A 72,089-nucleotide genomic window follows, 5' to 3' on the forward strand; every position below is an offset into this window, starting at 1 on the left:
TTCCTTCCTCCCAAAATTCCGAAGCTTTACAGAACAATAACCCAAACTGTCCCTGCTCCCCAGAGCTGTTCTCCGCTCCTTTCATTGTCCCTCAACCTGCCTCTCCACGTCACGATTCCACGAACCTAACAGAGGAGCATCTGTGTCCAGATGCTCAAACACTAGAGTCTCCTCCATCTCCGTTCGATTTGGTGGTGGATGACCAGCAACCCACCATCATCGACGATGATGTGACGCAGTTGCCGTCAGGGCATCCAGTTGACCGGCGCATTGTGCGGGAGGAGGAGATGAGACAGGAGTTGGAAGAGGAAGTGGTGGATGATGAGGACACTGACCCGACCTGGACAGGGGGGATGTCAAGCGGGGAAAGTAGTGTGGATGTTGAGGCAGGTGCAGCACCAAAAAGGGTAGCTAGAGGCAGAGGCAGAGGTCAGCAGCTTAGGCGAAGCCAGGCCACACCCGGAATCTCCCAAGATGTTCCAGTTCGTACCCAGCCCCGAAAAACTCCCACCTCGAGGGCACGTTTCTCGAAGGTGTGGAGTTTTTTCAAGGAATGCGCCGAGGACAGATATAGTGTTGTCTGCACAATTTGCCTCTCGAAATTGATTAGGGGCTCTGAGAAGAGCAACCTGTCCACCACTTCAATGCGCCGTCATTTGGAATCCAAGCACTGGAATCAGTGGCAGGCAGCAACGGCAGGACAAAGGCCGCCTGCCGTTCACGCCACTGCCACTGCCTCTGCCACTGCCTCTGCCTCTGCCACTGCCACTGCTGACTGTGCTGGCGATGCACTCCAGAGGACGAGCCAGGACACCACTTCATCTGCCTCCGCCACTTTGTTGACTTCTACCTCATCCTCCCCTGGTCCTGTCTTATCTCCTTCTCCTGCACCATCAAAGGCACCATCAGGCGTTTCTTTACAACAACCCACCATCTCTCAGACATTGGAGCGGCGGCAGAAATACACTGCTAACCACCCACACGCGCAAGCCTTGAACGCCAACATCGCTAAACTGCTGGCCCAGGAGATGTTGGCGTTCCGGCTTGTTGAAACTCCCGCCTTCCTGGACCTGATGGCAACTGCGGCACCTCGCTATGCCGTCCCTAGCCGTCACTACTTCTCCCGGTGTGCCGTCCCCGCCTTGCACCAGCACGTGTCACTCAACATCAGGCGGGCCCTTAGTTCCGCGCTTTGCACAAAGGTCCACTTGACCACCGACGCGTGGACAAGTGCATGCGGACAGGGACGCTACATTTCACTGACGGCACACTGGGTGAATGTAGTTGAGGCTGGGACTGCTTCCCAAACTGGCCCGGTGTACCTCGTCTCCCCGCCTAACATTCCTGGCAGGGACACGAGAAGAACACCCCCCTCCTCCTCCTCCTCTACCGCCTCCTCCTCCGCCACCGCCTCCTCCTCCGCCACCGCCTCCTCCTCCGCTGTTAGATTGACCCCAGCTACGAGTTGGAAACGTTGCAGCACTGGCGTTGGTAGACGTCAGCAGGCTGTGCTGAAGCTGATCAGCTTGGGGGACAGACAGCACACTGCCTCCGAGGTGAGGGATGCCCTCCTCGATGAGACGGCAATATGGTTTGAGCCGCTGCACCTGGGCCCAGGCATGGTCGTTTGTGATAACGGCCGGAACCTGGTAGCAGCTCTGGAGCTTGCCGGACTCCAACATGTTCCATGCCTGGCCCACGTCTTCAACCTAGTGGTGCAACGTTTCCTAAAGAGCTACCCCAATGTTCCAGAGCTACTGGTGAAAGTGCGGCGCATGTGCGCCCACTTTCGCAAGTCGACAGTAGCCGCTGCTAGCTTAAAATCTCTCCAGCAACGCCTGCATGTGCCACAACACCGGCTTTTGTGCGACGTCCCCACACGCTGGAACTCAACGTTTCAGATGTTGAATAGAGTGGTTGAGCAGCAGAGACCTTTGATGGAATACCAGCTACAAAACCCTAGGGTGCCACAAAGTCAGCTGCCTCAGTTTCACATCCATGAGTGGCCATGGATGAGAGACCTTTGTGACATCCTACGGGTCTTTGAGGAGTCCACAAGGAGGGTGAGCTCTGAGGATGCGATGGTGAGCCTTACAATCCCGCTCTTGTGTGTTCTGAGAGAATCCCTGATTGACATCAGGGATAACTCAGATCACACAGAGGAGTTAGGGATAGCATCCGATCCGTCACAGCTGGAGAGTAGGTCCACACATCTGTCCGCTTCACTGCGTTTAATGGAGGAGGAGGAGGAGGAGGAGGAGGAAGAAGAGTTGTCCGATGATGTGATGGTGATACAGGAGGCTTCCGGGCAACTTCGAATCGTCCCATTGTTGCAGCGCGGATGGGTAGACATGGAGGATGAGGAGGAAATGGAGATTGAACTTTCCGGTGGGGCCAGAGGAGTCATGCCAACTAACACTGTGGCAGACATGGCTGAGTTCATGTTGGGGTGCTTTACAACCGACAAGCGTATTGTCAAAATCATGGAGGACAACCAGTACTGGATCTTTGCTATCCTTGACCCCCGGTATAAAAACAACATCTCGTCTTTTATTCCGGTAGAGGGGAGGGCCAATCGCATCAATGCTTGCCACAGGCAATTGGTGCAGAATATGATGGAGATGTTTCCAGCATGTGACGTTGGCGGCAGGGAGGGCAGTTCCTCCAGTAGGCAACCAAGTTCTCACCGGTCCACACAAACGAGGGGCACACTGTCTAAGGTCTGGGACACCTTGATGGCACCCCCTCGCCAAAGTGCCGCCACGGAGGGTCCTAGTGTCACCAGGCGTGAGAAGTATAGGCGCATGTTGCGGGAATACCTTTCCGACCACAGCCCTGTCCTCTCCGACCCCTCTGCGCCCTACACGTATTGGGTGTCGAAGTTGGACCTGTGGCTTGAACTTGCCCTATATGCCTTGGAGGTGCTGTCCTGTCCTGCCGCCAGCGTCCTATCTGAGAGGGTGTTCAGTGCAGCCGGTGGCATCATCACTGACAAGCGCACCCGTCTGTCAGCTGAGAGTGCCGACCGGCTCACTTTGATAAAAATGAACCACCACTGGATAGAGCCTTCATTTTTGTGCCCACCTGTGTAAAGCACCCCAACATGAAACTCCATGTCTGTACTCAACCTCTCCAATTCCTCCGCATCCTCATACTCATCCACCATAAGCGTTGCACAATTCTGCTAATACTAGGCTCCCTCCAACATGATTTCCCCCAACTCTGCTGGTTAGAGGCTCCCTCCACCCTGATTTCCACCAACTCTGCTGGTTAGAGGCTCCCTCCACCCTGCTTTCCCACAACTCTGCTGGTTAGAGGCTCCCTCCACCATGAATTTGCCCAAACTGGGCTGTTTAGAGGCTCCCTCCACCATGAATTGGTCCAAACTGGGTTTTTTAGAGGCTCCCTCCACCATGAATTGGTCCAAACTGGGCTGTTTAGAGGCTCCCTCCACCATGAATTTGCCCAAACTGGGCTGTTTAGCTGCTCCCTCCACCATTAATTGGTCCAAACTGGGCTGGTTAGAGGCTCCCTCCACCATGAATTTGCCCAAACTGGGCTGTTTAGAGGCTCCCTCCACCATGAATTTGCCCAAACTGGGCTGGTTAGAGGCTCCCTCCACCATGAATTGGTCCAAACTGGGTTTTTTAGAGGCTCCCTCCACCATGAATTTGCCCAAACTGGGCTGTTTAGAGGCTCCCTCCACCATGAATTGGTCCAAACTGGGCTGTTTAGAGGCTCCCTCCACCATTAATTGGTCCAAACTGGGCTGGTTAGAGGCTCCCTCCACCATGAATTTCCCAAAACTTGGCTGTTTAGAGGCTCCCTCCACCATTAATTGGTCCAAACTGGGCTGGTTAGAGGCTCCCTCCACCATGAATTTGCCCAAACTGGGCTGTTTAGAGGCTCCCTCCACCATGAATTGGTCCAAACTGGGTTTTTTAGAGGCTCCCTCCACCATGAATTGGTCCAAACTGGGCTGTTTAGAGGCTCCCTCCACCATTAATTGGTCCAAACTGGGCTGGTTAGAGGCTCCCTCCACCATGAATTTGCCCAAACTGGGCTGTTTAGAGGCTCCCTCCACCATGAATTTGCCCAAACTGGGCTGGTTAGAGGCTCCCTCCACCATGAATTGGTCCAAACTGGGTTTTTTAGAGGCTCCCTCCACCATGAATTTGCCCAAACTGGGCTGTTTAGAGGCTCCCTCCACCATGAATTGGTCCAAACTGGGCTGTTTAGAGGCTCCCTCCACCATTAATTGGTCCAAACTGGGCTGGTTAGAGGCTCCCTCCACCATGAATTTCCCAAAACTTGGCTGTTTAGAGGCTCCCTCCACCATTAATTGGTCCAAACTGGGCTGGTTAGAGGCTCCCTCCACCATGAATTTGCCCAAACTGGGCTGTTTAGAGGCTCCCTCCACCATGAATTGGTCCAAACTGGGTTTTTTAGAGGCTCCCTCCACCATGAATTGGTCCAAACTGGGCTGTTTAGAGGCTCCCTCCACCATGAATTTGCCCAAACTGGGCTGTTTAGCGGCTCCCTCCACCATTAATTGGTCCAAACTGGGCTGGTTAGAGGCTCCCTCCACCATGAATTTGCCCAAACTGGGCTGTTTAGAGGCTCCCTCCACCATGAATTTGCCCAAACTGGGCTGGTTAGAGGCTCCCTCCACCATGAATTGGTCCAAACTGGGGTTTTTAGAGGCTCCCTCCACCATGAATTGGTCCAAACTTGGCTGTTTAGAGGCTCCCTCCACCATGAATTGGTCCAAACTGGGGTGGTTAGAGGCTCCCTCCACCATTAATTGGTCCAAACTGGGCTGGTTAGAGGCTCCCTCCACCATTAATTGGTCCAAACTGGGCTGGTTAGAGGCTCCCTCCACCATGAATTGGTCCAAACTGGGTTTTTTAGAGGCTCCCTCCACCATGAATTGGTCCAAACTGGGCTGTTTAGAGGCTCCCTCCACCATTAATTGGTCCAAACTGGGCTGGTTAGAGGCTCCCTCCACCATGAATTTGCCCAAACTGGGCTGTTTAGAGGCTCCCTCCACCATGAATTTGCCCAAACTGGGCTGGTTAGAGGCTCCCTCCACCATGAATTGGTCCAAACTGGGGTTTTTAGAGGCTCCCTCCACCATGAATTGGTCCAAACTTGGCTGTTTAGAGGCTCCCTCCACCATGAATTGGTCCAAACTGGGGTGGTTAGAGGCTCCCTCCACCATTAATTGGTCCAAACTGGGCTGGTTAGAGGCTCCCTCCACCATTAATTGGTCCAAACTGGGCTGGTTAGAGGCTCCCTCCACCATTAATTGGTCCAAACTGGGCTGGTTAGAGGCTCCCTCCACCATGAATTTGCCCAAACTGGGCTGTTTAGAGGCTCCCTCCACCATGAATTGGTCCAAACTGGGGTTTTTAGAGGCTCCCTCCACCATGAATTGGTCCAAACTTGGCTGTTTAGAGGCTCCCTCCACCATGAATTGGTCCAAACTGGGGTGGTTAGAGGCTCCCTCCACCATTAATTGGTCCAAACTGGGCTGGTTAGAGGCTCCCTCCACCATTAATTGGTCCAAACTGGGCTGGTTAGAGGCTCCCTCCACCATTAATTGGTCCAAACTGGGCTGGTTAGAGGCTCCCTCCACCATTAATTGGTCCAAACTGGGCTGGTTAGAGGCTCCCTCCACCATGAATTTGCCCAAACTGGGCTGTTTAGAGGCTCCCTCCACCATTAATTGGTCCAAACTGGGCTGGTTAGAGGCTCCCTCCACCATGAATTTGCCCAAACTGGGCTGGTTAGAGGCTCCCTCCACCATGAATTGGTCCAAACTGGGGTTTTTAGAGGCTCCCTCCACCATGAATTTGCCCAAACTGGGGTGTTTAGAGGCTCCCTCCACCATGAATTTGCCCAAACTCTGCTGGTTAGAGGCTCAATCCACCCTGATTTTCAAAACAAATGTTGGTGCCAACCTCAACTTACTACAAGGGCCAAATTCACTGCTGGTGACAAGCTCTCCTCACTGCAAGTGCCAAATACACATGTTTCAAGGTGTTTTCCTACTGTCAGAGAGGTGGTATTGAGTGTGTAAAGTGTGTAGTTGTTAGGCTGTGATGTTGGGGTAATAGAGGGTCTTTGGTGTGTTAGATGCCCCCAGACATGCTTCCCCTGCTGTCCCAGTGTCATTCCAGAGGTGTTGGCATCATTTCCTGGGGTGTCATAGTGGACTTGGTGACCCTCCAGACACGGATTTGGGTTTCCCCCTTAACGAGTATCTGTTCCCCATAGACTATAATGGGGTTCGAAACCCGTTCGAACACACGAACATTGAGCGGCTGTTCGAATCGAATTTCGAACCTCGAACATTTTAGTGTTCGCTCATCTCTAGTAGCTTTGTCCTTAATTTCCGCCTCCAATTATAAAGCAACCGTCCATAAATGAATAGTACAAGTGACTAAAAGAAACCCTTAACCCTGTCTAAGCCTCTCAACTCTGCCAGATCAGTCCTCTCTACGCCAAGCTGATGAGATGCAAATACAACGAAACGGCTGTCCTTGGCTGAGAAGACTGTATCTGGTAAAATCCCAACATCATTGCAAACAAAGGCCTCTTAGAAGGTCGGCATGATGTTAAAGGGAGCGCCCTCTATAGGTGTGTTTGACTGAGGCTCTGTCTTCCTAATTACATCATGGAAGTTAGACTTGCACATTCTCAGTCAGCGCCCTCTATTGGTGTGCATACTTGAGGCACTGACATCCTAATTACATCATGGAAGTCAGATTTGCATATTCTTCCCATAAAATAAACCTTGTAATATACAGATACTAAGTGCAGGGTAACTTCTAGATGGAGGGGTCAGGTCCTGAGATATAGAGTAGAAAGGATAACTTAGGATAAGAAATGTTAGTATAGTATACGGAGGTGTAGAACAATGTGATCAGGTCATGTGATAAGCCGCCTAAACAGATGGGAATTTAGGGCAATTTTGAAGATGAAGTTCTATTGTAATGTAATAGTCCAGGGTAAAGCATTCCAGACTCCTCCACTGCAGCTCGAGAAACGTCTTTGAGACAGGAGTGGCATGCAAGTCTAAAGTCAATGAGGGTTTTCAATATTTCCACTGTGAGAAAAGGGTGAACTCTAGAAAATTGAGGTGCAGATGACAAGACCGAGCAAGTGTCTGAATATGGACAGTGAAGGTGAGACCTGAGTCAAATACAACTCCCAGACAGCGGGCATGCTGCCACAGTGTAACCAAATGTATTCTTATTTAACATAATGATTATGACCACACACTAAGACATACATGGAACCTATGGATTATTTGCTTTGTATAACCACTATATTGACAATGCAGACACTTACTGAACAGTATATGTAATACACAATACACAGATTTGGGGTGTATGTCCCGGTTGTAGAAGTGCCTCAGGCAGGTTGTCACTATATAGCTGCTATAGCAGGGGTAAGGAACCTTCGGCTCTCCAGCTGCTGTGAAACTACAACTCCCATCATGCTCCATTCACTTCCATGGGAGTTCCAAGAACAGCAGAGCAAGTATGCATGCCGGGAGTTGTAGTTTTGCAACAGCTGGAGAGCCGTACGTTCCCTACCCCTGTGCTATAGGGTTCAAGATACCACCAGTAATAGCCAATGATATGGCACCGGCTGCAGGATGGATAGCGGCACGGCCAGACCAGTTACCGTCAGGTCACCAGATACTGATAGGTTACTCATAGACAGGGAATGATCCAAGCCAGACACCGGGACACACTGGGGGTCAGTTATTATTTGTGCAATTTTGAATGTCCAATAAAATAATTGAATAATTTTGTAGGGATTTTTTTTCATTTTTAGATGAATATTTTATATTAGTCACAAGCTATCAGTGCTTTAGTCAGTGTATGACTACGTTTTCCCTTCTGCTCTATTAATAGCATGCTCCATCCTGGGATTATGGGATGTCTCACCCTCCAGTCATGTTAAGGATCTTGATTCTTTAAATTACAATGTATTTAATCAATGACCGCTGTATGTCATCCAAGATGCTTAGGATAATCTCAATGGGGATTTCTTAGTATGTGGATCAATGTTGTATAATTGAAATCTTACTCTTTTACGCTTTTCCCTACATTTTTCCTTGGAAAGCGACAAGAAGCACAAATCACATGTTGTTTTGTGGCTATATCTTCTATTATTATAGGCTGATTATATTCCCTCTAATACCCAGTGTGTTTTATAGCCCGTGTCCAATATTTATTACGTTTTACCACGGTCTCGTCTCCTATGCTAATATAGGAACCGAAGTTTAATGAAACATTGATAAAAGCATTAGTAGAGTAATATTTTATAACATTGGTTAACATTTAGAGCATTTGGCAGTTCATGTCTATGCAATGTTATATCACAAAGCCTATTTATCATCTAGACATAGGATAGAGCTGGATGGTAGGGGTCTGATCGCTGAGACCCCCACTGATCCCGAGACCAAGATCAGGAGCGAGGATGAATGTAAGCAAACCCCTGGATGGATGGGACGTATCCAAGTTCTCATTCACTTCAATGGGAGCGCTGGAGATTAGGATTGAGATTTCAGGATCGTTTTTAAAATCCGATTTTTGATCATTTTCCAGCCGATCCCGATCGTGAAATTTGCTCGATCGCCGATCGGGATCCGATCTTTCCCAATCCCGATCCCTCAACCCTAGTTACTTTATGTTTATGGAGTAGGGTTGAGCCGATCTTGAGATTTCAGGACTGTTTTTAAAATCTGATTTTCGGTCATTTTCCAGCCGATCTCGATCCCGATTGTGAAATTTGCTCGATCGCCGATCTGGGCTTGGTCAGTAGGAAAGAGGCTGCTGTACTCGGCCCAATCTGATATCAGACCCCCACAAATCTGATATCGGTTACTCATCATAAGGGTATCTTTGTATATATATATATATATATATATATATATATATATATATATATATATATATATCTTTGGAGCTGGGATAAGATGCTGGGTTTGGGGGACTCCCTTTAAAGGGATCCTATCATTCAAACACATTTTTTTATGATTAACAAGTCGGAATAGCCTATTTTTCTCCTACCTTTAGTTGTCTTCTCCGCGCCGCCGTTCGCCTGAAATCCCGGTTTTTGTCAGTATGCAAATGAGTTCTCTCGCAGCACTGGGGGTGGACCCCAGCGCTCTAAGAGCACTGGGGGCGTCCCCAATGCTGCGAGGGCACTCTCTCGAGCACCGCCTCCATCTTTGTCAGCAACGGCCTCTTCATCTTCTTCTTCCAGCGCGTGTTGGGTCAAAATTCAGTGCATGAGCAAGTCAGCTCAGCAGGCAGAGCCGACTTCACATGAGGGTGGCCATTTTTTTGTGGCCACTTATGCGAGCAGGCGTAGTACACTCTGTCCCTTTAAGCCATATTCTCTGTCCAAGTCAGACCAGGTAAAAAAAAAAAAATGTCTAAAAACTATATATAATGTGGTGGCAGGCATGTACACTTTTGGGTACCCATTTATTAGTAAATTATTCTACTTAGTTTTTTTTTTTTTTTCTGATAGGAATCTGATATATGTATAAATTATTCAGTGGTTGTATATACAATATTATATATATATACGTAGTCCAGGAGCAAACATTTATTTTTAATATATACTCCCCACATTTCATTTTTATTCTATTTGCAGTTTTTATATATTTTTAATCATTTTTGGACTTTGCTGAGATTCCTCAGTTAATAAAATACGTTCCATAAGTGTCTGTAGAAAGCGGCATCGTGCTTCCTCTGCGAGCGGTATGACGGTGACATATAACTAGGGCAGTGAGAGCCAACAAAACTTACAGAAAAATGCGACAATTTCCTGGAAACGGTGTAATAAATAGGAAAGCCGATAATATATTTATGGGAAAATATTGCTGCAGTTTTTTTTTTCTCTTTCATATGATGCCTGTGTATTATAAACCTTGTTTAACACTTTGCTTACCATGGAGTGGGAGCAAAACTCTTCTCATCTCCGTGGTGGCTGCGAGAATGTCATAATGTCACTCCACGTACAAGAACTAAAAATGGAGCTCAAGGGCATTCAAAATATAGTAGGTACATTTATATAAATGTATCTAATCTAGACAACGCTCTGCAAGTTAAACAGTCTGGACTCCGACCTGATACAATGTATCTGTTATGTCAAAGATCTGTGCTGCTGATGATTTATTGAGCTCACAGAGCATTGTCTAGACCGAATACTGTGGCTTTTACTTAGATAAGAGCACTATCAGCTACAGTAGGCATAACTTAAAGTTCCTGTGTTTCAATGCAAAATATGTAATGGGAACCCCCACTTAGGGTGCATTCACACGATGTAACGCCTCGCTGATTCTTGCATGATAACTTGTTTAAGGATCAGCGCTGCAAAACAGAAACTCATTGACTTGAAATCGATGGGTTAAAAAGCCGCACATTGATTTCAATGTGTTACACGCGTGCTAAATGGAACCCATTGAAGCCAATGGGTTTCTGTTTTGCAGCGCTGATCCTTACACGAGTTATCATGCAAGAATCAGCGAGGCGTTACATCGTGTGAATGCACCCTTACCAGTGTCGGACTGGGGCGTCTAGGGCCCACCAGTGGAATTATTTCTAGGGGCCCACCATCAGGATCCCTGCAAACCAGCGATACCGAGACAGGGCGGTTGAAGGTAATAACATATCAGGAGCCATGCTGCTCACCCGCCATACAATGTGCAACACTGCACTACCTAAACCTATTGCTACATACTGTATGGAAAGTGAACAGCGTGGCTCCTAGAAATGTTACCATTACCTATAGCCGCACTGTCCTGGAATAGCTGATCTGCAGAGGTCCTGGCTGTTGTGTCATCACAGATGTAATATTGATGGCCTATCCCAGGGGTAAGGAACGTACGGCTCTCCAGCTGTTGCAAAACTACAACTCCCAGCATTCATATTGGCTCTGCTGTTCTGGGAACTCCCATGGAAGTGAATGGAGCATGCTGGGAGTTGTAGTTTCACAGCAGCTGCAGAGCCAAAGGTTCCCTACCCCTGGTCTATCCCAAGGACAGACCATCAATATTACAAAGATGGATAAACCCTTTAAAGATTTGTCCAGGAATTGGAGCGACCCATGTGCTGGGAGGGAGGTGTAAAATAAAAAAATAAATAAAAAGCACCTTCACCTGTTCCTGTTGTTCTGTTGTCCGCTGCCAGTGTCCATTCACTCTCGCGCTGATGCACCCATGCTGGGAGTCCTGCACCTCTGAAACCAATTAGGTCTCATTTCTGGAAATCCTGTATCTAACAGACACAGGCGGGGACAACGGAGTGCTGGGGACAAAAGCTCAATGAAAAACACTGTGGAAAAAAATATATTGGGATTCACTGCAATTTTTTCCCACAATGTTTTTTTAGTTGCATCTTGCTGTTGCGCCTAATCCTATCACCATCTGGGGCACATGAGGTTTAATACACCGCTAGAAAGCCAACAGTGCGCTGAATTCAGCGCACTATTGGCTTTCACGTTCTGTGCCGCTACCGTAGATCTTCATCGTCAGAAGGGCGTTATGACAGTCAGTCAGGAACGCCCTTCCTTACGGTAGCGTCTATAGCGCTGTACTGTGAGAGGGGTCGTTGCTTACCAGCCAGCGATGACACTGAGCGCCTATAGAGCTCTCACAGTACAGGGCTATAGGCGCTGCTGTGAGGAAGGAGCGTTCCGGACTGACTGTCTGAAACGCCTTTCTGACAGTGAAGAGCTACGGACTGATAGCTCCTCACCGGGGGCACAGAATGGGAAAGCTGAAAGTGCGCTGAAATCATCACACTGTCAGCTCTCTAGCAGTGTATTAAACCGCACCTGCCCCAGAAGGTGAGAGCTCCTCTTTACCATCTCAACATACTGCACACCACACTATAAGGATAAGGCCTAACACAGCGTCCCACAGCAAAAAAACACTGCGGGAAAACCCCCGGCGCCGACACATCAGTTTTTCCTGCAGCGCTTTTTGCAGAAACTCCACAGAGGTTTCCGCGCTCGTTTTGTACACGACACAGGACTGGGAGCAGAAAGCTTCATCCACTGTATAGTTGCCTGGCAGATTCACTGCAGCTCAGCTCCCACTGACTTCACTAAGTGCCGAGATGCAGAGAAGGTGCCGGCTGATATACAGTGGACAGAGCTTTCTGCTTCTGGCCCCATATTGTGTACAGGACTGGTGCCAGAAGTGGCTCCATACAACTGATCGGTCTGAGGGCTGGGAGTCAGCCCCCTACAGATCAGGCATTTATAGCCTATCCTGACGATAAACCATAGAAAATTATGCCTGGACAACCCCTTTAATTTTCCCCCCAAATGCCCCACACTTTAAAGAGGTCGTCCAGCATAATTTATTTTTTATAATTAGTTCTGGGAGGTGAAAAACAAAGTACACATAAAAAAAACCCGGCAATCATCTGTTCCCAGTGCTCCGGTCCTGCAGTTCTGCTGGTAGTTACATGCCGGACTGGACCGCACTGGGAGACACTGGGACAGGCAGACTTCCCCCTGCACACTCCGATCGGCAGTGTGCTTAAAAAAAATAGAAAGTGTTTTTAAGGGCTCGTTCACATCTGCGCCCGGGGTCTCCGCCCTGCAGGCATTTTTCAAACCCATTCAAATGAAGTGTGTGTCCGTAAGCTCCTGTGAGCGTTTTGTGCTCACCGCGGCGAAACGTTTTTTTTTTTAACCAGACACAGAGTCAGACATGCAGGACTTTGTGTCTGGTTTAAAAAAAAAACGGTTTTGCCGCAGAGAGCATAAAACACTCACCAGCGCTCACAGCCGGACTCGAACCGATAGGTTTCCGTCTTCTACATTCAGAAGATGGAAACCTCAGAATGGAGACCAGACGCTGGTGTGAACCTAGTGTTAACTGTGTTTTGCTCAGTAGGGCCTAATCCTTAGTGGCCCCTGCACACAGTATTATCCCCCATAGTGGCCCCTGCACACAGTATTATCCCCCATAGTGGCCCCTGCACACAGTATTATACCCCATAGTGGCCCCTGCACACAGTATTATGTCCCATAGTGGCCCCTGCACACAGTATTATGCCCCATAGTGGCCCCTGCACACAGTATTATGCCCCATAGTGACCCCTGCACACAGTATTATGCCCCATAGTGGCCCCTGCACACAGTATTATCCCCCATAGTGGCCCCTGCACACAGTATTATCCCCCATAGTGGCCCCTGCACACAGTATTATGTCCCATAGTGGCCCCTGCACACAGTATTATGCCCCATAGTGACCCCTGCACACAGTATTATCCCCATTAGTGTCCCCTGCATACAGTATTATGTCCCATAGTGGCCCCTGCACACAGTATTATCCCCCATAGTGGCCCCTGCACACAGTATTATGTCCCATAGTGGCCCCTGCACACAGTATTATACCCCATAGTGGCCCCTGCACACAGTATTATGTCCCTCAGTGGCCCCTGCACAGTATTATCTCCATTAGTGTCCCCTGCATACAGTATTATGTCCCATAGTGGCCCCTGCACACAGTATTATCTCCATTAGTGTCCCCTGCATACAGTATTATGTCCCATAGTGGCCCCTGCACACAGTATTATGTCCCATAGTGGCCCCTGCACACAGTATTATGTCCCATAGTGGCCCCTGCACACAGTATTATGTCCCATAGTGGCCCCTGCATACAGTATTATGTCCCATAGTGGCCCTTGCACACAGTATTATCCCCCACAGTGGCCCCTGCACACAGTAGTATTCCCCATAGTGGCCCCTGCACACAGTATTATGTCCCATAGTGGCCCCTGCACACTGTATTATTCCCCACAGTGGACTTCCTGAAAAGAGAAGATGTGAACCAGGCCTAATACATATAACATACATTTACACACACACACACACACACACACACACACACACACACACACACACACACACCTATCTACAAATATACAGGACTCACAGTATATCAGCACTTTACACAAATATACACACATTAAATATACATATTTTACCCAAAAAATGTACTTACATTTGGCTGTGTCCTGTCTGGCTGTGGTGAAAGCTCTTCATTTACAGCAGCCGGCAGACGTCCCCCTGCACACTCCGATCTGTGTGGGGGAGGGGCAGCACAGCTCCTGCTAGTGACGGCAGTGTGCAGTGCAGGGAGCAGAGACACACACTCCCAGCGATTGGTACAGGGGCCCATTTTGGCACGGTCAGGATCCCGATCGGGCCCCTGAAGATCCCGATCGGGTCCCTGATAGAGATGAGCGAACAGTGTTCTATCGAACACATGTTCGATCGGATATCAGGGTGTTCGCCATGTTCGAATCGAATCGAACACCACGTGGTAAAGTGCGCCAAAATTCGATTCCCCTCCCACCTTCCCTGGCGCCTTTTTTGCACCAATAACAGCGCAGGGGAGGTGGGACAGGAACTACGACACTGGGGGCATTGAAAAAAATTGGAAAAAGTCATTGGCTGCCGAAATCAGGTGACCTCCATTTTAGACGAATAGTGGATTTCATATCCGGGTCATATGAGAATGTGAACTTTGTGACTATGAGACAGGGATAGCTGTACAGGCAGGGATAGCTAGGGATAACCTTTATTTAGGGGGGAATGTTATTAAAAATAACTTTTTGGGGCTCTATCGGGTGTGTAATTATGATTTTTGTGAGATAAACTTTTTCCCATAGGGATGCATTGGCCAGCGCTGATTGGCCGAATTCCGTACTCTGGCCAATCAGCGCTGGCCAATGCATTCTATTAGCTTGATGAAGCAGAGTGTGCACAAGGGTTCAAGCGCACCCTCGGCTCTGATGTAGCAGAGCCGAGGCTGCACAAGGGTTCAAGCGCACCCTCGGCTCTGATGTAGGAGAGCCGAGGGTGCACTTGAACCCTTGTGCACCCTCAGCTCTGCTACATCAGAGCCGAGGGTGCGCTTGAACCCTTGTGCACACTCTGCTTCATCAAGCTAATAGAATGCATTGGCCAGCGCTGATTGGCCAATGTATTCTATTAGCCTGATGAAGTAGAGCTGAATGTGTGTGCTAAGCACACACATTCAGCTCTACTTCATCGGGCTAATAGAATGCATTGGCCAGCGCTGATTGGCCAGAGTACGGAACTCGACCAATCAGCGCTGGCTCTGCTGGAGGAGGCGGAGTCTAAGATCGCTCCACACCAGTCTCCATTCAGGTCCGACCTTAGACTCCGCCTCCTCCGGCAGAGCCAGCGTTGATTGGCCGAAGGCTGGCCAATGCATTCCTATGCGAATGCAGAGACTTAGCAGTGCTGAGTCAGTTTTGCTCAACTACACATCTGATGCACACTCGGCACTGCTACATCAGATGTAGCAATCTGATGTAGCAGAGCCGAGGGTGCACTAGAACCCCTGTGCAAACTCAGTTCACGCTAATAGAATGCATTGGCCAGCGCTGATTGGCCAATGCATTCTATTAGCCCGATGAAGTAGAGCTGAATGTGTGTGCTAAGCACACACATTCAGCACTGCTTCATCACGCCAATACAATGCATTAGCCAGTGCTGATTGGCCAGAGTACGGAATTCGGCCAATCAGCGCTGGCTCTGCTGGAGGAGGCGGAGTCTAAGGTCGGACCTGAATGGAGACTGGTGTGGAGCGATCTTAGACTCCGCCTCCTCCAGCAGAGCCAGCGCTGATTGGTCGAGTTCCGTACTCTGGCCAATCAGCGCTGGCCAATGCATTCTATTAGCCCGATGAAGTAGAGCTGAATGTGTGTGCTTAGCACACACATTCAGCTCTACTTCATCAGGCTAATAGAATACATTGGCCAATCAGCGCTGGCCAATGCATTCTATTAGCTTGATGAAGCAGAGTGTGCACAAGGGTTCAAGCGCACCCTCGGCTCTGATGTAGCAGAGCTGAGGGTGCACAAGGGTTCAAGTGCACCCTCGGCTCTCCTACATCAGAGCCGAGGGTGCGCTTGAACCCTTGTGCAGCCTCAGCTCTGCTACATCAGAGCCGAGGGTGCGCTTGAACCCTTGTGCACACTCTGCTTCATCAAGCTAATAGAATGCATTGGCCAGCACTGATTGGCCAGAGTACGGAATTCGGCCAATCAGCGCTGGCCAATGCATTCTATTAGCCCGATGAAGTAGAGCTGAATGTGTGTGCTAAGCACACACATTCAGCACTGCTTCATCACGCCAATACAATGCATTAGCCAGTGCTGATTGGCCAGAGTACGGAATTCGGCCAATCAGCGCTGGCCAATGCATTCTATTAGCCCGATGAAGTAGAGCTGAATGTGTGTGCTAAGCACACACATTCAGCACTGCTTCATCACGCCAATACAATGCATTAGCCAGTGCTGATTGGCCAGAGTACGGAATTCGGCCAATCAGCGCTGGCTCTGCTGGAGGAGGCGGAGTCTAAGATCGCTCCACACCAGTCTCCATTCAGGTCCGACCTTAGACTCCGCCTCCTCCAGCAGAGCCAGCGCTGATTGGCCGAATTCCGTACTCTGGCCAATCAGCACTGGCTAATGCATTGTATTGGTGTGATGAAGCAGTGCTGAATGTGTGTGCTAAGCACACACATTCAGCTCTACTTCATCGGGCTAATAGAATGCATTGGCCAATCAGCGCTGGCCAATGCATTCTATTAGCGTGAACTGAGTTTGCACAGGGGTTCTAGTGCACCCTCGGCTCCGCTACATCAGATTGCTACATCTGATGTAGCAGTGCCGAGTGTGCATCAGATGTGTAGTTGAGCAAAACTGACTCAGCACTGCTAAGTCTGCATTCGCATAGGAATGCATTGGCCAGCCTTCGGCCAATCAGCGCTGGCTCTGCCGGAGGAGGCGGAGTCTAAGGTCGGACCTGAATGGAGACTGGTGTGGAGCGATCTTAGACTCCGCCTCCTCCAGCAGAGCCAGCGCTGATTGGCCGAATTCCGTACTCTGGCCAATCAGCACTGGCTAATGCATTGTATTGGCGTGATGAAGCAGTGCTGAATGTGTGTGCTTAGCACACACATTCAGCTCTACTTCATCGGGCTAATAGAATGCATTGGCCAGCGCTGATTGGCCGAATTCCGTACTCTGGCCAATCAGCACTGGCTAATGCATTGTATTGGCGTGATGAAGCAGTGCTGAATGTGTGTGCTTAGCACACACATTCAGCTCTACTTCATCGGGCTAATAGAATGCATTGGCCAATCAGCGCTGGCCAATGCATTCTATTAGCGTGAACTGAGTTTGCACAGGGGTTCTAGTGCACCCTCGGCTCTGCTACATCAGATTGCTACATCTGATGTAGCAGTGCCGAGTGTGCATCAGATGTGTAGTTGAGCAAAACTGACTCAGCACTGCTAAGTCTGCATTCGCATAGGAATGCATTGGCCAGCCTTCGGCCAATCAGCGCTGGCTCTGCCGGAGGAGGCGGAGTCTAAGGTCGGACCTGAATGGAGACTGGTGTGGAGCGATCTTAGACTCCGCCTCCTCCAACAGAGCCAGCGCTGATTGGTCGAGTTCCGTACTCTGGCCAATCAGCACTGGCCAATGCATTTCTATGGGGAAAAGTTAGCTTGCGAAAATCGCAAACTGACAGGGATTTCCATGAAATAAAGTGACTTTTATGCCCCCAGACATGCTTCCCCTGCTGTCCCAGTGTCATTCCAGGGTGTTGGTATCATTTCCTGGGGTGTCATAGTGGACTTGGTGACCCTCCAGACACGAATTTGGGTTTCCCCCTTAACGAGTTTATGTTCCCCATAGACTATAATGGGGTTCGAAACCCATTCGAACACTCGAACAGTGAGCGGCTGTTCGAATCGAATTTCGAACCTCGAACATTTTAGTGTTCGCTCATCTCTAGTCCCTGACAAGTGCATTTAGCTAAAACTAATAGTCAGGCTCGGGGGCCCACCGGGGGATTCCCCGGTGCTCCGGCGGGCCAGTCCGACCCTGACCCTTACTGTGTGCAATCTATGGCGTCTTGTCTTTTTATGTTGTTGAGTTTTCCTCTGCGGACTTTCTGCTTCCATTATACTTATAGGGAAACTGCCGGCATTTCTGTAGGAATAATTGACATGTTCCAATTTTCAAAAACGTAACAGTTTTGGAAATCACAGCATTTCCACTGAAGGTATTTTTCTGCAATGTGTGTATGGGATTCGCCAAACCACATCGTTTTCACCACATTGGGCTTCAGCCTAAATGTTTATATTTATTTTTTAAGCTCCCCTCCACCTATTATACTCTAGCATTTGAAGGAACCCCATAGTATAATAATTTGCCTCGATGCATGTCACTGCGGTCATTTTGAAAACCAAATAATTTGGAATATTCAGGTTAAACCTGGTTTGGAACGAATCGGTTCGCCCATCTGTAATTATGACTAACGGCTGACTTATGGCACTGAATACTACACTGTCTACCAATAAGTATTTGGACACCTGTGGTAGAATAGAAAAACAACATTTCTTCCTATACAATAGTTGGTAGACCCCAGCAGATGCTTCCTTATGGATGGTATTGATGGACACAATACTCCCGGATGCCTGGTGAGACTCCTGGTGTATGTGAGCCATCGGTTGGGTGCGGTTTCTCTGGCCAGCACTCGTCGGTCTCTATCTCCCAGTTTCGGGGGTTTGCCGACTCGGGGCACATTCCGACAATCACCGTTCACCTTCCACTTCGTAATCACATAGGCCACTGTCAATTTTAGGTAATTCAGTTCGCTTGCTGTGTCCCTTAAGGATCGACCACTTCCGTGGTACTCCACAATTACCCCTTTCTCGAAATCAGACAACTCTGCACTTTGTGGCATCTTGCATGTGACAATGCACTAATGTCAATGCTGTTTCCTATTGAACGGCAGAAGGCGTGACATACATCACGACCGCAGATATCTTCATTTGCATGGGTGTCTTATTGGTAGACAGTGTATATCTTTGGGGTATAGACCCGACATGGTGTAAACATTGCCTAAGCATGGAGGATTCATGAGAAATAATGTAGTAAGATGTCTGGAGTTGACTTGATGTCAGAGACAAGTGCGGTAATTCTTTCCAGTGGAACAAATCTTGATTTTCTATGGTACAATTTGTCCTAGTAATAAAAGGTGACTGAATGTAGCAAACATAAAGCTGTCACTATGTCCTACACACGTCTCCTGAGCAGCTCTGGTGTAAGAGAGTGAACATGTCCAAATGTCAGGTCACGTCATCTACAAACCCTGCGACACACATGGGACTGGTTACATATGGAGGATATTTATTGGGGGATTTTATGTCTCCCAAATATCAATGCACTAAAATCCCAAATCAGTAAATGATTTTATGACAAGAGGGTGCATTCACACTACGGAACACCAGCGTGTATCACAGCCGTACACGCTGGCGTTACAGCAGGGCTGCCGGACACTTCCCATTCATTTCTATGGGAGCCGGCATGTGAGCGCTCCCCATAGAAATGAATGGAAAAAAGCAGTCCATTCATTTCTATGGGGAGCGCTCGCATGCCGGCTTCCATAGAAATGAATGGGAAGTGTCCGGCAGCCCTGCTGTAACGCCAGCGTGTACGGCTGTGATACACGCTGGTGTTCCGTAGTGTGAATGCACCCTAAGAGTTGGTCGGTATCCTCCAAGCATTTAGTTGTAGCTGCCAAAGATGGCAAAACCTGGTATTACGTTACATTAGGATCTGCCACTAGGTAGAAAATACTAAAGAAAATACATCATTTGATTCTTTCTTTTCACAACCCAATTCACATGCGGCACAAAAAACATATGTTACGGAAATGTTGCAAACTTATATCATGAATGTCACCCCCTTCAATGTATAGGGTGAACTCTGCAAATTTCATGACATCCATGGTGGATTTTTCTGCCACAGGTGGCCTCACCATGTTGTTAAGTATCGCCAAAGTCTTCTGAGATTCCATAGATCACTATTAATAAGATTTATATGCCAGAATCCTCCAAAATGGTTCTCCTGGGAGTCGCCATCATGACAGTGACGTGATAAATGTCTTCTTGGGTTAATCACGGACTTTCTTGTGTTAATGAGATTGTAGTAACGGCACCTGCTACATATCACATTGTCACTTATCATTCCTCTATAGTAGGGGGCTGGGCTAGAACTTTCATCATGGTGGGAGAAGATCAATCTCTGTGCCTCCCAGCGAGTAGCTCAGTAGTGCATGAAATTCTGCATAGTAACAATATAAAAAATAGAATTTTTTAATTATTTTTTTATTTTAATTTTATGATTTTTTATTATATTATTATTACATAACGAAATACTGAAAACGTTTTATACTGGAGTAATCCATGTTCTTGCTGGTTTCTATAAGGTGTTGTCTTCTCTATAAATAAAACCGTTGATAAGCTTATCGCCTAATTGGACAATAGTGATGGGACATGACTGCGGCTTAGGCTGGGGCCCCACATGGCATTTACAGTCACTGCAAAGTATATGGGATTCTTCAGGCCACGTGTTGTGTATAGTGTAGGTTTCGATATAGAGGTCCCTTACAGATGATTGATGTAGAGGCCGCCTGTTGCTCCCCACTGTTCACTTAGTTATGTTCTATCCTAAGGATAGGTCTTAAGTAGGGTTGAGCCGATCTTGACTTTTCAGGATCGATTTTAAAATCCGATTTCCAATCATTTTTCATTCGAACCCGATCTCGATCCCAGTTCCGATCCCAATGCAAGTCAATGGGATTTTTTTATTAATTGGAGATCGGATTTTAAAAGCAATCCTATTCACTATACAGCATGGAATCTAATAATTGAACGCTTTAATTGTTAGAATCCACACTGTGTAGTGAATCACTAAGTAGCCAGAGGATTTTTTTAAATCTTCTGCCTACTTAGTCCCCCCTGGTGTCCACTTACCTGCAGAGATGGCTGTTCCAGTGCCCGGTGTTCTTCTTCGGCTCGCTGCCGCTCCACACTGCTCTTCTCGCCTCGCTGCCCCCTGCCTCCCAGATTAGGAGAGTGTGGGCGGGTACTGGGAGGGGAGACGTCACGTCTCTCTGCCCTGTACCCGCCCACACGCTCCTAAGCCACAAGCCCCGCCTACCTAGCTCTTTAAACACTAACCTGGGAGGCGGGGGCAGCGAGGCGAAGAAGAATGAGAACAAAGCAAAGCATTGTGGGAAATAGTACCGATCTCGATCCCACCTAAAAAGATCATTCAACCCTAGTCTTGAGCAAACTTGCCATTAACAAGGAGTTGGAATCAGTTATTGTTTCCTCTGTGCAGTGAAAATATTAGCAACCTGGTTCTGCATGTGCCATCACCCTCAAGCCACAAGCACACAGGGAAATACAGACCAGAAAATCAGGTCTCGACGTCAAACCCAGGCGGGAGACCGGGCTCCTTACATCATAGTGGTCTATACTCTGTCTATACTATATAAAGTGAAGCCACAGAAGTTCCGACCCGGATTCCTCCGCATACATTGGGTACATTGGGATACATTAAGGATTAGGAAACAAATTCAGATTCGCTGAAGAAGTTTTTGAAAAACAAAAAAAACCTGATGTGATCAGAGTGCGAACCTGTAAAACAGATGGTTTTCCTTGTTGTTCAACGCAATCTTGGTTTTGGCTTCAAGAAAAATTGTGACTTGGCTCCAAATATTTGCAAATGATCTGATAATAGAAAATACGCCTAAAACAAGTAGATAAGGAAAGACTTTCCATGTAAGACTATGATGTGTTGTATTACAAAGATGGCAAAGTTATGAGTCCTCCATGCCAGGATTAGATTAAGTGCATGAGTGTGCAGAGTTTTATGCTCACATATTATCTGAGAATTTGCTAGATTATTTTTGGAAGAAGATAAGAAAATGGAGACATTGTATTTAATAAAGCTCAGAGAATGCAGATTACTATTTATTGGGTAAATGTTTCCCTTTACAATTTTCTTCCATACTCCTCCCATGCACATGCACACCTGGCTCAGCTTTCTTTTAGGAAAGAGGAGAGTGACTCTGGCAGATACCTGTGGTGGGGACTAGGGTTGAGCAATCGGGATCAGAAAAGATCGGATCCCAATCGGCGATTGAGTAAATTTCATGATCGCGATCGGGTTCCAATCATGCCTAAAAAAGATTGGAAACGGAATTCCGATCCCGATCCTCAACTTACCTGCACAGAAGCGCTGCCACTTCCTGTTATTACCACTCCTCTTCTCTCTACTTCACATGCCTGCAGAGCGCCGTATGCACCCCCGCCTCCCAGGATAGTGTTACAGATGCTAAGAGAAGGTGGGGGGGCTTGTGGCTTAGGAGAGTGTGAGCGGGTAATGGGAGGGAAGACGTGAGTGATGCACTCACGTCTCCCCGCCCTATATCCGCCCACACTCTCCTAAGCCACAAGCCCCCCACAGGCAGTGCTTCTGTACAGTTAAGTGGGGCAGACTAAGTAGCTGGGGGTATTTTTTTAATCACTACACAGTGTGGAGTCCAAAAATTGAAGCATTCAATTTTTGGACTCCATGGTGTGTAATGAATAGGATCGTTTTTAAAATCCAATCTTCGATCATTAAAAAATCCCATTGACTTGCATTACGATCGGAAATGGGATTGGTATCGGGTTCAGATGGAAAATGATCAGAAATCGGATTTTAAAAATGATCCTGAAATCTCAAGATCGGCTCAACCCTAGTGGTGACTTATCGCTCCTGAGAACAGATCATCCTGGAAGTTGAAATTCAGCATGCCCCATTCTTCTTTTTCATGGCATCGTCTATGACACCCCCATACATATTATATGGCCAGCCGGCCTCTCCAAAATGATCAGGGTTCACCGACATTAATCTAGTGTGCATAGGCAGCTTTATACCAAAAACATAATGATCATAAAATGAAGAGAACCTTGGATAACAAAATGTAAAAAGATAGAAAGTGATTACTAGGCAAATCTTAATTCACATCATTGCATATGAATTTTTTTTCATCAAAGTGCAGACCTTCAAAGTTATATTCACCTTTGAACAACAGTTATCCTATAGAATCAATCTACATAAACCTGGGCGACCTGGTAAATACCATTAGATTGTATTACTTGTTTGGGCTCTGACTTGGGGGGCATTCATGCGGCGCTGATTCTGGCACGATAACTGGCGTAAGAATCAGCGCTGCAAAACAGAATCCCATTGAGTTCAATGAGTTCCGTTTAACGTGCGTAACACAACTTTGAAATCAATGTGAGGCTTTTTAACCCATTGATTTCAATGTTTTACGCCCGTTAAATGGAACCGATTGAACTCAATGGGATTCTGTTTTGCAGCGCTGATTCTTACCAGAGTTATCATGCCAGAATCAGCGCCGCGTTACTCCATGTCAATACCCCCTTGCAGTCTGTATTGTAACACAGAGCTGCATTCACATTTCTGAAAGCTTCAGAGCGGCAATCTTAGGGGTCATTCACACGACCACTGCTTTCCGCCCCAGGATTTCCGTCCTAAACTATGGGAAAACTGGACAGGGGACACTTGCCGGCAGACAGCTTTAAAACTCATTCATTTGAATGGGTTTTTAAAGGTAGCCACTAGGGTTGAGCCGATCTTGAGATTTCAGGATTGATTTTAAAATCCGATTTCCAATCATTTTCCAGCTGATCCCACTTTGCTTTATCGTCGATCGGAATCCAATCTTTTCCGATCCCGATCGCTCAACCCTAGTAATCACCGGTGTCCGTAGGCGGCCTCTCCACCTGTAAACCGTTTTTTTGTTTTGTTTTGTTTTTTTGCACAAACACAACGACACAAAGTCGTACATGCAAAACTTTGTGTCTGTGCAAAAAAAAAACAGTTTCCAGGTGGAGAGGCTACATATGGAAAAGAACAGACATGCTCATTCTTCAGGCGTAGTTGCCTGACCAAAAAACACCGTGGGAACTCGGCCTTAGTCTCAGGTAGGTTTTTGCAGAGGACCACTTCAAATTCCTTTCCAAATTCTGCAAATTCTTACAATAAAGGGGAAGATGATGGAGGCCGCTATATTGTGTTGAACACTATATATTTGCAAGACTGTAATGTATTGACTTAATGAATGAAGTTCGGGTGACTCTTCCCCTTTAACCAGTAGCGGTGCCTTCAGTGAAGGGGATTTATTGATTTCCTATTACTATACATAGACCGGCAATAAAAAATCCATTGTGTCAGCAGGAAAGAAATTAACAAAATGTATTACTGAATATCGATCACGTTGACACGGTGGGCCGCAGCGGGATGATATACATTAGCCTGAAATTATCACTGAATCGGCGTATCCTCATGAGATATCTCATTTATTATCATTTCTGCAAGTATATTTTGCCTTCTAAGCAGTATATGGGGACAAGGAAAAATTGGAGGACCAATCAGATTCCAGCTCTCATTTTTCAGCCCTTATAACACTGTAAGGAGCAATCTGATTGGTCACCACGGCCAAGAGCTATCCTTTGCTATGCATGGATTTGGATCAATGGCTCCCTATATTTGTATTGTCTATGTGGCCGCATTTCTGCATTTAGCTCCATGGATATTCATGGACACAGTAATCTTCACAATCAATGGATATTTCCAGCCGTATATCAATGCTTTATTGTTTCCTCCTAGATGAATATAAATAGACCCGGCACTGGAGATCGGCGGAGAATATAATTCTATTGAAATGTACAAAGGGAAAAAGACCAAAAAGAAACACAGTCACAGAACAAAGAAGAATTGTTCTCCGCATCTGAACCCAGCCGCAGTCACACAATGAAGGTATGCTGTTTATTACCAGAATTATTGTGAAAAAACACAACTGGACGGGTAAAAGACATAAAAGCCCATCACCGCCGACACCAACAAAACAAAGGTGGTAAGCAATACTAAGGATCCATGCGCTCAACAAACCTGGCATTTACATGCACATGGCACACAGCAACACACAATCTACAGGATGTTCTTCCCTATCACGGAAATGTAGGCAGACCATGTTTGTTTTTTGGAGAATTTACACATACTGCCATGATTTTTAGTGGTTGTGCCTCTAGCGCCACGTGTTGGAAGGGAACTACTCGGGAAAATGTATACAAATTAGGCTAAGGCGCCAGGGGATGAAACCGCGGCAGGAACACATTGCAGTTCTTCCTGCAGCGCTTTGAACAGAAAGTTCACAGAGTTTTCCTCCGTGGACTTTCTGTTACCATTATATCTATGGGAAAGCCCCCGGCGTTTCCATAGACATAACTGACATGCTGTGATTTCCAAAACCACGCTGGACCATGCTAGAATTTTTTTGTAGTGGTTTTTGTCAAAAACCGCGCCACAAAAAACACTTTGCATTTTTTTCTGCCTCTCATTGACTTCCATGGGTTTTTCAGGTGGACCCCGCCTCAAAACGTGCCTGCAAAAAAATCCATGTGAACTGACCCTTAGACCGGGTTCACATGGGGTTTTTTGGTCCGGAACCTGAGGTGGTCAAAAATACGGGTAGTGCAGTCTGACCATGGTCATGTGATTAACGGTCCATGGTCATGTGATTAACGGTCCATGGTCATGTGATTTACGGTCCATAGTCATGTGATGAGTACACAGGTGCCGCTCGTTAGAGTCACAGCACAATAATCAGACATCTGCCTGGTAATCAGCTGTGCACCTGTGCGCTCATCACATGACCATGGACCGCAAATCACATGACCATGGTCAGAGTTTTATCCTCTAGAAGTAACAGAATGAATGACAGCAAGCAGAGATCTAGAAAACCGTGAAGAAATTATACAGAAAGTATATTGGAAAATTGTATATCTTTTTATTGTACATTTGTTTGTCAATATTGGTCTGAAAGTGGCCAACCCCTTTAAAGATATGTTATACAGCAGAATTTGGAGCTGAATTTCAGGTGGATTCTGCCAAATCAGCTCCAAATTCCACCTGCAATCTGCCAGATACTCATTTCAATAGGAGGCAGATGCTGATTTTTTTTCCCATAGATTTTTTCAGCTAGTAGAATATATAAGCATATAGCATCTATCTATCTATTTATCTATCTCTCTATCTGTATCTATCTATCTATCTATCTATCTCCTATCTATCTATCTATCTATCTATCTATCTATCTCCTATCTATCTATCTCCTATCTATCTATCTATCTATCTATCTATCTATCTATCTATCTCCTATCTATCTATCTCCTATCTATCTATCTATCTATCTATCTATCTATCTATCTCATATCTATCTATCTCCTATCTATCTATCTATCTATCTATCTATCTATCTATCTATCTCCTATCTATCTATCTCCTATCTATCTATCTATCTATCTATCTATCTATCTATCTATCTATCATCTATCTCCTATCTATCTATGTATCTATCTATCTATCTATCTATCTATCTATCTATCTCCTATCTATCTATCTATCTATCTATCTCCTATCTATCTATCTATCTATCTATCTATCTATCTATCTATCATCTATCTATCTCCTATCTATCTATCTATCTATCTATCTCCTATCTATCTATTTATCTATCTATCTATCTATCTATCTATCTATCTCCTATCTATCTATCTATCTATCTATCTATCTCCTATCTATCTATCTATCTATCTATCTATCTATCTATCTATCTATCTCCTATCTACCTATCTATCATCTATCTATCTATCATCTATCTATCTATCTATCTATCTATCTATCTATCTATCTATCTATCTGTATCTATCTATCTATCTATCTATCTATCTATCTATCTATCTCTTTAACTATCTATCTATCTATCTATCTATCTATCTATCTATCTAGCTCTCTCTCTCTCTATCTATATCTATCTGTATCTATCTATCTATCTATCTATCTATCTATCTATCTATCTATCTATCTATCTATGTCTCTCTCTCTCTCTCTCTCTCTCTCTCTCTCTCTCTCTCTCTCTCTCTCTATCTATGGACTTGATATAACATCCCCTTCTCATATTGCTCTCCATTAGAAAGACATCCTAAATGACACGTACCGGAGCTTGTTCTGTCCGTGTATTCGCCCCTATAATTATCATTATTTGCACATGAGGTTCTCAGATTTCCTTTCACCTGAAAATGAAAGCAGTGACATCAAACCATCGTGTGTGAATAATGGGAAATTTCACACATACACAAAACAATTACGAGAGGAAATCCTGCTCAAATGAGTTCATTACCGAAATGAGCTGTCAGGCTCAGGCGGGCATTGCATTTTTTTCTCACATATTTGGTTATGAATTGCTCTTTGATGTCGCCATGTAAGACATTTAGTGGAAATATTAACACAGCGGCAACCAAAATATTTCTGCTTTACATGGTCTAAAAATTGACCCCAGTATTGCTTTACAGCCCCATCCGCAGGCCATTGTTGTCTCTTTATCCTCATCACTTTTGCTCTAGAAGACCAAAGATAGATGGCAAAATATGTAAATATAACCTATACAGTATAATGTCCCCATTGTTATAGCCCCCACAGCATATTACCCCATTAATATGGCCCCCACAGTATAATGTCCCCATTTAATATGGCCCCCACAGTATAATGTCCCCATTTAATATGGCCCCCACAATAAATATATTGTCTCACCTCCCGGTGTCCCCACAGAAAATTGCACAATGATGAGTGGAAGCGGAAAAAGTGAAAAATGGCTGCAGTGAGAAGGGGTTAAACCATCATTTTAGATCAAATTTCAACAACTCCATAACTCCATGGCACAACAATTTCGATGTTCGCTTGCCCTCATTCTGTCATCCTCTGGCACCTGCACATACAGATCCTATTCACCAAGGAAGTGAGTGGAGGAACATGCGACCATACTCGTCCTTCAGCCTCCTCTATGGTAGCACACCGCTCCCCAAACTAATGCAGGAGTGGCGGAGGAGGCTCAGTGATGTGCACAGCCACATGGTCCTCCACCAACCACCAAGGTATGAATGGGATTGATCTCTGCTTGTGCCATAGGCTGGCAGAATGAGAGAGGATCAATCATCATTACACACGGTACAGAGGTGGGAAATACTAATGGGGCATTATATTATTAGGGGGCACAAATGGTGTGTGAGGAACTTATATTATAAAAATGAATTTCTGTCTGTCTGTCTGTCTGTCTGTTCTCTATTGCAAACCAAACGACTGGACCGATCTTCACCAAATTTGGTACAGAGATACTTCAGGTATCCGGGAAGGTTTAAGACAAGACTCCAAATCACTCGGACGTACCGTTGCTGAGATACAGCACTCCAAACACAATGCCCCCCCCCCTCCTTAGCCAATACAAACCTGCAAGTCTTTCACTCATATTCCAACTGTAATACACACGGTCACTCCACATACACAACCCAACACTGATATCCAAGCTATCCAAGATATACACGCATCAGAGGATTAGATAAACAGATCAGCACACAGTATCACACGCCAGAGGATTAGATACACGCGTCTGCACACAGTACCACATGCCAAACGATTGGATACGCGCTTCTGCACACAGTTCCACACACCAGAACATAAGATAAGCATGTCTGCACACAGTACCACATACCATAGCATTAGATACACGCGTATACACACAGTACTACACTCCAGAGGATTAAATATGTGCATCTGCAAACAGTTGTACATGCCATAGGATTAGATACACACGTCTGCACACAGTAATACATGCCGTAGGATTAGATACACGCATCTACACACAGTTCCACACACCATAGGATTAGATACGCGCCTCTTTACACTATACCACACAGGGGAGGATTAGATACGTGTGTCTGCACACAGTACCACATCACCGAGGGTTAGATATGCGCGTTTGCACACAGTTCCACACGCTGAAGGATTAGATACGTGTGTCTGCACAAAGTAACACACGGGGGAGGATTAGATACGCACCTCTTCACACAATACCACACAGGGGAGGATTAGATACGCACATCTGCACACAGATCAACACGATGGAGGATTAGATACGCATGTCTTCACATAGTACCACCACCAGAGGATTAGATATGCGCATCTACACACAGTACCACACGGGGGAGGATTAGATACACACATCTGCACACAGTTCCACACTCCAGAGGATTAGAAACACATGCCAGCACACAGTACCACATGCCGTAATATTAGATACGCTTGTCTGCACACAGTTTCACACGCTGGAGGGTTAGATACACGCGTCTGCAAACAGTACCATACGCCTGGAGATTGGATACATGCGTCTGCACACAGTATCACATGACAGAGGATTGGATATGCGCATCTGCACACAGTTCCACACACCAGAGGATTAGAAAAGCACGTCTGCACACAGTACCATATGCCGTAGGATTAGATACACGCATCTGCTTACAGTTCCACACGCCCGAGGATTAGGTACGCATGTCTGCACACAGTACCACATGCTGTAGGATTACATACGTGCATCTACACATAGTTCCACATGCCGTAGGATTAGATACGCACCTCTTCACACAATACCACACAGGTGAGGATTAGATACGTGCATATGCACACAGTACCACACCTTGGAGGATTAGATACATGCCTCTGCACACAGTACCACACGGCAGAGAATTAGAACGCGTCTCAGCACACAGTACTACACGGGGGAGGATTAGATATGCGCATCTGCACACAGTACCACATGCCAGAGGATTAGATATGCGTATTTGCAAACAGTTCTACATGCCAGAGGATTAGATATGCGTATTTGCAAACAGTTCTACATGCCAGAGGATTAGATACATGCGTCTTCACACAATACCACACACCGGAGGATTAGATACGCGCCACTGCACACAATACCACATAAGTGAGGATTAGATACCTGTGTCTGCACACAGTACCACATAGGGCAGGATTAGATACACGCCTCTGCACACAATACCACACGCCAGAGAATTAGATATGTGTGTCTGCACACAGTACCACATGCCGTAAGATTAGATACGCACGTCTGCACACAGTTTCACTTGCCGGAGGATTAGATACGCACCGCTTCACACAATACCACACAGAGGAGGATTACATATGTGCATCTGCACACAGCACCACACCAACAAGGATTAGATACTTGCGTCTAAACACAGTACTACACGGGGAAGGATTAGATACAGCTTTACTCCAGGTATCCATAATAATAACTGATCACAGGTTTTTCACTGATATCCAAAATGAGATACACAGGATCACATGACGCCTATGGACATACACACAAACAACATACAAAATACACCAGTGCAAAATTGCACAATTCTTATGGGGCCACTACACAAACATAAAATGTAATATACACATGCAAAGACGGGTCCTCCTGCTAGTATTGTGTATAGGGGACACTAATGGGAAATATTCTGTGTAGTGGGGCACTAAGGTGAATTATACTGTATATACGGAACACTAAGGGAAAATATATTGTGCAAGGGTACTAAGGGGAATTATACCTTGTACAGAGGACACTGAGGGCCATTATACTGTGTAGAGGGCACACTAAGGGGAATTATACTTTGTATAGGGGACACTAAGGGGAATTATTCTGTGTATTGGGGCACGGAACTGAATTATCTTGTATATAGGGGGCATGAAGGGGAATTATATTGTGTATAGGGGGCACTAAGGGGAATTGTATTGTGTATAGGGGGCACTAAGGGGAATTATATTGTGTATAGGGGCACTAAGGGGAATTATACTGGATATAAAGGGCACCAAGGGAAATTATGCTGTGTATACTGGGCACTAAGAGGCATTATACTGTGTTTAGGGATACTAAGGGGAATTATACTCTGTATAGGGTACACTAAGGGGATTTATGCTTTGTATAGTGGGCACTAAGGATCATCATACTGTATATGAGGGTCTTGGCATTCTACCGCACAGCATGCTGCACTATTGCATTAGAAACATGTTTTTTCCTGCAATGGAAGTTTCTAGAAGAGCATCCAGGGCACATATGAACACAAAGCTGGCCAGGTTTACACAGCTGTAATAGGAGGTAATCTACTCTGTACCTTGTATTACAGCTGCAAGTCCTATTATAATAACTTTTAGGGTTCAATGACATGAATTATTGCAATGGGGTATCATCCTCGATTTTTTTTTTATTTTAAATGGCAGGCAGTAAACAAAAAGTTGCCCACTCCTTCTCTAGACAAATAGAACATTCTAAGACATAGAAGCGACATTTGGAAATCTAGCTCAGATCCTTATTTCTCCAAGGAGTTTCTCATCCACAGAAGTTCACAGTTGCTGCTGCAGCCGGTCATAGATAATGAAGAATATTAGGAGATCTTACAAGGTTCTAGTTGGTGGTGAGCGGGCACTGTCACGGAGTACAAGTATATTTATTAAACCTAATGTAAGATGTCGCTCTCCACTTACACAGGCTGCTGTTCAGCAGGGTCACTTTTCCGTTTCTAATCATTGCTTCATTAGATATAGCAGCGTAATTGCAAGCTTGAAGAAACCGAGTGAGCTGTAATGAAAAGTGACTAATAGCTTGTGAAAGATTCATCTACGGACCTTAGGGTTAAATCATCAGATCATATAAATCCAATATGCATAAACAAGACGTGCAGGATGCCGTGTGAGCGGAGTCATTGCATAAGAAGGTACGGAACAATGGAGCTTCATAGTTTGAAAGATTCATCGAGTGGCAGTCTTCTATTCTGGTATACACAGTCTTCATGTGTAACACAATATACATATCTGTACATAATGTCATGTCTATACAAATGTATGGGCCCTGTACAAAACTGACAATGAATAATGTGGCATGTTCCATCGGCTACAATATATATGGGAGTATTCCCCGCCAGAAGAACTGTTCTCTCCAACATATGGCACCTCTATGCTTGTATGTAACTATGCAGCTCTACATTACAGCATACCTCCCAACTGTCCTGGATTCCTCGGGACATTCATAGATTCAGTGTCCTGTCCCGCAGTCCCGGTCAGCGGGAGTTATGTCCTGGTTTCAACTCACCAGTGTCCTTGGACGCCGATGAGTTGAATACATAGGTGATTAAAGCAGGAGCTGTCACAACTCATCTCCTGGTTTAACGCTGCGCTCCTGCATGTGAAGGCGCGATGTGATGACGCCTACAACTATGTGAGTGAGTGAGACTGCGGAGAGAGCTGCAGGGAGCGTTGGAAGGGTGATAAGTGGTTTTTTGTGTTAAACATTGAACATAATGTAGGGGTGAAGATGAAGGGGGGAGACATGAAACTCTGGGCAGATGAAGGGGGGGGGGGTTAACAGAATAACACTAGGGCAGATGATGGGAGGGGAGAATGCCATGACACTGGGGCAGATGAAAGGGGGGGACGGCATGACACTGGGGCAGATGAAAGGGGGGGACGGTATGACACTGGGGCAGATGAAAGGGGGGGACGGTATGACACTGGGGCAGATGAAGGAGGGAGAATGGCATGAAACTGATGGCAGAGATGGGGGACATGAAACTGGGGGCAGATGAAGGGGGTATATGAAACTGGGTGAGAGATGGAGGGGGGACATATAATTTACGGGTGACTGTAGGAATATTATACGGTGTGGGGGCACATGAAAAATGAATGAGAATGGGCGGAGCCAATGTAAAAGTGGGCAGAGCTAAACTTGCCGTTTAGTTGGATCCAGATTTGTGTGGGCCCTTGGACGATAGGGTCTGAGTGGGCCCCTTTGCAGCAAAAGATGGTGCAGCAAAAAACACCAGACATTAGGTGGTTATGGTTGTGGTATATCTGTTGGAATTACTATAGGTCCTCTGCAGCTTTCAACTTTTGCATTTCAAAAGATAAAACAGGGGTGAGACCCGCAGCAATAATGGACAAGTTGTGGGAGGGAGAACCGATGTGCTTTTAGCTGCAGAACGTCGATCAAATTTGTAGAAATCTCATCTAAGGTGTTATTATGAATGGTGATCCCCTGAGGGCTCTCACACAGTATAATGTCCTACTTAGTGCTCACATACACAATTTCAGGTCCCCCAAGGCCCACCACACAGTATATTGGCACACTTATGCCCCAACTAACAGTACAATGGACTCCTATGCCTGTACATATAATGGCTCCACTGTTGCCCCCCATGTTAATGCTGGTGGGACACGGGTAGCAGTGCTGCAGGGTTCATTATCACCCACCTCTCTAAGCTCCCCAGGCTCCCAACCCCTTTCCTGCATCAACATTAGGACACACAAACTTTTCACTGCTGACACCAAAGCACTGCTGGCACGGGACGGGGCACAAAGTCTGGAGAGCTTAGAAATGGAAGTGCTGCCTTCAGCGGGCCCCCCACAGTCACTGTGGGTTCCAGCACCTGCCCCATTCAGTCAGGAGTTGATGCTGACTTTGTTTTCAGCCTTTGCAAAATCAGAGTGCTTGTGCTTCTCATGTGAAACTAGTTTACCCAACACAAACCCATCACATTAGAAATGCAGAGAAATCGGCAGGCAGCATGTTATCGGGCGGGGAGAGCGTAGCAGATTGATGTTTAGTTTTGTTAGAAAAATTTCTGTTTAACCTACAATGAATATATTCATTGTTGATTTCTGCATATCCTGAACTCCAGAGTCCAGTGGGTGGTCCTATTCACTAAACGGCAACTACATTGGAGACTCTGTTGCAGAAACTGTCCAAAATTGGCAGAGGGAAAAATCCTGCACAGAGCGGAGATGCAACCCCGTCCACTGACTAGTGGTGGCGCCAGAGAACTCCAGCTTTGTTTCTACCGTGTTTCCCTGAATATCAGACAGTGTCTTATATTAAATTTTGGTCCTCAAGATATGCTATGTCTTATTTTCAGGGGATGTCTTATTTTATTTTTGTGTGCTGCTGCCACCACTGTGCTATGCTGAGATGTGCTTTCTGCGCAAAGACTGTATGAAGAAAAACATTGCAGCCGGCTGAACACTGTGTGCGGTGCACAGGAAAGATCGCTGCTGCTGCTGCTATTATACCGTACATTGTATCCACTATTCCTCAGGTGTGAAATGCGCTGGGAGATTGCACTCCCCGCCGCATACGATGCTTAGTGTATGCACAGCGGGCTTCTAAGGGTGCATTCACACTACGGCGTTACAGCAGGGCTGCCGGACACTTCCCATTCATTTCTATGGGAGCCGGCATGCGAGCGCTCCCCATAGAAATGAATGGAAAAAAGCAGTCCATTCATTTCTATGGGGAGCGCTCGCATGCTGGCTCCCATAGAAATGAATGGGAAGTCTCCGGCAGCCCTGCTGTAACGCCGGCGTGTACGGCTGTGATACACGCTGGCGTTCCGTAGTGTGAATGCACCCTAAGAGCTCATCCTACAGCAGCAGGAACAGTGGATACAACGTATCACTGCGGCATCTGCAGCACACAAAACATTGCACACAGTGTTCAGCCGGCTGCAATGTTTTTCTTCATACAATCTTTGCACAGAAAGATTATTATTATTGGGGCATGTCTTACTTTCAGGGGTGCCTTATATTAGTCAATTCAACAAAACCTCTGCTCTGTCTTACTTTCGGGGGATGACTTATTTTTGGGGAAACAGGGTATTACTTGAACAGGAGCTGATCTGTTTCCTCTCCTTGTTCACTATAAGGGCTCGTTCACACGGTGTAACGTCCCGCAAGATTTGGCACGTGTACGCCGCGTGACCCTTTGCGTGCCGTACACGCTCCCATTCATTTCAATGGGAGCGGGGATCGTATGCGCCGCGCTAGTTTGCGGCCGTGCATTTATTCACGGCCGCAAACTAGCACGGTGCATACGATCCCCGCTCCCATTGAACTCAATGGGAGCGTGTACGGCACGCAAAGGGTCACGCGGCGTACACGTGCCAAATCTCGCAGGACGTTACACCGTGTGAACGAGCCCTAAGGCTGTATTCACACAGAGTAACGCCAGGCGTTTTTTGTGTGTTTTTTGCACATAGCGCCGCGTTAACGCAGCGTATACGCCGCGTTAACGCCGGGCAATGCCACCGCATAATAGCGCGGCGTTAACGCGGCGCTATGTGCAAAAAACACACAAAAAACGCCTGGCGTTACTCTGTGTGAATACAGCCTTCCAGTTTCTGACACTCCGAGTTTGCCAGAGAAGCTGATCTGTGCAGGGTCTAGGTGTCAGACCCCAAAAAATTAGATATTGGTGATTTATAGGTTTGGTCATCAGTATGAAACATACATTAGGAGCTAGAAAACCCCTTTAAGGAGTCAGCATGGCACATGCTAGGAAAAACAGGCCTGACAGACTGCAATCCCCAACAGAACCACTGGGTGGCCACACAGACACTTATAAATACACATCTTGTGACAAAGTATCACAAAATTGTGTGTTTTTTCATCCTGTGCCACACGTCATATATGTTAAGACAACAGGAAAGGTAAAAAAAGAACACATTTGTATATGACTACAGAATGATATCTCTCCCCCTCCCACAAGATACATGTATGACGTAGCGTACCATAGAGTGCCTGGTATTTTAGCATTATATATGCAGAAGCGCCTGTCATATAGTCTGACATATATCTAAAGTGTGAGATGTGAACATGTGATATTTAAGGTGATAATGTATTATGATGGTGAAGGATGACATGTGATTTATCTTTATTTTATTATACGCTGCTATTGTCAAGTTGTCAACCGAGCTGTGCTATCAAATCTGGACTTCTCTTTATGTGGACTGATGTATGATAAGAAAAGAAACAGAAATGTAAAATTACCGCATGAGCAGAAAATAAATGAATACATAAAACGTGCTTGAAAAGATAATGGAGAAGCCAAGACGGTTTCTGTGACACAAAGGTTAAAGAGTGTTGAGTGTAGCAGAAGTGATTTATATCCAGAGATTAGCTAGAGGAAGAAGATTCAAGATGTGCACATGAATCTCAAATCTGTATGGATGAGAATCATATTTATATACTTGTATTATAGGATAATCCAGCCTTATATTATAAGGATTGGTACTTTAAGGGGTTTTCTGGGATCAAAATATTTATGACCTTTCCTACAGATAGGTCACTTTTATGCAATCTTTGTGAGTCTATCCCATGATCAGCTATTCTCAGCACAGAGAATGGAGCAGGAAGCAGACAGCCCTTTCCTTTGCCTAGTGGCTGAAAAGAGTGATTGCAGCTCTGGCCATATTCATATGAATGGGAGCTGATCTGCAGTACCTGGTCAGGCCACTACACAGAGCAGTCTGCTCGCTGCTGAATTCTCTATGCTGCTGATCATTAGGGGTGCTGGGTGTTAGGCCCCATTTGGTTTAACATTGCTAACCTATTTTTAAGAAAGGGCATCAATATTTCTAGCCTCAAAAATAACTTTAATGCCACCACCCTCATGCATGACTAAGTGTGTAGGTAGAATGGGGCCAACTTTATAGCAGAATGTACTCAAATGAGTACATGACAAATGGCATTAAGTAAACGGCCGTAACAAATGAACTTCACCTGCCCTGACCTCTGCTTGAATATCATGAGAAATGAACTCCACCTGCCCTAACCTCTGCCCGAATACTATGACAAGTAAACTCCCTCTACACTTATCTCTGCCTGAATATCCTAAAAAATGTACTCCTCCTGCCCTGACCTCTGCATGAATACCATGACAAGTGTACTCCTCCTGCCCTGACCTCTGCCTGAATACCATGACAAGTATACTCCTCCTGCCCTGACCTCTACCTGAATACAATGACAAATGAACTCCATCTGCCCTGATCTCTGCCCGAATACCATGACAAATAAATTCTCACTACTCTGACCTCTGCCTGAATACAATGACAAATGTACTCCTCCTGCCCTGACCTCTGCTTGAATACCGTGACAAGTGTACTCCTCCTGCCCTGACCTCTGCTTGAATACCGTGACAAGTGTACTCCTCCTGCCCTGACCTCTGCCTGAATACCACGACAAGTGTACTCCTCCTGCCCTGACCTCTGCCTGAATACCGTGACAAGTGTACTCCTCCTGCCCTGACCTCTGCTTGAATACCATGACAAATGTACTCCTCCTGCCCTGACCTCTGCCTGAATACCATGACAAGTGTACTCCTCCTGCCCTGACCTCTGCCTGAATACCATGACAAGTATACTCCTCCTGCCCTGACCTCTACCTGAATACCATGACAAATAAATTCCCACTACTCTGACCTCTGCCTGAATACAATTACAAATGAAATCCATCTGCCCTTACTTTGACTGGTCCTCTGACCACATCTTTGCCTGTCCATTTGGTGCCACACACATCTATCTGTCTATCTATTTCATTATCTATATTTGGTTATCTATAGAAGCCATAGAAAATGTAAACAGGTGGTAAGCAATATAATAAAAAAAAGTTAAGAGGATTATATTATTGCTTATATACATACTATGTATTTTACTAATCTCGTCTTCAAAATTAGCATAATACACAGTAAGGGTGCATTCACACTGAGTAAACGCTAGCTTATTCTGAACGTAAAACACGTTCAGAATAAGCGGCGTCTAAAGCAGCTCCATTCATTTCTATGGGAGCGGGGATACGAGCGCTCCCCATAGAAATGAATGGGCTGCTTCTTTCACTCCGTGCAGTCCCATTGAAGTGAATGGGGAGTGCCGGCGTATACGGCAAGCTCTGCTCATGCCGGAGCATACACGCCGGCACTCCCCATTCACTTCAATGGGACTGCACGGAGTGAAAGAAGCAGCCCATTCATTTCTATGGGGAGCGCTCGTATCCCCGCTCCCATAGAAATGAATGGAGCTGCTTTAGACGCCGCTTATTCTGAATGTGTTTTACGTTCAGAATAAGCTAGCGTTTACTCAGTGTGAATTCACCCTAATATATAGTATTTGTGATGTAAGACACTTAGATATATTGCATCACAGCAACCAGTAGGTATCAAATGTGCGACAACAACTTTGAGTATATAACATCACATAATAATAATAATTACACCACCATACTTGAGGAGTTAAGTTTCCACTCCTTGAAATAAATGGAGCTCCTAAAGTGCTCCTCATTATAGTGACAGAATAGCCTACTTACCTGTGTAACTGTATCATTAAACATGTCTTCTCTCCTTTTCTAGCTATCAACCCCCCACTGTGATCTTCACGCGTAGAAAGAATATGGATATACTAAACACCACGGAATATAATTGCACAGAACAACTAACAAAAGGGATTACAGGCAAAATTCTTATCTCACTCACCTTGTCGATCTTGACATTGATGACAACTGCAATAAACTCTCTGGTAATTGCTGCAATAATTGTGACACGGAAACTTCATCATCCTGCCAACTATTTGATATGTTCCCTGGCAGTGACGGATTTTCTGGTCGCTGTGTTGGTGATGCCTTTCAGTATTATGTACATTGTAAAGGAGACCTGGGTCATGGGTCAGGCGGTGTGTGACATCTGGTTAAGCGTGGATATTACGTGTTGCACGTGTTCCATATTGCATCTCGCCGCCATCGCATTGGATCGTTATAGAGCTATTACCGACGCTGTGGAATATGCCCGAAAGCGAACTCCCCAGCACGCTGCCTTCATGATTGCCGTAGTGTGGATCATTTCTATATTCATATCTATGCCGCCATTGTTCTGGCGGCACCAAGGACACAATCGTGACGATGAATGCATCATCAAACACGACCACATCATTTTTACTATTTATTCCACATTTGGAGCCTTTTATATCCCCTTGGCGTTAATTCTTATACTTTATTATAAAATTTATAAAGCTGCAAAATCCTTATATCACAAACGGAATGTGAGCCGGCGCGAAAAAGAACAAAACGGCCAAGTTCTTCTAGAAGCTTGCGGGAAAAGTTCCACTTTGTGTATAGCAGAGAAGTCTTTCTCTGACCATTCGACGGATTTCGACAGGATCCATATCACGATACGGAACCCGAGAGCTGAAATGAGACACGAGAAAGCAATGAGGAAGCAAAAAATATCTAGCAATAGGGAACGCAAAGCGGCCACCACCTTGGGCCTAATCCTGGGCGCTTTTGTCATCTGTTGGCTTCCGTTCTTTGTTAAGGAAGTCGTTGTCAATATCTGTGGCGCATGTTATATCTCGGACGATATGTCCAATTTCCTGACGTGGCTTGGATACCTCAACTCCTTAATTAACCCTCTTATATACACCATCTTCAATGAAGACTTTAAGAAGGCGTTTCAGAAACTAATGCGCTGCAGACACTACCTATGAAAACGTATTACTTGAAATGTTGGATTTTTATTTCCCGTTTCTTTTTTGGTAAACCCGTGTTATACTACCGGACTATCAAACTGAGCAAACCAATGGTTTACCATAGTTTCTTATGGGAAAATTTGAACCAATTTTGGTCGAATGCCTGATACTTTGCTGCTGTTCACGACTTAGCTGAACCCTTTGGTTGGAAGAGAATATTCAACGTTAAAATTATTTTATATTTACATTGTATATCACTCAAAAATGGCAAAAATCATCCATATATGTATGTCATATGAAACATATTTTTCTGAAACAAAATAGGATGAAAAATAAATATTGGATCTGAATCCATTGGCGGTCTAGAAACATAAGATGTCAATCCTTAAGACGTAAAGTAACACAAACAAACACATCTTTATCCTTTGGTCCATTAGTAAGATACATGAGTATGTAGGTCATCTTCTTTCCCGTAGTTTTGGTGATGAGTTACCAAGTTATGATGACTCCAAGTTATATTTGGCCTCTATGCCCATGAGACTCACTAGAGGCGTAACTGAAGGCTCACGGGCCCTGGTGAGAAACCTCATCTTGGGTTCCCATGCGTGATTTCTCCTCCCAACCATCAGCTGAAAATCATCTGTACATTTTAGCAAGATTTACACTTCTGTATCCTTCTTTATCTGGGCCTAGACCACCATGAACCCATATAGACGACAGATACCTTTGGTCATTAAAGGGTTTATTTTCTCCTTACTGACAGAGGAAGGCTGTGTATCATAGCTCACCAGAGAGCAGAGGTCAAACATTTACGATACACACACTGACAGCCATCAATCAATTAGAAAGGAGATCAAAGAAGTTTATCCAGCCCTGAGGGTGACCTGTTGGGGCCCCCTTACTCCGGGGCCTGGTTGCAGGTTCATTATTGCAATCCGTATCATTACACCAGTGAGACCCGTGGAGTTCATATAGAGCAGAGGTGCCCAATACGTCGATCGCGATCTACCGGTTGATCGTAATGGACGTATGGGTCGATTGCGGGATGCAGCCAGGGATCCCCGGTGTCTGCTTGTTCACAGTGCAGGCTGAGAGTCGACTCTCAGCCTGCGCTGTGAACAAGCGGTCCGGACACTTGCAGGCCGCTCTTAGGGATGGAGGGGGCCGGGGTGCTGCTTGTTCACAGTGCAGGCTGAGAGTCATCTCCGGACACTGGCAGGCGGGGCTGCCGCAGTCCCAGCCTGTTAGTGTCCAGAGATAACTCTCAGCCTGCGATGTAACAAGCAGACAGTGGGGATCCCTGGGCGGCCATAGAACGCCGCTGTCTCCTGCTCTCACGCTCCGCCCGGCCCAGCCCACATGCTCGGCCCCGCCCACAGACACGCCCATCCCACCCACAGGCCCGCCTGCAGGCCCGCTCCGGCCCCGCCCACAAGAAGTGGGTAGTAGATCTTTCGACTTGGTCATGTTATAAAGTAGCTCACATGCTGACAAAGTGTGAGCACCCCTGATATAGAGGCAGAATAGCCTATGTGGTTTGGAGTCCATCACATTGTAAACAGCACTGTATAGTGGTCAGGTGGAGGAACTGCAGTTCAGCTTCCATTGAGCTATCGGCCCCCCAATCTGATATTTATGGCCTATCCTAAACAAACTCTTTTAACTTTGCCTTACTTAATAGTAAAAGGGAATATAGCAAACTCTATATATCTTCTCTATAATGTCCTAGATGACGCTCTCCAACTCTAAGACAAGAAAAATGGCTAAAAATACATATAATAAGTTGTATAATGGCCCGAATTAGTGCAATTCCTCATACACACACGCCATACTAAGTTTGGTGAAACCTGTGTCTTACCATGTCAATAGTCACAAATTTATTAGATCAAGTAGATGATAAGCCTATGACAAAATGTAACACACGGACCCGTATTTGCTATAGCAGGACAGTTATAAGTTAGGCGGTATGGATGCGCTGGATTTATCTCCGAGGCCCAGGTTGTATGATAAATGTGGTGCCAATATATTCTACATTATAAAATGTCACATTCTGTTATCTAGCTATGGTCAATGTACCATTAAAACCTTCATTATAATGTATATCATCACATCTATTTTGCTATATTTTTGCATTCAGTTAATTTATCTACATGTACATTTCTGTGAATTATACATGAAAGGATGATTGAAGGGAATCTTAACAAAAAAAAATGGAATAAATGCTTTATTTTACAAACAAATCTCCCTCCTTGGCCAAACTTGTGTTTATTAGAATAAATTATTTTACCTGATTCCAGTTACATTGTATGTTGTAACATGTCCATGCGAGCACTGCTAGGGGAAGTTCATTTTACAGCCCTTGAATTCAGTACTACAGTAATTGTCTAAATACATAAAGTGAGCTCCCCCTAGTGGTTGCTGTATGCAGGCAGAATTATAACATGTAATTATATGAACATGGGGCTCTTATGGAATGACTGTGGACAAACTACATTTCCCATGATTCATCTGCCTGTTCTCAATCTGTGTACCCCTCCTTTCTCCGCTCTACCCAGTGTGCAAATCCCACCCTGTACAGCGTCTGTTTTGTGTCTCACTTTTTCAGTCTGTGCAGTATTGTTCTCCTCCGCCTATCTGACACGGGCAATAAAACACTCCCATAAGTGGCTTCAAGGACAAGGAGGTCACGTGCTGTGTGACATTTCATTTGCTGGTTGAACTGCTCACAGGGAGGAGTAGTGAGCTTACAAACGAAACATCACAGTTGTGGTCAATGACCTGAAAATAAAGCAAATAAACGAGGCTGAATTTAAACAGGATATTTATTAGGAAGTGGTTTACACTGATGCATCTTGTTATTTGGCCCATATTTTTTAAGAATTGGATAACCCATTTAATTCCTAAACAAATGAGCAGTTTGGTGCACTTGGGGTATGGCTGTGTCAGTCAGAGCACCTGTTTTCAACTGTGGTCATCTGTGGTGATTTTGGTGATAATAGACTCTATTTTTAAAGGGATCATCTCATTGGTCACTGTAGGCCATGAATGGTTGTCCATGCAACATAAGGACAGTTTGCGTTGCTGGAGTCACTTGTACGTCAAACATAGAGAGACTTCCTCTGTTATAGTCATATGATCTTATGAGACAATATCTTTAAGGAGTCCATACATAACAGTAATTAGCTCTATAATTAATATGCATAATTATACATAACTACAGCTAACCAATACCGAATTATCCTCGAAATAAAAATGGTATCATAATTCACATCTGTTATAGTGTGTACAGTAAAAGAACTAAACAGGTGTAGAAGATCAGGAGGATTCCCTTGGCGTTTCTAATCCGTAAACTCTAATTAGAGCTTTCACAGATTTCGATACATCTGATGTATTCAGACAAGGCTCATGTTTTTCCAAATACTGCAGTCAAAATGAAGTTATTTTGAAGAGGATCTTTCACCCACCTCCACCAACTTCAGTACTCTGCGTCCTTTAACAGGTGCTGATTTCAGTATTTTTTTTCTCTAGCCCCCACCATTCCCAAACAATCAGAGCAGTTCGTTTTGGTGCCTGTTATGGTAATCACGGTCTCACTTCAAGTGGGTGATTTTGGGTGATCCTAAGCTCTATAACAATGTCTGTGTCTGATTGGACAATCTCAGAGCTCAGAATCACATCTTCATGCCAGTTCCTGCCTGACACCGCCCACCTGACAGTAGACAGTTTAATTAACATATCAGGCACCAAAATGAACTGTACATATTGCTCAAGAATGGTGGGGGCTACAGAAAAAATCCCAACTGTGCCAGAATCAGTGGAGTAGCCTTTCATTGCAGTGTCTGTAAGTCCCTCGGTGGCCTTTTCCAGTCTCTACCAGCCTCCAGGGTGAAGTCATGGGCCCAAGGGAGCCTTAACAGTAACATGGAGAGCTAGATGTTGCAAGTGAGACCAGGAGAGGTGAGTTAAGCTGAGTTTAAGTCTTAATCATGTTTCTGCACTTCCCACTTATTATACTCTGGGGTCCGAAGAGACCCTCTTTTATTTCACCCGAGATGAATCTCTATTTGTTCAGTTTTGTAAAAAAAATTACAAATTTGGAATATTCGGATTGAACCTGGATCAGGTCACTCATCTTTAGTAAATACCAAAATCGCTGCCAATAAATAAAAAGGTATTAAATATCATGTAATGACGATGGAGCGAACATTAGGGCAGATCTAACATACATGAAGAGACCTGAATATTTCATGTATATTTTATCACATTTATGAGACAATCAGAGAAAGAATGAAAATTTTCAGTACAGAAGGTTTTAATAACATTCAAAAATGATAACTATAAGGGATTTGTGATTGTGAAATGTCAGCTCTGCTGTCAAATATCCAATTATTCCTCCTTCCTTTACATGGATTGACTTTTTATCTGTATAACAAGAATTCCCCAGATCTAATCAATTTCTATTATACATTTTGGCTTAGTGCGTCTTGTGGAACTAGTCACGCGTGAAGTTGCCTCGATGATCAGTAGGGCAAACATTGGGTTTATCTGCTTTTTATATTACATTATAATATGGAAGCCATTCATATTCTGGAGCTTTGAGCTATTCTGAGATAAAGAACACAACATTAAAGTCAAATAAGCAAAAAAAAAAAACTACAGTATGTTCCCCTCTTAAAATATAAGATTAATTTTATCTTTATAATATGACACCATTGCATTGCATTAAATAAAAGCATAATAATAAAATAAATATAAAATAATAATTTATATATATATATATATATATATATATATATATATATATACTAGCTGGTACCCGCGACTTCGTCTGCGGTGATTGTAGAAGTGGGTATATACAGGCGCGGATAAGGTTTTCGTACTGTGTATATGGTATGGGATATGAAATGTAAGTTTGTATCTTGTTTTTGCTGTAATTCAGAGAAGACGTGAGACTTTTGTGTTGAAGTTATTTTGTATTTGAGCTGCTATATATACGGTGTTGTGAGAAACTTTACATAGTGACTTTGGGACAGAAGTATTTGAAGTTAACCCTTTCCCGCCGATGGCATTTTTTGATTTTCGTTTTTGACTCCCCTCCTTCTAAACCCCATAACTTTTTTATTTCTCCGCTCCCAGAGCCATATGAGGTCTTAATTTTTCCTGGGACAAATTTTTCTTCATGATGCCACCATTATTTATTCTATATAATGTACTGGGAAGCAGGGAAAAAATTCAGAATGGGGTGGATTTGAAGAAAAAATGCATTTCTGCGACTTTCTTACGGGCTTTGGTTTTACGGCGTTCACTGTGCAACCAAAATGACATGTCCCCTGTATTCTGTGCTTCGTTACGATTCAGGGGATACCAAATTTATATGGTTTTATTTACATTTTGACCCCTTAAAAAAAATCCAAAACTGTGTTAAAAAATTATTTTTTGAAAAGTCACCATATTCCAACAGCCGTAACTTTTTTATACTTGCGTGTACGGGGATGTATAGGGCGTCTTTTTTTTCCAGGAACGGGTGTACTTTGTAGTTCTACCATTTTTGGGAAATGTTATTGCTTTGATCACTTTTTATTCAAATTTTTAGCAGAATCAAAACAGTGAAAAAATGGCAGTTTGGCACTTTTGACCATTTTTCCCGCTACGGCGTTTACTGAACAGGAAAAATATTTGTATACCTTTGTAGAGCGGGCGATTTAGGACGCGCGGATACCTAACATGTATGTATTTCACAGTTTTTAACTACTTTTATATGTGTTCTAGGGAAAGGGGGTGATTTGAATTTTTAATCCTTTTTATTTATTTTTTTTATATTTTTTTTACTTTTTTTAAACTTTTTTTTTTGCATTTATTAGACCGCCTAGGGGTATTGACATGGGTGGGCGGTGTCGCGGATTGTCAGAGTGGTGGGGGCAAACATAGCTGTTCCGGAGCGTTAAAGAGCGCCTCCTAGAGAATCGTTAAGGTGAGGGGCAAAGTGGTAAAGTATATGTATATGAGATTGTGTGGGGTTAGGGGCGAGGCTGTAGAGGGCAATATGAATTTTGTGGCTTGCTATGGTCCAAAGTGTGTGAGATTGCAGAGATGGTGGTGTGAGTTTGGGTTTTGTGGGGGTCCTGGCACAAACGTATGTGCGCTATTGTGACGAAAAGTAGCCTATTGCGCAATCGAGTGTAGGGACTATGTTTGTGGAAAATTTCAGCCAAATCGGGATCCAAAGTGTGTGAGATTGCAGAGATAGTGGTGTGAGTTTGGGTTTTGTGGGGGTTCTGGGAAAAACGTATGTGCGCTATTGTGACAAAAAGTAGCCTATTGTTTAATCGGGTGTATTAACTATGTTTGTGGAAAATTTCAGCCAAATCGGTGGAGCGGTTTTTCCGTGATTGAGGAACAAACATCCGAACATGCAAACATCCAAACACACAAACCCACAAACTCACAAACTTTCACATTTATAATATTAATAGGATATATAGTATTTAGCTACAGTTTATAGGACAGTGCCTTCAGGCTTAAAGAGGTTTTAGATGAATTTGAAGGGGTTGTCCAGCACTAAGATATTAATGACTTACTGTATCATTATCATTACGATAGGTGATCAATTTCAGATTGGCGGGGTGGCAGGTGTCAGCATTTAGTGATATGCTTTACAGCATGATCATGGCCATAGGCAACAATAATCTGCAGAGGAGAGTTTTGTAGACATTCTCTGTGTAGGGTGAGACAATAAGTAAGATGTAATATCATCCATTCTCACTAGTGTCACTATAGTAGAACACAAAAAGAATCTATTCTATTGGAGCATTTGGTCTTCGCATCATTTCTCCACCAGCGAGCGCAGATCCAACACGAACTTCTGGTTCTTGGTTCCTTACTAGTGTCACTATGGGAGCTATCTGTAGAGGTGTTATCTTTTATTGTAATGTACTGTCTGCCCGGTTTGTGATATGTACATTATATAATATGCACATTGGTTAACATGATTAATAAAAGAACATGCACTTGTTCATTATAGATGGATGGTGGGTCCTCTGAAGGCCCTAAGGTACTTTGGTCCATCACTGACTTCTCTCCTGCCCATCATGTTTCCAATCAGCATACAAATTAAGATGGAAGTAATAAAGCTTACCAAGGCATTGCCTGAACTGGTGAAGCTTTATTGTTCATGTACACCGCTTTCCCCTAGAGCCCCATTCATTACTTTTGCAGGAAACTGGGGAGAGCATATTATATTGTGTGGGAACCTTCTGAATCTTGAAGACCTTCTAAACAAATTGTCTCACAATACATGTTATTTTATTAAGTTATTTGGATTCAACTAAAGAACAAGTCCTAATAACACATATCCAGCACGTGAAACTTTGCTAGAGCAACTTTACTTGCAAATTCCTAGTTCCACTTTTTAGTTCTCAGTGATACAGCCTGAGGCTCCTCCACAGAACCGTGACTTCTCATACAAGATCTATGGGGAACATCACCAGCTGGGTTTTCCATTATCATTTAGAAAAATCTTTATTCCTTCAGTCTCATCTATTTTGACACGGCAGACACATGTCTCTTCTTGTGCTCACTCACCAAAAGCCTTGAGTGAAAATAAATTCTTTAAGAGATATTGATTTCCTGCAACGCATCAACACAAGGCGCTAAATTCCACGATCATCGGTATCTAATGTTTATGACGTTTTTATACTTCTTGCCACAGTGGATACAATAAATCATCTTTTTTAATTACTGTTTATTTGACAATACATATTCTCCTAATGATGGGGAAACTATTAGACCCAATAAATAAGGGGCCCATTTCCACAGAGACCAAGCATGCACTAAGACCCTAGGTTTCCACCGAGACCTAGGGATGTCACCATCTTATGGGTGATGACATCACTATGTGCATTATCCCTGTACTGTGACATCACTGTGTGCATTATCCCTGTACTGTAACATCAATATGTGTATTATATCTGCACTGTGACATCACTGTGACATCTCTGTGTTTATTATCCCTGTATTGTGACATCACTGTGACATCTCTGTGTTTATTATCCCTGTATTGTGACATCACTGTGACACTACGTTTGTAGCATAAATGATAATCAATATACAGCGGGCAGAAGCCCAATCTCTGGCCCTGCTTAAATCCCCAATAGACTTTATATGGGCCCTTACACAAATTGAGCCATTCTCCATTTTTCCAAAAAGCATAGAGGACCCAGCTTAGTACTTCTGCCCCTTCATTTTAGATGGAGGCATCTCAGCACCAAAACCTCAACAAACAATACTGCCACTGTGACTGTAATTCTGTGACACCATATGTACACTTGAATGTTTGATAAAGGGGGGTACAACTAAATCTACAACATGACCATGCCAACTGTTTTTTGAAGTCAGAATACAAGATCTTTGGCAACATTTTTGAACCATTTCCTCCAAAATCAAAACTAAATTTTTTAAGAAATGTGGCGCAATGAGTTCTAATGACAATCTATTGGGTTACACTTCTGTGGTAACAAAATTTAGCAGTTATACAGTTAGGGCCAGAAATATTTGGACAGTGACACAATTTTCGCGAGTTGGGCTCTGCATGCCACCACATTGGTTTTGAAATGAAACCTCTACAACAGAATTCAAGTGCAGATTGTAACGTTTAATTTGAAGGGTTGAACAAAAATATCTGATAGAAAATGTAGGAATTGTACACATTTCTTTACAAACACTCCACATTTTAGGAGCTCAAAAGTAATTGGACAAATAAACATAACCCAAACAAAATATTTTTATTTTCAATATTTTGTTGCGAATCCTTTGGAGGCAATCACTGCCTTAAGTCTGGAACCCATGGACATCACCAAACGCTGGCTTTCCTCCTTCTTAATGCTTTGCCAGGCCTTTACAGCCGCAGCCTTCAGGTCTTGCTTGTTTGTGGGTCTTTCCGTCTTAAGTCTGGATTTGAGCAAGTGAAATGCATGCTCAATTGGGTTAAGATCTGGTGGTTGACTTGGCCATTGCAGAATGTTCCACTTTTTTGCACTCATGAACTCCTGGGTATCTTTGGCTGTATGCTTGGGGTCATTGTCCATCTGTACTATGAAGCGCCGTCCGATCAACTTGGCAGCATTTGGCTGAATCTGGGCTGAAAGTATATCCCGGTACACTTCAGAATTCATCCGGCTACTCTTGTCTACTGTTATGTCATCAATAAACACAAGTGACCCAGTGCCATTGAAAGCCATGCATGCCCATGCCATCACGTTGCCTCCACCATGTTTTACAGAGGATGTGGTGTGCCTTGGATCATGTGCCGTTCCCTTTCTTCTCCAAACTTTTTTCTTCCCATCATTCTGGTACAGGTTGATCTTTGTCTCATCTGTCCATAGAATACTTTTCCAGAACTGAGCTGGCTTCTTGAGGTGTTTTTCAGCAAATTTAACTCTGGCCTGTCTATTTTTGGAATTGATGAATGGTTTGCATCTAGATGTGAACCCTTTGTATTTACTTTCATGGAGTCTTCTCTTTACTGTTGACTTAGAGACAGATACACCTACTTCACTGAGAGTGTTCTGGACTTCAGTTGATGTTGTGAACGGGTTCTTCTTGACCAAAGAAAGTATTCGGCGATCATCCACCACTGTTGTCATCCGTGGACGCCCAGGCCTTTTTGAGTTCCCAAGCTCACCAGTCAATTCCTTTTTTCTTATAATGTACCCGACTGTTGATTTTGCTACTCCAAGCATGTCTGCTATCTCTCTGATGGATTTTTTCTTTTTTTTCAGTCTCAGGATGTTCTGCTTCACCTCAATTGAGAGTTCCTTTGAGCGCATGTTGTCTGGTCACAGCAACAGCTTCCAAATGCAAAACCACACACCTGGAATCAACCCCAGACCTTTTAACTACTTCATTGATTACAGATTTACGAGGGAGATGCCTTCAGAGTTAATTGCAGCCCTTAGAGTCCATTGTCCAATTACTTTTGGTCCCTTGAAAAAGAGGAGGCTATGCATTACAGAGCTATGATTCCTAAACCCTTTCTTCGATTTGGATGTGGAAACTCTCATATTGCAGCTGGGAGTGTGCACTTTCAGCCCATATTATATATATAATTGTATTTCTGAACATGTTTTAGTAAACAGCTAAAATAACAAAACTTGTGTCACTGTCCAAATATTTCTGGCCCTAACTGTATGTAGCTAATCCTCAATCTTAAATTCCCCTCCACTTTTTACCCCTAGGTGTTTGGACTGTGACTTCTGCTGTGTCCCCTTTAAGACCGCTGGGTCCGCAAGGAGAAATGCCCCTTTCAGACTTCAATCAACATTAGAGATGAGCGAGTAGTGAAATATTCGAGATTCGATATTCGTTTCGAGTAGCGCCTCAATATTCGACTGCTCGATCAAATATCGAATCCCATTATAGTCTATGGGAAAAAATGCTCGTTTCAGGGGAAGCCACTATTTGACTAAAGGAGAGTCACCAAGTCCACGAATAGCAGGAGGAGAGTGTTTAGGAGGAGCGCTGTGCAGTTAAAGAGCACGGACCCCATAGACTATAACGGCGCAGAATGAATCGTGCAGAAAGTGCGTGGCAAGCACATGGACCTCATTATACTTACCTCTACTTTAACTGCACAGCGTTTGCAGTTGCGCTGATATTCCGTTCGGGGGGGGGGTCCTCCTGCGGACTCCTTCCGGACGGGAGGCAAGCGCTAATGTGATCTTACTCGTCCTGCAGAACCAGCATTGATTGGCCGAATGCTATACACTGTATAGCATTCGGCCAATCAACGCTGGTCAATGCATTCCTATGAGAAAAAGTCAGCTCCCGCATAACCGCAAGCTGCCAGCTCTCCCGACTAGCAAAGACGAGCCTGCTGCAGAACCAGCGTTGATTTGCCGAATGCTATACACTGTATCGCATTCAGCCAATCAACACTGGTTCTGAATCGAATCTTTACTGCGAATAGCGATAGTATTCGATCGAGTACGAGTATTTTGAATACCGTAGTATTCTATCGAATACCTACTCAATCGAATACTACTCGCTCATCTCTAATCAACATGCTGGTCTGGGTCTTTATAATCCTGTCCATTTCCTTACTCTCTGCCAGCTATTAGGTTTTTCCTTAGTTTTGGCTCTTGTTTCTGCTCCCTGTTTCGTTACTGACTACTGGCTTTGGACTTTTGGCTTGTTTCCTGGACCTCCAGCTTGGATTGTGATTCTGCTACTCTGCTCCCACTTGGCTTCCGGCCTCTAGCTACATTCCCTGGATTCGTCTCTGTCTCTCGTTATTGTACCCGTTGCTGACTTGTTTGTCGACTATTCTCTCCGGTATCTGACTTCGCTAGTAGTGCGCTGATTTGCAGTACGTTTCTTGGAATCAAAGGATTCTGCAAATTCCAACTCCACCATTAGGAGCCTGGTGAAGGTGTCTGGAGGCTGGCTTTGGCTCGCTCTGGGTGTGGTACGTTTTGGTTGCGGTTTTTATCACTGATAGTTGTCTGGCTTGGTTCTGCTATCTCTTTCTTGCATACTCACTATTCTGTTACCTGTACTGCATTTGAACCATAAGGGGGAGTTCACACGGAGTTACGTGCCGCGTGATGTGGCACGTAGACGCCGCGGGACCCTTTGCGGGCCGTACACGCTCCCATTGATTTTAATGGGAGTGGGGATTAGCTTTAGATGAATGGGTTAATCAGTGCAGTGTCTCGTCCCGCAGGTTCTGTGGCTGAATCAGAACCAGAATTTGCAGCAAGATTGAGCAGGATGCTTATGTTCTCAGCTTCCTGCTTCAGTCTTGGCCGCCCATTGAATGCAATAGTAAGTAGAATAAATACAGAATTTGGAACTGATTTTGAAGTGGAATCTGCCTCAAAATCATCTCCAAATTCCTCTGTTTGAACACACCATAAGGCCTTACTCACACGTCCACATTTCACGTACAGTTTTCACAAACAGATGCTGATTAGAGATTAGCGAGTAATATTCGATCGAATACCTCGCTCTCATAGGAATGGTGTAAGCGGCTGAACACCAAGGGGTTAAGCGCATCAACTATTCACTGCCCTTAACCCCTTGGTGTTCGGCCGCTTACACGCATTCCTATGGGAGCGAGGTATTCGATCGAATACTACCCGCTCATCTCTAATGCTAATACATCATGGGTGGATCTCAGCAATAAAGATCTATGGGTCCGTGAAAAAAAATGGGGGCCTTACATGTAATAGTGGTCAATGTTACTAAATTAACTTTATCTGTAGTCTAAGAAAAGTACTGACAGTATCAACAATTCTATATGGGGAAAATATATTTTTGTTTATTCCCCTTTCCAAACCAGTCTTTCAATAAGAATCGCAACGCTTGCAGGGGAAACCATCACGTCTATGGCCAGCTGAAAATTCCCACATCATAGTAGATATAACCAAATGCCTAGGTGACAAGATGCAACGTTTTATAATACATAAGGTGATAACACGCTATACAATACAATGGAGAGTCTCTGTTGCAGTCACTCCCACAGACAACCTGGTTCCTTGGATTTTAATATCCTCGGATCATGTAGCTGTCGCTATAACTCAGCTCACATACACTTAGTTGATTTTTTTTCCTGCAAAGTATAGACGTACAGGACATTTCTTGTGGTCCTGATACCGGTTGCCACAGTAACCATGTCCAGAATACACAATGAACTATAAAGAAGCGTTGCGTAACGAGAGAGGAATACGCAGAGAGAAGGTGAACTCCGGGAAACTACAGGGGAATCCCTCAAAGCTTCACAGACATACACGTTTGTTTTGCATTAAAGCTACAGAGATTCCAATTTTTTGGACATTGCTGCAAAACTGATTTTACGTGCGCTCATGTTATAGATTATTATTAGAGATGAGCGATCACTGTTCGGATCAGCGGATCCAAACAGCACGTTCCCATAGAAATGAATGGAAGCACCTGTGACACCGGCCGGCCGCCGGCAAAGTCAGCGTTACAGGTGCTGCCATTCATTTCTCCTCACCATAGAGAGTGGTATTGAGGTATTCTTTGCAATGCAACAACCACAACCGATTTCAGACACTTTAATTCTACCAACAATATATGGCCGATCAGACGGTGAATTTTAGGGGGGGGGGGGGGGGGAGGAATAAAAATTACTCTGCAGCCCTACGTTGTGGAAAATCATATTTTTGTTGCAGATTTCACTGTGTTTTTTAAGCCAAACCTAGGATAGGTTAGAAAAGCAATGGGAAATATATAGGAAGTTCTTATACTTCTCCTGTCTACTCAATCCACTCCTGGTTTAAGAAAGCTAAATCCTAGTGAGCAGAGGGACCAGGTCCTTTAGCCCACTAGGTTTAGACTCTTTTATATAAGAAAGCGGCACTCATTCCCCCCTCATTTATCTGACAGCAGAAAGCTAGGTCACATGTGTGGTGCAGACACAGGAACAACTACAGACACAGGCTGGCTCCCATGCACTTAGCCCCTCCTCCCTCCCCCCTGAGAGCAGTCACTTGACATTTGAGCAGATAATCCCAAGGGCCATAGAAACGCAGTGTCAACAATGAAGTGAATAAATTAACATAGTGGACAAACAAAGCAGTTTTGCTGAAGCAGTGTATTTAGGAAAAGTCTTAAATCCACATTAACAAACAGTATAGATAGGATCCTTGTTATCGGACAACCCTTTTAAGTTATACTGTATGCACATGGGCACATGGGCTTTGCAGAGACTGTAAAATGCTCGTTTTTTGCTGCAGCATTTCTGCCACATGGGGTCCTGGCCAAAAGAAGATTTTCCACAATATGGGATGTTAGCCTAAAAGATTGTGTATGTCACACATGTAAATAGGTTGCATTTAGCATTGCCACTCAGTTCTATTATCCCCATAATAATTTGGCCCTATCTACCATGACATCTCTCTCCTTATTTCTAATAGCATTAACTGTGGCATCTAAAGGATTAACCAGTTAAGGGTTAAGTGGGGTGTAAGCCGTATAGTCCTGTAAAACTAACTACAACCACTATACAAGTGTATGGCACTGTGCTTGGTAAGTCCAGAAGAGACAGATGATCCGCACGGGTTGGACTTCTGCTAATCTTTAAGTGATGACCTATCCTAAGGATAGCTCCAGTGGTGAACCTAGCCTCTGTGCTGCCTGAGGCGGCCAATCAAAAGATGCCCCCCGCCCACACACACACACACCCGAGACTGAATACTGAAGGGGGAGGGGGTGTTGTCCACCTCAGGCAGAACAGAGGCAGCTATGGTGGCCACCATAGTTTGACGCCCGGCATCCGCGGTATTATTAACCACTAGTACGGTGAATGTCAGGAAGTGGTTAATAGGAGCAGTGCAATTCAGTGCACTGTTGTCTTTCTAGTGACATATATAACCACCCATCTCTGAGGATATGAAAGGTTCGCTTTTCGCTGAGGCTCCACATTGCAGAAATGCAGCTTTTTTTTTGTTGCAGATTTTGCTGCGTTTTTTTTTTTGAGACAAACCCAGCAGTGGCGACAATAGAAATGGGAAATATATAGGGATCTCTTATACTTCTACCTCCTGCTCAATCCACTCCTGGCTTTGGCTCAGAAAACCTCAGCAACATCTGAAACAAAAAAAAGTAGCTTTTTTTTATTTTTAGGCAGAACCCTACATTGCAGAAACACAGTGTTTTTGTCTGCTGCAGAAAAAAATGTGTTTTACAGACCCAGCAAACTGAATGAAATGTAATCAATTTACCGCATCCTCACATGGCAGGAGAAAAATGTGGAAGATGCTGCAAATTGTAAGATGCGTGTGCTAAAACTATGGTGGGGTAATTCTAGCTGCGAAATCACAAGCATTTCCACATATAATTAATAGGGGGAGAAAGTGCAGGAAAATGCATCAAAAGCTTAAAAAAACACTGTGGAAAAAAAACAAAAACTGTGATTCACCGCAATTTTTTTCCACAGTTTTTTTAGCTGCGTCTCGCTGATGGGCCTGATCCTTATCATCTGTATATCACTATAAGGATAAAGCCTCGCGTAGCAGGCCACAGCAAAAAAAAGTGCTGCAGGAAAACCGCTACAACATCGCATCATAGTTTTTCCGCAGCGCTTATCACAAAAAGACAGTAGAGGTTTCCTCTGAGGACTTTCTGCTTCCATTATACCTATAGGAAAACCAATGGCCTTTCTGTAGGTATAAGTGACATGAAGCAATTTCCAAAACTTGCATACTGTATATACTCACACATACCACACACATCATACCATATATACTACCATATATATACACATATACATTATCCTAGCACATATACATTATTATAGCATATATATGGGAAGAATATGCAAATCTGTCTCCCAAGATGTAAACAGGGAGACAGTGCCTCTGTTTGCTGCCCTCTATAGCAAGCACCCTGAACAATATATACTCACACATATACATTACAGCATATATACTCACACATAACTGTATACAAACATACAGTACTCACACAGTATACAAGACACAAACTATAAGCAAATGTACACATATACATATTAAATATTATATTATATTTTATCAAAAAAATACACACTCACATTTGTCTGGAGTGAAGCTGTCCCATTGCTGCAGACTTCTTCCTGTGCCACACGCTATGATCAGGCACTGCTGTGAGGGGGGAGGGGGAAGTCCGGGCTGCAAGCAATGGATGTTATATATATTGGCAGGTGTAACTGCTACTGTATAGTGTCCGGAGGGTTAAGCAGCTGCACACCCCCCCCCCCCCCCCAACGCCGGCCATGGCTGTATCCAAGCCATCTCTCTCCTACCCTGCCGAAAACACTAAGCCAGCCCAGGACAAGTCGCATGCATCTTGTTTTTTATAAAGCGGTCTGTCCTGGACTGATTTAGGTTACTCAAAATGCCGCCCCCCAGCATAGAGCCGCCTGAGGCTATATGTCCTCCAACCACATTAGGCTGTATTATTAACATCACTCCGCACAGAGAACTAAATGATCCTGCAGTGAGTCTGTGTTTCTTTCTTTTTAGTTGCTATGATTCCTAGGATTTCTCTATCTGCCATGAGCTTGTATGTGTTTCTCTCTTGTTATATACTACTGTACATCTATGAAACTGTATCACTGAAATTTCCCCATTGTGGGACTATTAAAGGATTATCTTACCTCACCTCGCCTCATTAGAGCTGTAGCGCTGGATAGCTCTTCCATTATATAGCATGGAAATTTAACTCTTTCTGGTATTATTCTTATGGTACTATGGAAGCAGCTTGGCAATGAGCGGACCCTGTATGGTCCAGTAGTCAGAAAGTCCAAGTCCAATACTTCTTATTTTCCATCTTGCCCAATTATTAGCCTAATAAGAAGCATTTAATCCATGTAAGTATGCCAATACTTTCTATATATAATATTCCCAGCAGAAGATAAGATACATCTGGCAAGTGCTCAGTTGAGAGCATAAAATTATACTTATTAGAAAAGTTTTCAGTCTGCGGCTTCGCTGAGTCTGCTGCTCTTGTATCACCCTGACAGTAATAAAGGTCAAGGAGTTTCTCAAGCATATGGCATCCTTCCATACCGTGTATCACCAGGGTACGCACTTTACTGCTCCAGGTTTGCTGTCACAGTCCTTTATTCATTATGTTTGTATATGGTAGAATAACTTAATGTTACGGCGCTGCGCTCACCATCTGGTCACCATCTACAGTACTTTTATCATATTAGGTTGGAAATATCAGCCCTTTCCATATTTATTCACTATTTCTCTTAAAAGTTAAATAATGGGGGGTCTTTATCATTCCATCTACACTAGGTTTGTGATGTAGATAGGTGATAATGTGATCCATCTTTGGTGCAAAGCTCTTTCTTGTACTAAGAATGTACCACATCAAGCCATGTGACCGATGAGTTGGTCCTCATCAAGCCATGTGACTGATGAGTTGGTCCTCATCAAGTTATGTGACCGATGAGTTGGCCCTCATCAAGCTATGCGACCGATGAATTGGTCCTCATCAAGTCATGTGACCGATGAGTTGGTCCTCATCAAGTTATGTGACCGATGAGTCGGCCCTCATCAAGCCATGTGACCGATGAATTGGTGCTCATCAAGTCATGTGAACGATGAGTTGGTCCTCATGAAGTTATGTTACCGATGAGTTGGTCCTTATCAAGCCATGTGACCGATGAATTGGCCCTCATCAAGCCATGTGACCGATGAGTTGGTCCTCATCAAGTCATGTGACCGATGAGTTGGCCTTCATCAAGCTATGTGACCGATGAGTTGGTCCTCATCAAGCCATGTGACTGATGAGTTGGTCCTCATCAAGTCATGTGACCGATGAGTTGGTCCTCATCAAGTTATGTGACCGATGAGTTGGCCCTCATCAAGCCATGTGACCGATGAATTGGTGCTCATCAAGTCATGTGACCGATAAGTTGGTCCTCATGAAGTTATGTAACCGATGAGTTGGTCCTTATCAAGCCATGTGACCGATGAATTGGCCCTCATCAAGCCATGTGACCGATGAGTTGGTCCTCATCAAGCCATGTGACCGATGAGTTGGCCCTCATCAAGCCATGTAACCGATGAGTTGGTCCTCATCAAGCCATGTGACCGATGAATTGGTCCTCATCAAGCCATGTGACCGATGAGTTGGCCCTCATCAAGCTATGTGACCGATGAATCTAACCTCATCAAGTGACGAACGATGAATATGACCTCACATGGCCTATGAAGTGTTCAGGACGCTTGAAACAGCTGATCCAAGGGTGTCCCTGGTGTTGGACCCCCACAGATTTTCAATTGAAGACCTATCCTATATTCTTAGGTAGGTGCTGTTTTGAATAAGCCACAATTTTTACCTAACTGCTGGAAAAAGAGTACCACGTGATCTACAATTTTTGTAAATTGTAAAGGATACCACAGTTTTTATATAGTAATAACTGTCTCAGAATGGTCCGAGTAAGTTTTGTTGTAATAGATTTATGTAAAGATCCCATTTACCGAAGGCTGGGGCTTAGTGGTTTTGGCTAATAAGAACTCCAATGTTAAAAGGGTTGGACATAAAATGTAGACAGTTACAGGGGCCATCTATGCGATCGCTGTGGAAGTATCTGTAGCATTTCCTTACAAAAATCAGAATTAGCAAGGCACATAGGTTATTGTGGTTGTCTCCACCATATAAATGCATTCTTACTATAAGAACATTAGTAACTACTACGTTATAGTGTCTCATGTGTGTACAGTGTCAATGTTGGAAGAAATCCAACAAGATATGGCACATATGGTACAACAGTCCAGGCAATCTGTTTGTCGCTGGCATAGATTTAAGTCATTGTTTACTCTAGAAAACTGACGTAAATGATGACTAGTGTTGCGTGAACTTCTCAAGATTTGTCTCATGAAAATTGGCGACATTTGCTCTGCAGCTTCGTTTGAACCGGACTTGCTATCACAGGCCTCAATAGTCTCCCAAGGCTGCTGATGTAGTTTAAGAAACCAGAACAGGACCGAAGAGGACAGGGACCTGCACTGGACACCAAGTTGGACCCCAGGCGGAGACCCCAGAGTGCAATAGTGGTTTGTGGGTGGCGAACCTGAAAAATTTTGGTTTCAGCTAATTCTGAAATTTTTAGAAGATTCACAGCTCTCTCACTCATCTCTAATGATCATGAGTCCCTTGGCACGTCCCCTTTTCATACACTGGAAAGGATGATCGTAAATGCCATTTAAAAAGTCGCAAACCTGATCACTTTCCAGTAATAAACATTTTCTATGTTTTGATTTTTTTAATAAGAAAATTAGGGAAATACTAGTGTTGAGACAGTAGTATTCGATCGAATACATCGCCGCCATAGGAATGCATGTAAGCGGACGAACACCAAGGGGTTAAGCGTATCGAATAATCGATGCATTTAACCCCTTGGTGTTCAGCCGCTTACATGCATTCCTATGGCGGCAAGGTATTCGATCGAATACTACTCGCTCAACACTAGGAAATACAGCACAGCTGAAATGGACATGGTATGAAGAGGAAAAACAAGTATTATGGCCATGCAAAGACCTAAATGGGTTTTCCTGGGAGCCTGTACTTTCTTCCGTCAGGGCTTTCTAGATGTTGGAAGTAGGGGTTTTAGGCTGCTTCCGACCCTAGGTCATGTCATTGGAACCAACACCCAGTTCCTGGGTCGCTACGCCTCCTCCCTCCTCTCCTGTATCAATTTGGGTTTTCTGTAGCAGCAGGACAATTAAACTGAACCTTTTATTTTTGCACAATCTTTTATCTTTGTAGCTAAAATTATGAAGACAATAAAGGAATTTAATGAACAAGTCTTGATACAATAACCTCAGATTCTAGAAGACGTCTTATAAGGTGTAGGTCTCCCAGCTGACCTATACATGTCTTCCTCCAGCAGCATTTTACATAAGGTTTCTAATGATGTTGAAACAAGGGGATGTGTGAGCACCTGTCAGAGCACATTACACAATTACTGAATGAGCATTCGGGGAAATGTAATAAGTCAAGTGTTCCCAACAATCTGTGGATAGGAAGACATTGAAATAAAACCTACAAATATACCCCTTAATGATAGCTGACACAATGAACAATACCAACCGATCAATAAAAAATAGAATTTATTGAATATATATCATAAAAGGTCAAAAATCCATCCATAAAAATAACAAATGCAACCAAAAGGAAGGAGGCACGGATGACAAGTACCAGAAATGTCATGCATTTAAATACAGCAATGTGCAAAGAGCGACAAACTTCCCCCTAAATACACAAAACGTATAAATAACAATATGTGCTCCAATGCCAAATTGTATTACTACAGTGTCTGGGTAGAGTTAAAGGCAGATCTATTCACAACTACATAACCAATAGATATACTACTGACCCAGCCCTGGAATCCGTCACAGTAAAGTAGTAGCAAACGCCATCCTTAAGACTAGGTTCACATCTGCGTTAGGGTTTCCGTTCAGGTTTCTGTCTTCTGCCCAGAGAAACTGGACAGGGGACGGAAACTTGGCGGTCAGTTTTCAAACCCATTTACTTGAATGGGTTTGCAAAGTGATCACCCGTGTGCAACTTCTGCCTGTACGCGTCAAAACCGGTCCTTTTAGCTGGACATGCAGAAGACCAAACCTGCTGGATTGGCTAAAGCGGAGACCGGGCACAGATGTGAACCCGCCCGTACAGTGTAGACCGATAAATTCTAAAATACAATTTTCTGTTTCCAAAGGTAAAATTAGTATATAATTGTTATACTGATAGGCAGATATGCTGCAAATTGGATGCAGAAAATATGTATCTATGACAGTACCAACTAAATATCATCCACATGCTGCAGAAAAAAAATCCACATTGGATCCTGGTGTATTTATGCTCCAGATTTCCATTGCAGATTTCCACCCTTTGCCTTGCACAGAATGAAATCTGCAGTAAACGTCAGCAATTCTGCACTAAAATCTGCAGCAAAGCCACCTTATTCTTTGTGGTTTTTGTACTGTGGATACGCTGCCCTCAGTATATGTCTGGGTAGGAATGAAATGCTGCAGGAAAAAAAATCACCAAAAGGTCCATTTTATTGTTGTAAATTTCATTTCAGGACTGGTTTGGATTTGACACAGGGATGACTTTCATTAAAGAGGACCTTTCATTGCTTTGGGCACAGGCAGTTCTATATACTGCTGGAATTCAGTGCACTGTCGGCTTTCCCGATCTGTGCCCCGGGTAAAGAGCTATCGGTCCTGGTACTGTACCTCTTTACAGTCAGAAGGGCGTTCCTGACAGTCTGTAAAGAACATCCTTCTCCACAGCAGCGCCAATAGCGCTGTACAGTGTGAGTGGTGAGGAACGGTCACACTGTACAGCGCTATAGGCGCTGCTGTGGAGAAGGACGTTCCTGACTGACTGTCAGGAACGCCCTTCTGACTGTAAAGAGCTACGGTACCGGGACCAAAAGCTCTTTACCCGGGGCACAGATCGGGAAAGCTGACAGTGCGCTGAATTCAATGCACTGTTGGCTTTCCAGCAGTATATAGAACTGCCTGTGCCCAAATCAATGAAAGGTTCTCTTTAAGGGAGAAGAGACAGAAAGATTTCTAGGTCATGAAAAGCCTGGGATGCCCAATACGTGGGCATATTTACAGCTTTTAAAGGGATTGTGTGATCCGAAAAATCATTTATTATCTCAATCATATTTTCATATCAAACATATTTTTAAATTAATTTTGTTGATACTGTTAATTTGCCATGTTATTATCTTTATTAAAAAAAAATCCTAAACATCTTGCAATTCCTACTCTTGCCACTAAGCCTGAAATAGTCTCCCTGTTTCCTGGAGATGAGCCATAGGATAAACACAATGGTCTGGACAGACCCTAATAACTTCTATAGGAGACTGTTCTGGGCATGTGAACGTGATATGTGCTGTATTTAGTGTTGTCTTTGCCCTATCTATGGTCCTCACAGAGCCCTGATCTCAACCTCATCCAGTCTGTCTGGGATTATATTAGGAGACAGACGGATTGGAGCAAGCCTACATCTACAGAAGATCTGTGCTTAGTTCTCCAAGATGTTGGGACAACCTCCTTGCTGAGTTCCTTCAAAAACTGTCTGCAAGTACTGAGAAGAACTGATGGAACGCAAAGGGCAAAGGTCACACCAAATATTGACGGGGTTTAGATTTCTCTTTAATTGACTCACTTCATTTTCTTCATTGTCAAAAATAAATTATTAACATTTCTATCTTATTACTTTTCCAAGTTTTTGCCTAAAACTTTTGCCCAATACTGTGTAACTTCCGTTATTGTAAGTCATTATTTCTACAGGGATAGTGTTCATAAGGACCAATACCCCATTATCACCTTGGCACTGGTGATAGGTCACCACAGTAGTTGGTTTTGGCGGCTCGCACTTCTAATGTGCATGCATTCGTAGTGTGTAAAACGGCGCGTTGACTTCCGTGTTTTTTTCTCCAATTACAAAGCAATGTTCTTCTAAATATCTCTTGTTAAAATCAATGGAATTAGCTTCTGAAACATTCCCCGAGGTGAGTAATGAGCTCAAAAGTAAGTTGTAGAGGTTGAAGGCAGAGAATGAATGCCATTAATCTTTCATACCTAACCTGTGATATTGGTCCCAACTCAATTTTCACCAGGACCTGTAATGAATCAGCCAGACTCCTGGGTTTGTTTAGAAGAGACTGTTGCAGCATTTAGCAAATACTAGGAAATATTATGGCCTAAAATTATATTTCCTTGCTGAAAGATTCCTTATTCACACTTTCAAATCGCTCGGGTCTATGACTAATACAAGTGTTACAGGGGAAAATTCAACCTTTGATACCTATCTCTAAGAACATCCTCGGGCAAGAACACAGTATAGTCCGCAACTCATTAATCTAAAAATTCAGGAACCACGAACATGATATTAAAGAAGGCAAATAATACACCCAGGGCTAGGTTAATGAAACGACTGGGAGGAATAGTAAATAGCCATTTACACTATATTCCGAAATAGAGCCCCCTCCCCAATATAAGTGACTTGGAAATATAAATTCCTGAAATGTGATTGTTTTAGGAATTAAGTTATCTAGGTCTTCTACATCAATACTAGTCAACTTATGGTATGGGTACCCCAATGGGTAGCCTAAAGGGGTGCACATTGGCTCTAGCCTAGGACTCCTGCATATATCTGTGCTAGATCCTGATGTGGATACATGAAGAACCTTCTTCAATGGTCCTCCTAAGGTCTTCAAACATTGAACATTGCACCAGAGAGAAGACATATACGAGGTAGGTGTGTGTTATTGTGTCCTTTGTATGTCTCTGTGTACATGTACTTACCCCATATGGACAAGTATTGATACACCTACAGGAACTTTTATGACATCCCATTCCAAATCCATAGGCATTTATATGGACTTGTCCCCCCTTTGCAGCTAAAACATCTTCCTCTCTACTGGAAAGGCTTTCTACAAGATTGGTGTGGAATTTTTCAGTATAAGCAAAAGCACTGATGCCCAATCTTAAAACATAACATTTATTTCTTTCTATATAAAAACATAAATTGATCCCTTAAAAAAATATTTTTGTCCTCATTTTTAAAGACAAACAGATAGTCAAGCATACGGACTCAAAACATGAGTATTATTCTTTCTCACTCATGTGGCAGAGCCCAACCGTCTATTAGATGTTATAAACAGAAACGGTCTTACCAGGTCTAGTCGCAGGCAGGAGTGCTGTGGACAGGGGCGGATCCAGGGCCGGGCGAGCCGGGCAACCGCCCGGGGCCCCGCGCTTAGCGGGGCCCCGCGGCCCGGCCCTAACAAAATGATCCCAGTCAGCCTCGGAGTCGGCATAGTCGGGCAAGTGCCGGGGCCCACAGAGCCTCTGTGGGCCCCCCGGCACTTGCCTGTAACGATTTCAGCTCATCGGCGTCCGTCCACCGATGAGCTGGAATACATACGCGATGCAGGAGCTGTGAGATCAGCTCCTGCTTTAAAGCTCCGGTCACAGCTCCTGCATCGCGTATGTGACTGCACTGGAGTGAGAGAGAGGAGCGTCGGGGGAACGATGGAAGGTGAGTGATGGAAGGTGAGTGTAAGTGTTTGTTTTGTATTAAATATTAAGGTGGAACATAATGAAGGGGGCCCATGAAACTGGGGGGCAAATGAAGGGGAGGGGGGGAACGGCATGACACTGGAGAACATGAAGGTGGTGGGGAGAGAACGGCATGAAACTGGGGACAGAGATGGAGGGGGCCCAAAGAAACTGGGGGGCAAATGAAGGGGAGGGGGGAACAGCATGACACTGGGGCAGATGGAGGGGGGGGAGAACGGCATGACACTGGGGCAGATGGAGGGGGGAGAACGGCATGACACTGGGGCAGATGGAGGGGGGGGAGAACGGCATGACACTGGGGCAGATGGAGGGGGGGAAAACAGCATAACACTGGGGCAGATGGAGGGGGGGAGAACGGCATGACACTGGGGCAGATGGAGGGGGGGGAAACAGCATAACACTGGGGCAGATGGAGGGGGGGAGAACAGCATGACACTGGGGGAGATGGAGGGGGGGAGAACGGCATGACACTGGGGCAGATGGAGGGGGGAGAACGGCATGACACTGGGGCAGATGGAGGGGGGAGAACGGCATGACACTGGGGCAGATGGAGGGGGGAGAATGGCATGACACTGGGGCAGATGGAGGGGGGGAGAACAGCACGACACTGGGGCAGATGGAGGGGGGGAGAACGGCATGACACTGGGGCAGATATGAAGGGGGAGAACAGCATGACACTGGGACAGATGAAGGGGGGGAGAACGGCATGACACTGGGGCAGATGTAGGGGGAGAGAACAGCATGACACTGTGGCAAATGAAGAGGGGGGAGAACGGCATGACACTGAGGCAGATGAAGGGGGAGAACGGCATGACACTGGGGCAGATGAAGGGGCGAGAACGACATGACACTGGGGCAAATGAAGGGGGAGAGAACGGCATGACACTGGGGCAGATGAAGGGGCGAGAACGACATGACACTGGGGCAAATGAAGGGGGAGAGAACGGCATGACACTGGGGCAAATGAAGGGGGGAGAACGGCATGACACTGAGGCAGATGAAGGGGGGAGAATGGCATGACACTGGGGTGGATGGAGGGGGGAGAACAGCATGACACTGGGGTGGATGGAGGGGGGAGAACAGCATGACACTGGGGAAGATGAAGGGGCGAGAATGGCATGACACTGGGGCAAATGAAGGGGGAGAGAACAGCATGACACTGGGGCAAATGAAGGGGGGGAGAACGGCATGACACTGAGGCAGATGAAGGGGGGAGAATGGCTTGATACTGGGGCAGATGAAGGGGGGATGGCATGACACTGGGGCAGATGAAGGGGGGAGAATGGCATGACACAGGGGCAGATGAAGGGGGGAGAATGGCATGACATTGGGGCAGATGAAGGGGGGGGGAATGGCATGACATTGGGGCAGATGAAGGGGGGAGAACGGCATGACACTGGGGCAGAGACGGGGGGGACATGAAACTGTGGGCAGATAAAGGGGGAGAATGGCATGAAACTGGGGACAGAGATAGAGGGGGGGACATGAAACTAGGGGTAGATGAAGGGTGTATATGAAAATGGGGAGAGATGTAGGGGGAACATATAATTTACGGGTGACTGTAGGAGGATTATACTGTGTGGAATCACATGAAAAATGAATGAGAATGGGCAGAGTCAACATAAAAGTGGGCGGGGCCTAATTTGCTGCAGCACGCTGCGCGTAGGGCCCCGCCAAAGTCAATTGCCCAGGGCCCCGCAAACCCTGGATCCGCCACTGGCTGTGGATAAAGGGTTAATTCAGGATAACTCCCTATAAAACAGTCTCGCAATGACCCTCAATATCCCCATAACTCCCGCCCTGACAAGGGCAGTCCACAGCTGTCCCTTGCAATTCCCTGGTATAATATAAATCCCTACGCATTTCCTGGCACCGTATTGTGCCACACTAAAGTATGCAAGTGCTATGTCTGCCCACAGTGGTGAGACTAGACTAACTTAGCTAGACAACGCTAACTAGCATGACTACCACATGATGACTATGATAGTGTGGAATTTTTCCTATTCATCCAGAAGAGCATTTGTGAGGTCAGAGATAAGTGTTGGGCAAAAGGGCCTGACTCATAATCTCCATTCTAGTTCATCCCAAATGTGTTGGATGGGGTTACATAGTTACATACGGTAGTAGATGAGGTTGGATGAAGATATCAGTCCATCAAGTCCAACCTATAACCCTACAATCCTCTATAGTGTTGATCCAAGGGAAGGCAAAAAACCCCATGAGGCTCATGCCAATTGCCCCATTTCAGGGGAAAAAATTCCTTCCTGACTCCAAATCTGGCAGTCAGTATAAAACCCTGGATCAACGTGTCCTTAAAATCTAGAGTCCATAACCCGTTATATTTTTCTCATCAAGAAAGACATCCAGGCCCTCTTTGAACTTGTTTAATGAATCCGCCATCACCACTTCCTGGGGCAGAGAGCTCCAGAGCCTCGCTGTTCTTACTGTAACGAATCCTCTTCGATGTTGCCGGTGAAACTTTCTCTCCTCCAGACGTAGTAGATGTCCTCTTGTCACTGTCACTGGACTAGGAGTAAAAAGATCCTTAGAAAGTTCCTTGTATTGTCCCTTCATGTATTTGTACATTGTTTGTAGATCTCCCCGTAGACGTCTTTTCTCTAAACTGAATAACCCCAGTTTGTTAATCTATCATTGTACTCCAGCCCACCCATTCCCTTAATAATTTTGGGTGCCTGTCTTTGCACTTTTTCAAGTTCACTTATGTCTTTCTTGTATATCGGGGCCCAAAATTGCGCACAATATTCTGAGTGTGGCCGTACCAGTGATTTGTATAGAGGCATAACTATGTCCTTTTCATGAGAATCTAGATCTCTTTTGATGCAACCCATAATTTTATTTGCCTTACACACCAACCAACTCATCCGACCATGGATATTGACTTGGCTATGTGCACTGGGGCACACTCATGCTGGAACAGAAAAAAGTCTTACCCAAAGTTTTCCTACATAGTTGGAAGCATACAGTCATCCAAAATGTCTTGTTATGCTGAAACATTAAGATTCCCCTTCGCTAAGAAACCATAATAAACAACCCCACAGCATTACCCCTCCCCTATCTAACTATACAGTTGGCATAATGCAGTAAAGCAGGGAATGTTCTCCTGGTATTTGTAGGCTCAGACATAGTGTCATTCACCACTCCATAGAACATTTTTCCACCTCTCCAGGGTCCAGTATTGATTTCTTTACAGCACTCCAGACATGGCTTGGCAGTGTTCTTGGTGATGTAAGGGAGCATTCACACAGAGTAAAGTGGCACGCTATTTGGCGCGTTTGCGCTGCGTTTGCGCCGTGTTTGCGCCGCGTGTTTGACGGTGCGTGTTTGCGGTCGCGTTAACGCCGCGTTTACGCCGCTTTGCGCGGTGTAAACGCGGCGTTAACGCGACTGCAAACACGCACTGTCAAACACGCGGCGCAAACGCGGCGCAAACGCGCCAAATAGCGTGCCACTTTACTCTGTGTGAATGCTCCCTAAGGCTTGCATACAGCTTCTTGGCCGTGGAAATCCCTGCCATGAAGCTCTCTGAATCTTTTGGTGCAGAGGAGGGTTGCACTTCAGCGCTACTGGCCAAGCATTGTAGGAAAAGCTAACAATGTTAGCCTTCACACTGAGTATATGCTCCGCTCATTCTGAGCGGAGTGTATACTCAGTGTGAAGGCTCCGCTGTGGTTCCATAGGAATGAATGGAAGCAGCCGGCACACAGCCTTAACCCCCTGCATGCCGGCTGTGTCCATTCATTCTAATGGGAAACTAGCTAACATCTCTATTAGCTACTTACCTGCAGAGATGGCTGGTCTGGTGCCCGGTGTTCTTGTTCTTCTTCGCCTTGCTTCCCCCGCCTCTCAGGTTAGTGTTAAAGAGCTAGGAAGAAGGCGGGGCTTGTGGCTTAGGAGAGTGTGGGTGGGTACAGGGCGGGGAGACGTGACGTCTCCCCTCCCAGTACTCGCCCACACTCTCCTAACCTGGGAGGCAGGGGACAGTGAAGCAAAGAAGAACGAGAACACCGGGCACCGGACCAGCCATCTCTGCAGGTAAGTGGATACCAGGGGGACTCAGTAGCCAGAGGATTAAAAAAAAAATCCTCTGGCTACTTAGTGATTAAAAAAAAATCACTACACAGCGTGAATTTTAACAATTAAAGCATTCAATTGTTAGATTCCATGCTGTATAGTGAATAGGATTGTTTTTAAAATCCGATCTCCGATTAGTAAAAAAATCCCATTGACTTGCATTGGGATCGGAATTGGGATCGAGATCGGGTTCGAATGAAAAATGATCGGAAATTGGATTTCAAAATCGATCCTGAAAAGTCAAGATCGGCTCAACCCTAATTGCAAAGTTTCTTATATTCACCTATTCTATTCATTTATGAACAGTGATTTGATAATAGGAGGAACACCGGAGGAAGCCCTGACCCACTTTGAATAGGTCACCAAGGCAATCTGTGCAGCTTGTTATATGATAAATTACCTTACCCTCCTTATACAGAAATGCCTGATCTGGATCTTGGAATATATGTCACACGACCAATGTGTTTATATAGAGGGATCTTGAAGCCATAGAAGATTTCAAGGTCTCAGCTGGTTCTACACGGAGATTTTGTATTTCCAATTTCGGAGTGAGACCTGCAGTTGAGGCGTCAGTGCCACATGATGCCCTCTATGGTGCCAGATTACAGAATTCTTCTGCACTAGAACATTTTTTTCTGCCAGATTCATCCTGTCTAAATTCATTTCTATTTTTACCAGCTGATTTTTTCAGGTAGGAATTTTCTCATTTCACAATACCATAACTGTGCCGACTTATTTTGTTATTAAGGTTTATATTCCTTCTTTTATATCAATTGCATTCCATCTAATGGGCCAAAAAGGAGAAGTTATTTTTGGCCACTTTTATTCTCCTGTATACGGTATATGCACATGGCAGTCAAGTAACATTTAGATCAACGAAAGTTGCTGAAGGGTAAAGCAATACTGCTCTCTAGTGGAGAATTTACAGAATGCAGGACCCTTGGAAAATAAACTTCATATACAGATCCATCTCACATTGAAACCAATGTTTACATATTTCTAATTAATTAATTGCAGTAATTGTACCTTTAATCGGTAGGGAATGGCTCGTATAAAAGTATAAATCAGGGGCCGTTCATATGGCGGAAAGTGAACAAAAATTTGAGGAAATCTCCCCTCCTTAAACTCCTCCTCCTCCTCCACTGCCTCCTATTGAAAACAATGGACATCAAATTCCAGCCGGTATTTGGAGCTGATTTTGAGGAAGAATCTGCCACAAAATGATCTCCTAATTACTCAGTGTGAACATATCTTGACTCATTGCGTAACTAAGAATGGCGGGGCCTCATGGCAAAGTTTTGACATGGTTTTCCCCATGCATTCCTGCACGCACTATTATGCCCCATAGTGGCCCCTGCACACATTATTATGCCGAATAGTGGCCCCTCCAGGGCCGACTCCAGATTTGTGTGGGCCCTTGGGAGACAGAGCCTCAGTGGGCCCCTTTTGGGGCAACTCATGTGCACTGCAGCAACAAAAAACATTCAAAATTGGGTGTTTATTTGCTGAGGCGGACCTACTGGAGTGGATTATAATACAGTCCATTCTATACAAGTAAGGGCTCATTCACATCTGCGCCCATACTTCGTTCTGCAGGTTTCCGTTTCCTGCCGGGATGTTTCAAGCCCATTCATTTGAATGGGCTTGAAAAGTCTCCGGCCGTGAGCGCCGGTGAGCGTTTTATGCTCTCTGTGGCGGACATCTGCCTCGGATTTGTCTTTATTTTCCGTCACTGGCTCATGGTGGTGGATGCAGAGCATACAGGTCATCAGCAGGCCCTTGTGGCTTTCCACCACTGACTAGGCCCAAATGACTGGATCTAATCAGTGGGGAGTCTCAAGCCAAGGCTCACGTGTCTAAATCAGCTGCAGAATCCGAGGCAAGATTGAGGAGGACGCTTATTATTTCAGTGTCCTGCTCCAGTCATTGCCTCACATTAAAAACAATGAGAGAAGAATCTACTGCTGATTTTAGGGTGAACTTCACTGCAAAATCAGCTGCAGATTCCACTGTGTGAATGACGCCTGATACTGGGTTTGTGTATATACATAGGAATATATATATAAAATCAGTGAATTATATCAGTGGGTATATAGAGATGACACATTTGAGAAAAGGGTATGATCGGTTAGAAAATGGCCAGGCTGCCCATCCAAAGCAAAATCAGGTCATATAGTCCCCCATAGGCTGCAGCCATGTATAACTAAGGCTAAATTCACATCTGTGCTGGAGTCTCCAGGAACCACTGAAAATCGGCAGAGACAAAAGTTTTGCATTCAGGACTTTTCTTTCCGCCGATCTCAGTTTTGAACCAGTGGCACCCGCCGGGTTCGCTAATGTTCGTGTGTTACAAATAAAACAGTAATCCAGCTCTCAACGCAGATGTGAACCTAGCCTATGAGTTTTCAATTCATTTTACATCAAGGGGGCATTCACACTACCGCCGCTGTCTACCCTGGAGATTCCGTCCTAAACCCCAGGGAAACTGGACAGGGGATGGCTTGCTGGCGGCCAGCTTTAAAACTCATTCATTTCAATGGGTCTTTAAAAGCAACCGCTGGTGTCCATATGCGGCCTCTCCGCCTGGAAACTGATGTTTTTTGGGTTTTTTTGCACACAAAGTCCTGCATTTATGACTTTGTGTCCGTGCAAAAAAAAGTTGACCACCGGCAAGCCGTCCCCTGTCCAGATCTCCTGGGGTTTTGGATGGAGACCCTGGGGCGGACAGGGCAGTAATACTAGCAGATAAAGGAACCCATTGAAGTCAATGGGAGGCTTTTTTTCAGCGCTGAAATTCCACACCAAATTCCTCACCATTTTCCTCTGTGTGAATGCACCCTTACAATTTTTATATGGCTTCATCAATTACATATATAGCAAGAATTTTAGGAAATATAGTGCTGATCATCCTGATAAATATAATGCAAAAGTGCAGTAAATACTGACAGCATAGTATTGCAAATTTATATGAAACTCTGGTTCAAGTTTTGGATATTACAGGGAATCTGTATTAGTGAATACTAAACACAGACAAAAGGCAGAACTTGTGTACACAGACACACATAAAACATGTGTCACGGGGTGACTAATGCTATACAGTCTCAGAACACTTCTCACTGACAAGTGTGTGATGTGATAATAGCAGTGGTAAAAGGAGATGTTTCTGTAATGAAAAATTCTATTGTAGTAATTCTTTTTGACCACAAGATGCCGCTGTGTTAGGTAAAGGAAAAACCAGGAAGTGACGAGTTCAGGAAGTGGACTGCTGTAGTGGGGGAGAAGAAGCTGGCTGTGAGCAGTGAGAGAGCTGAGGGACAATCCATTGCCATCCGCTGCCCTGCAACGCTTGTTTCAGGCCAGGGCCAGCTCTGGAGAAGCCCGAACCTGTTGCTGGTTCCCATGTCAGGAGAGTTGGAGACGATTGCTGTGCAGACGCCGCGGAGCGGATGACAAGAAGGACCAGCCCTTGTGACACCGTGTTCCAGTTGCCTGGAGGCAAAGAAATTCCTGTTTCCTTCGGAAAGTCCATCTGACTGTTCGCCCCCTTGCTAACCCGGGTAAGCGGAGCTCCGATTCACCTTTCATAAGGGTGAATAGTGTATACACGCAGTAAATAGTTTTTTTTTTTTTGGCGCCAAAAACCTAGCATAGACTGGTTCCGGCCATTTTGCTTTAAAGCGAGTTCTATCCAAACGGAGATACAGCACGTGTTGTCCTGCTATTCAAAAGAGACACTATATCCTGGATTATAGTACCAGAAGTATGTCATAAGAGGAGTTATTTGTTTCACTAAGACTTGTGCAGCTAAGCACCAACTTCTGATAAAACAAAACCGGTTGCTGAAGTCTTCCCTGCAGGGTTGGGGTAGTGTGTTGAAATGTGGATATTGGGGAGTGGGTAAGTTAAATAGTAAACTGTGATATTGTTAACCCCAGTGTGACACCGCAGGTGATCTTCCTCTGCATACTTACATTGTTTTGTTAGCTTGGTATTAATAGGTAAATTGCAGCTGCTATATATATGTAGCCGCTAGTTAAAGGCATAGTTCACTAGTTCTGATATATTAGGTCACGGTGCAGTGTCACTCAGGGGTCTCAGCCCTCGGCTGAGTGTCTTGTAATTATTGATTTCATCAGGCCTGTTAGCCTGGAGTTCACCCCAAAAGGGTATAGAGTAAAATTTATATTTCTTACTTCGTGTCTGGTGTGGTTGTGCCTGTCCGTGGAACCGCTGTATCCTAAAAGTTCCTGCAAGAGCCCCGGTAGCCAGTCGGCTGCCGTGTCTTTCCCTTCCTCCTCCCCCCTTACACATGCACACACAGATACGACATGTGTACACAGACAGAACATGTACAAACAGACACATGACAGAACTAGAGATGAGCGAGTACTGTTCGGATCAGCCGATCCAAACAGCACGCTCGCATAGAAATGAATGGACGTAGCCGGCATGCGGGGGGTTAAGTGGCCGGCCACCGTCAAAGCGGAAGTTCCAGGTGCATCCAATCATTTCTATGGAGCGTGCTGTTCGGATCGGCTCATCTCTAGACAGAACATGTACACACACAAATGATAGAGCATGGGTACACACAAATACAACATGTACACACATAGCACATACCTGGAGCTGAGTCAGGGATTAATTACACTGGTCTGCAACAGCCTAATGTAATGGATCATCCCCTGCACAGCCAGACCCTGCGAGGAGGAGGAGGATGGAGATGTCAGCCTGCACGGACACAGATGAACATCAAAGGTAAGTAAAGGGGGGGGGAGAAAGTGAGGCAGTCAGCACCCGGCAGCCCAGTGGGCCCCTTCAGTAGTTTGGGGCTCCGGCACTTGGTCAAGTGCTGACGCCGGCCCTACTTAAGACTTCTGCAGGATTGCTGGTTGTTGTAGTGCTGCTGTGTTCTCGGTATACTGCATGTACATGTATGTACTATTATAAAGCTACTGTTATAACCTTAGGCTGTATTCACACTGAGTAACGCTGGCGTTTTTTGTGCTTATTTTTGCACATAGCGCCGCGTTAACGCCGCGCTATGTGCAAAAATAAGCACAAAAAACGCCAGCGTTACTCAGTGTGAATACAGCCTATGTGATATATATATATATATATATGTATTCTTCAGACTGTGAGATTAGTACAGCAATCCTTGTTAGGGCTACTAAGTGTTCTTCATG

The 72,089-nt window shown here is 44.8% G+C and overlaps 1 protein-coding gene across 1 annotated transcript; it reads left to right on the forward strand.

Moving 5' to 3' along the window:
• Window positions 1-24,655: 24,655 nt before the first annotated feature.
• HTR1F (5-hydroxytryptamine receptor 1F) lies at window positions 24,656-39,392 on the forward strand. Its single transcript, XM_075263560.1, has 2 exons — window positions 24,656-24,776; window positions 38,083-39,392. Exon 2 carries the CDS (start codon window positions 38,123-38,125, stop codon window positions 39,209-39,211), a length of 1,089 nt encoding a protein of 362 aa, XP_075119661.1. The 5' UTR covers window positions 24,656-24,776; window positions 38,083-38,122; the 3' UTR covers window positions 39,212-39,392.
• Window positions 39,393-72,089: the final 32,697 nt, after the last annotated feature.

The sequence above is a fragment of the Leptodactylus fuscus genome, chromosome 2, assembly GCF_031893055.1.
Source record: "Leptodactylus fuscus isolate aLepFus1 chromosome 2, aLepFus1.hap2, whole genome shotgun sequence".
Taxonomy (NCBI): Eukaryota; Metazoa; Chordata; class Amphibia; order Anura; family Leptodactylidae; genus Leptodactylus; species Leptodactylus fuscus.

What these genes read in the sequence shown, in the direction of transcription:
- HTR1F (XM_075263560.1), top strand. Translation starts at nt 38,123, where the DNA reads ATGGATATACTAAACACCACGGAATATAATTGCACAGAACAACTAACA.